The following is a 70,304-nucleotide window of genomic DNA, read 5'->3' as shown; positions in this document are numbered from 1 at the left end:
TGATCATTCTTGGTCCTGGGGTCATCTTGTATACTACAGAATGTTTAACAACATCCCTGGCCTCGACAGACAGACAGACAGACACACACACACACACACACACACACACACACACACACACACACACAGAAGGACAACCCAAACTGTCTCCAAACACTGCCAAATGGCCCCTGGGGGGGGGGGGGGGGGGGGGGGGCCGGGAAATCACTCCTCGTTAACACTGCTACACAGGGACTCTCCCACAATAATCCCCACAGGCACCCCCATGAGGTTGGCTCTGTTATCATCTCCATTTTGCAGATGAGGAAACTATGGCCCAGGTTGGTTAAAGAAACCAATTCGAAGTCATGAGATCTTTTTTTGGCCAAGTTGGGCTTGAGGGTCCACTGGCCATCCATGAACAGATAAGCAGGCAGGTGTATGGCCATGACTGGGGTCCAGGGAGGCAAATAGGCTGGAGAGGAGTTGCCATTGGGAGTCACTGGTGTCTGGCTAGGATTTACACCAGGGGACTGGAGGAGGTCACCGAAGGAGACTGTAACATCCCCTCTCTCCTCATGATGGGTGTTACTCCTGCTTTCTCTGCCCTCTCCTGGGCCACCAGTTTCTTCCCCTTTTCCGAATGTCCCCATAAACAAACACAAGGAGTGTCACCCTCCTAATAAGCTGCCCTCCAGGTCCTGCCCCATTTCTCCGCTGCCCTTCCTAGCAATACTCCTGAAAGAGTGAGGATGGCCTGTCTCTCCAAAGCATCACCTCCCCTGCTCCCCCTCACCCACTGCGGTTAGGCTCCCATCTGAATACGCCACTGCCACCGTGGCCTCCGTGCCACCAACTCCAGGGGTCGCTCCTCTGTCCTCATATCACCGACCCTCTCAGCTGGCCTCCCTCCTTCCTGAAGCACTTTCTTCCCCTGGCTTCCTCCACGCCATGCTCTCTGGCCTTCCTTCGAGCTCTCTGTTCCTCCTCCAAAGGGGCCCGGGGTCTGGTCCCGGCCACCTTTCACTTCCCTACTCACACAGAAGAAGAATACAGATGGCCAACATGTGAACACAAAGGTTCCCAGCCCCAACTGTAAGAGGTGCCCCATAAAACAAGTAAGATAGATACTGTCTTAATTATTTAATAGGGTATTTATTTATTTGAGAGAGAGAGAGAGAGTTGGAGGGGCAGAGAAAGAGGAGAGAGAGAGAATCCCAAGCAGGCTCCACCCTGCCAGTGCAGAGAGCCCGATGCAGGGCTCAAACTCACGAACTGTGAGATCATGACCTGAGCCAAAACCAAGAGTCAGACGCTTAACCGACTTAGTCATCCAGGCGCCTCAAGGTATATTTTTAATCTATCACAACGTCAGAGGTTCAAAAGATTATTAATTCTCAGTGTTAGTGGAGATATGGCGGGGGGGGGGGTGGTGGTAAGCCCTTTCATTCACCATTGGTGAGAAGGATAAAGGGTATGGTCTTGTGTTGGAAAGGAACTTCTCAGTATCTACCAACATATAGATAAAATGGAATAGAATGATTAACACTATGTTGTAAACTTTTATTACTGACATAATTTCTGACTTACAGAAAAATTATAGAAATAATACAAAGAATTCCCAATCTAGATTCCCATCTAGATCAACTAGATTCTCCAAATATTAACATCTTACTACATCAGTGCTCTCCCTCTCTCTATATATTTATTTGTGTTTTAATTTTTTTTTTCAACGTTTATTTATTTTTGGGACAGAGAGAGACAGAGCATGAACGGGAGAGGGGCAGAGAGAGAGGGAGACTCAGAATCGGAAACAGGCTCCAGGCTCCGAGCTGTCAGCCCAGAGCCCGACGCAGGGCTCGAACTCACGGACCGCGAGATCGTGACCTGGCTGAAGTCGGACGCTTAACCGACTGCGCCACCCAGGCGCCCCATGTGTTTTATATATATATATTTTTTCCCAAACCACTTAGTAGTAGGCTACAGGCATGACGTCTTTTTACCATAACCACGTATTTGTTTAAGTGTTTCCTAAAGTAAGCAATTCCCTTACATAACCATAGTACAATTATCAAAATCAGGAAATTAACATCGATGCAATGCTATTCTCTAATCCACGGATCTTACTGGAATTTCACCAACCGTCAGAATAATGTCCGTTTCAGCAAAAGAAAATCCAAGATCAGGTGTTTCATCCAATCACCAGGTCTCTTTAGTTTCCTTTCGTCAGAAACAGCTCCTCAGACTTGCTTTGTGTTTCATAACATTGACCTTCTTGACATTTTTTCATAGAATGCCCCTTAGTTTTATCTGACACTTCCTCGTGATTAGACTGAGGTGATGCACTTTGGCGTAAACTTTTGTATTTCTCTTCCCTCTGCCTGAAGCTGGTTTCCTGGCTCTGCAGCTGGTTTCTTCTCCTCCTTTGAGTCTCACTTCAAACATCACCTCCTCCAAGGAGCCTGCCCTGACCACCCTAGGTAAATAGGTCTCTTCTGTTTTCTCTATGACAGCATCATTGCTTATTTCCTTTACAGTACTTCTAGTACCCTGTAACTATTTATACATTTGTTTGCTTGTTTATCATTTGTCTCTTTGTATAAAGTAAGCTCTGTCTGAGCAATGACCTTGCCTGACCTGTTTTTTGCTTTCATCCCAGAGCCTAACACAGCTGGGAATCCAGTAGGGTCCCCAACAAATACTTGATGAACAAATGCATAATGGTCATGTACAAAAAGCAAGTTGCAGAATAAGATATATGATGTTAATTTGATCCCATTTGTGTTGGGGAAAAAAAAATCATACAATATGGCTACAGATATCAGGGATGCTCTAGAAAGATTCACAGTGAATGGCTAAAAGTGGTCACCTCTGGGGAGACGGATTATGGGGGAGGGGGGACTTTTACTTTTTTACTTTATATAGTTCAGTATTGTTGGATTTTTTTTTTTTTTTACAACAGACATGCATTATCTTTGCAATAATTTTTTTTTTTTTTTGACGTTTCTTAAAATAAAATGACTCATCCCCTCTGGGAAGCATTCCCTAGCCAGGTCTCCCTCCTCCGGCCCCTCCCTGGGAACAGTTCATGATATGCCAGGCAGAACCGGCAGAACCCAGGCATCCTCAAGGTCAAGGGCTTCCAACCTTCTCTCCTAAGCGCTAATAAGCAAATGGCTACATGAGCAGGATTCTGGACCCAGGGCCAGTGCGCCAGACCCATTCCTTGGAACGTTCTGGACGGCTCACATCTCCAGAGTGCACACACACACCCCCGCCCCCTCCTCTTTCTTCTGCCTGGCAAACTCCTCCTTGCCCTTCAGGACCCAGTTCAAACACCACCTCCTCTGGGAAGTCCTCCCAAACTCCCACCTGTTGCTGCTTCCTTGGCTCTTCCTGCTATAGCAGGTACTGGGTTGAAACCTTGTATCAGTGTCCCCATTCGGAGTTCCTTGAGGCCAGAACCCACCCCTGTGCATCTCTGAATCCCAAGGGTCCAGCACAACGTAGGGGGTCTCAGGTCTTCAGCCAGCGTCCATGAAACCGTCACAGGTGGCATATCAGCTTAAAGGGAGGGTAAGACCTCAGACCCTTCACAGGGTCCACGCTATGGCCAGCACAGTCCCCAGCACATAGTAGGTGCACCTCCAGGGTCAGGACAGTGCCCAACAGATGGCAGGTACTCCGTAAGTATCATCCATGGAAGGAGCAAGTGTGTTTTGGTTAAGGATGATTAGCACATCCTGAAAGGGATGGGGAGTGAAAGTCACCCTGGAAAGCAGGCTTGAAATTCTCCTATTTCCAGAGCAAGGTGAAGTCCCCTTGTGGAAGAAGCTTCTCCCCCCTCTCATTCCCAGGGAGATCTGTATCCACCCATGTCCCTCCTGGGAGACAGGTTCCCAGGGGTCCTAAGCGCCTCTGCGCCTTCCTCCTGGTTCTGCCAGTAAGGCAACATTCTGACTGCTCCTTCTAAGGCCAAGTCTCAGGCTCGTGTCTGCAGCAAGCAGCTGAGGATGAGGGGCTACCAGCCCCTGGGACGAAGCAGGCTTCCGCAGATTCTTCAAACTCAGTGTGCCTCTACTGATGCCTGTGCTACCCCCCTCCCTGCTTCCTTTGGGCTCTTTCTCCAGCCCTTCTCCCCGGTGACTCCCCCCACACCCCAACCTGCCCTTTCTACCACCCGTCTCCTCCTCCCTTCGTCCAACCAGCAACTAACGGGAAAGGAACCAACAAAATCATTCACCCTGAGGTATCCAGTTCCGATAACGTTCTCAGAGTAACCTCGTCCTGGAGTAATTAACACATTAAAGGCAGGCCAGGGGGTCACGCCACTGTCTCCCAATGTGTCAAAAGTGCCACAAGTGGTCCCCCAGGTGCTTTTCCGGGGGGCGCAGGGAAATGAACACAGCATCAAGTAGTACCGAAGTTACTGCTTCCAGAATTCTCTTCGTGTCTTCTGGTCAGCTCAAGGACAGAGTATCAAAGTCGGTGCTAGTCTTCTCTTTAACACTGGCCAATCTCCCTCTCAGGCAAGAAGAGATCAGGTCTCAGGCTCTCTGAACCCATGCCAAGCTCATGTCTCCGGCCTGACCTTAATAAAAATGATTTCACTTTCCTTATACGTATTTTATAGGAATCTGCTGAGGGCAGGTCCTACTGGTTTTCCACTAACGGCAGTGACACAATCGCCCTTCTTAAATAACTTTATGTTGAAAAAGTGAGTGAAAGACCAAAAGGTAAGCAAGTAACAATTCAAGTAAACAATAATTCAAGTAGTAACCGTGTCATAAGTCACGGACGTGGCAGAAACTGCCAGGTTAGGAAACATGCCACAATTTGGGGGATGGTGTCCCTGACCCTGGGATTGGAGGGCACGCTCCGGGCCTCCCCGCTCTGTCCTACCCTAGCCCTCAGCCACATTCAGACCCACCTGGTACCTCCTGGTCGCCGAGCGCACATCTTGGCCTGCACAGAAGAGGCTCTGTGCTTGAACAATGAAGATAGAACCACCCACAGTGGATATTCCCTCTTAACCCGTTTCACAGAGGAGGTAACTGGGATTGGAACCAAGAGACCCAAAGCTACCTCACTCGTGGAGGGCACCGATGAGCCTCTGCCCCCAACATCCAAGAGTGTAATGGCTCCTCTTTGGGACATAGTCTTTTTTTTTTTTTAATGTTTACTTACTTTTGAGAGAGAGGAACAGAGCACAAGTGGGGGAGGCATAGAGAGAGAGGGAGACACAGAATCCCAAGCAGGCTCCAGGCTCTGAGCTGTCAGCACAGAGCCCGAAATGGGGTTCAAACCCACAAACTGAGATCATGACCTGAAGTCAGACGCTTAACTGATTGAGCCACCCGGGCGCCCCTGGGACACGGTCTTGAAACCCTATCCTGCCCCTGATCCCCTGAGTTTCTCCCCCAGGGAACTGACCTGGACCACAGTGTCCCAGCCTGGTGTTTAGAGCACCAGGAGTCTCTCTTCCCCGAGAGAGAGCTATCAGGTTTTGTCCCGCGCCTATTCGCTACACGCTGTCCGGGATGCTTTCCCCCCAAAGACAGCAGACCTGAGTTGTTACAGACCCACCACTCTCTTCACCGCGCGCGGGGCCACTCAGGGCACAACAAATCACAGCCACACAGCTGTTAAGGTGAAGCGTGCGTATCGCCACGGTGCATCCTGTTTTTTTAACCGATCCTCGACACTTGTGTCAAAACAGGGAGGCACGGAGACTTCAAATGTCGCAATTTTTTTTTTTTAATTGTGGTAGAATCCACCCAATGTGAAATTTACCATCTTAACCATTTTTTTCTTTTTTTTTTTCCTTTCTATAATTTATTTATTTTTTATCATTTACATCCAAGTTAGTTAGCCCACGGTGCAACAATGATTTCAGGAGTAGCTTCCTTAGTGCCCCTGACCCATTTAGCCCACTCCCCCCATAGCCCCTCCAGTAACCCTGTTTGTTCTCCATATTGATGAGTCTCTTCTGTTTTGTCCCCCTCCCTGTTTTTATATTATTTTTGCTTCCCTTCCCTTATGTTCATCTGTTCTGTGTCGTAAAGTCCTCATATGAGTGAATCATATGATATTTGGCTTTCTCTGACTAATTTCACTTAGCATCATAGCCTCCAGTTCCATCCACGTAATTGCAAATGGCAAGATTTCATTCTTTTTGATGGCCGAGTAATACTCCATTGTGTATCTGTACCACATCTTCTTTATCCATTCATCCATCGATGGACATTTGGGCTCCTTCCACACTTTGGCTATTATCGATAGCACTTCTAGAAACATGGGGGTGCATGTGTTCCTTCGAAACAGCCCACCTGCATCCCTTGGACAAATGCCCAAGAGTGTGATCTGCTGGGTCGTAGGGTATTAACCATTTTCAAAGTGTAGGGTTCAGTGGCACTGTTCACACTGTTGTGCAACCAGCACCTCCACCCATCTCCAGAACTTTCCATCCTGCAAAACTGAAACTCTGCACCCATTAAACGCTAACCCTCGCACCCCGTTGCCTCCTCCCCTCCCCCGGCCCCCGGCCGTCACCACTCTACTTCTGACTCTATGGATCGGACTACTCGAGGGACCTTGTACAACTGGAATCATACAGTATTTGTCCTTCTGTGACTGGCTTATGTCACCTAGACTAATGTCCTCCAGGTCCACCCATGCTGTAGCAGATGTCAGAATTTCCTTCCTTTTTAAACGGCTGAATAATGTTCCGTCATATGCATTTACTACAGTATGTTCTGATGGTCAAACATCACACTTTTAAGGCACAGGGGAGTGTGTATCATTTTGTTATTGAATCCGATGGCAAAGCGTTATACTTAGTACACGACGACACTATACCCGTGCTAAAAGAAAACAATACATATCTTGGTCTGAAAAGCCTAAACTATTTACTAGCTGGTGGTCTATGGAAAAGGTTGGCCCACCCCCATTTTGGGCTTATCCTGGTTTCACAGCAGCCATGGGGCTGGACTGCAAATCTGACTTCACTGCACGCCGATGTCGGTATGGTTCCCATCTCAAATACAAGCTCAAATGCTCAACCTTCCTCTGGAACTTTGTGTGGACTTCCCCCGCCCTTTCCCCCTAATTGGGCCAACGCACACCATCCCTAACCCCTGCACCTGGCCCAGAACCACCCCAGCTCTTGTCCTTTCTCGCCCAAACATTCAGTCATTCTGTAAACATTTCCTGATTCCGCTTCTGTACCCAGCCCTTAGGGGGTCGGTGCGTATATAACAGACTTGTGCCTGCCTCCCCCGCCCACTTGCTCAGCGTCTTCCTGGGGTTAATCATAGAATCTGCAAATCACGGGATCTAAGATGCAAAGGGATCCCCAGCAGGTGCGAATTATAGAATCTCTGAGTTACTAAGCTCTTGCTTTAGTAGAAGCTTGGATGGAAGAAACGCGTGACCTTAGACCATTAAAACGTCAGGATCAGGGACTCGTAGGACACTACTTGTTCAAAATAACAAACACGAAAATGTTAAAATGGTGGACTCATTTAACCTAGGTGCATGAGAGCCACAGAGTTTTGGGACAGTGGAAGAACAGCACAGTGTTCTAGGTGGAAGGGACCTTCCAGATGGTCCTAGATGGTTCTAGATGGTCAGGACCCACTTCTTCCCTGGGACATGACTCCCTTCCTGACCCCAGCAGCCTTCCTCCCTCTGCCTGATCTCAGTCCCAGGGTCTCACTGGTCATGCTGTGAGCCCCCGCAACCCACCCTGCTTACCACCCACCCCTCCATGCCCTCTCCAAAGACACCCACAGAGGTCCGTGTCTTCAAGCCTGGCTCGCACAGTGTCCTCTGCCCGGCTCATCCTCCCCCCTCTCCTCACCTCCCTATCCCTACCTGTTGGCAGGCCAGCCACTTGTCACGGGCCCCCCCAAATGTCCCCTCCACCAGGATACGCCCCTTCGTTCCCCTGCGCACAGGTCACAGCCTCTCCAACCTCAAGTTTACCTCAAGCCTGAAAGTCACTGTCATTCTGAGAGCCTCAGTCTCAACAACTGCAAAATGGAAAGAATAAAAGTACCCCCTCCCGGCAGGGTTGCAGTGGGAACAAAATTGGAGAAAGCAGAAACGTTAGCATAACATTAGCTGGGACACTCTGGCCTCGCAGCCCACAGCCTCCCGAGGCAAATGCAGAACCAGTTGAACGCGGTGTTGAACCTGAGCCCAGGAAGAAGGGGAGTGTGCACCTGGCAGGGAGGTGCCCATCCAGGAAGACTCCCTGAAAGGAGCTGGATTGCCCTTGCCAGAAAGCATTTAGGGGATGATTGATGAGGGTCAAGCATGGGTGAGGCCAGCACATGATTTCACCCAGCACTGGAGTGAATGACAGGTCAGAGGGAGGGGCTGGAGTAGGCATGGGGGGGGGGGGCAATCGCCTAGCCTGAAGAGGGGTGAAGATTTTAGCTGAGAAGTCACCCCAGGAACAAGGAAAGAAAGTGCATTTATTGAGCACTTACTGTGTGCCCGGTGTCATGCTAAGTACTTGACCTGGGCTGGTTTGGTCCTCACCAAGGCGCCCAGCATTGACATTTAATAGAAGAACCAGACGGACCTGCATTTAAATCCCAGCTACTCCGCGGTGATGTGATCTTGGGCGGGTCCTGTCCTCTCTCTGAGCCTCAGTTTCCTCATCTGCAACACAGGGATGATAATATTAGACTATCCTAAGTAACTTTGTCAACATTTGACTCTTTCTGATCTGTAAAATTGCCAATTTCAGATGGTTTGACCTAACATCTAATCTGGAAGGTTACCGAGAGGATCAAATAAATTAACCCGTCTAATTTTCCTCGGCCCGGTGACTGGCACACAGTAAACGCTAGCCCATTAACTGTCCTCCTTGTCCTTGCTTGTGTAACAGATGAAAATATTGACGCTCAGAGAGGTCAAGTAACTTGTCCAAGGTCATCCAGCTGGCAGGCAGCAGACGGAAGATTCACACCCAGAGGCAAACACAGCGCCCTGGGCTCTTCCCCCTCTGGAGCACAGGGCCCTCTCTGGCAGGTGAGACAGGGAGCAAGGCCTGAATGTGTGCAGGTCAGGCCTTCTTTCCACAGCTGCAGGCCAGATCCCGAGTGCTGGGGCCCGAGTTACCCCAGTTCCCTTAACCGTCTACTGGATCCTCCACCCCCTGCCCTCTCCCTCCCTGCGGGAGGGTGGGGGGTGGGGGGTGGAGAATAATGTGCCATCAGCTTGGCGGGTGCCCTGGGACAGCAGGGGAGTAGGGGCTGGGATCAAGAGATCCCAGCAGGCAGCGCAGGGATGTAGGGTGAGTTAGGGTCACACCCAAAGCCTGTTACAAGCTTTTACACAGACTCACCTTCCTTTCCTCGCACAAAGAAAGTGACTGCTGGGCCGAGGGGAGACGCGGAGAGGGAGGGCGGGCGAGTGCAGGTGGCGAGGCGGGGTTACACCTGTGTGAGGACCAGCGCATGCGCGAGCCTCTGTGCCTGGGAAGGGTGGTGGAGGGGCGTGTTTCACGTGTGGATCTACGGGTAGTCGCAGGGGTGTGGAGGGCGCAGAGGCCACAACAGGCCTATTAGTAGAGCGTCTGGAGCCCGGCTTCCGCAGAAGAAAGCTCGAGTCTGAACCCTGCCCCTGCCCCTTGCTAGCCATATGACCTTGGGCAAGTTACTGCCAATAAAACCAACAAACGCAGACTTAGCGGGAAGCGGCTCTGTTCATACAGATCATTTCTGGGGAGGAAGGGACGATTTCAGTGGGGGTGGGGAGGCTCTGGCAGTAGGGAGAGCTCTGACCCTATAAGAGGCAGGCAAAGGAGGCGTTTCTTTCATAGAGAGAAGTAACAGAGGCGAGATGAACCAGGTATGGGGAAGTGGGAGGAAAGGTGGGTGATGGGAAGGTAGACCAGTTGCGCCCCAAGGCTAGACTGTTTCCAGGGGCAGGGGCTGTAGCTCGCCCGTGCTGACCGTGGGCCGGAGTGTAGGGAGAAGGAAAGTAGATTGGTTAATAAGTGCCTTGTTGTGATCGATCAGCGCAGACAAGCAGTCCCGCTCATCATTTGTCCCGTAAAGAATGGGAGTTTGGCTCAACACCCAAAAACCAAATAACCCAGTTAAGAAATGGGCAGAGAACATGAACAGACACTTTTCCGAAGAACACATCCAGAGGGCCGACCAGCACATGAAAAGATGCTCAACATCGCTCACCATCAGGGGAATACAAATCAAAACCACGATGAGATACCACCTCACACCTGTCAGAATGGCTAACATGAACAACCCAGGAAACAACAGGTGCTGGTGAGGCTGCGGAGAAAGGAGAACGCTTTTTCCCTGTTGGTGGGAACGCGAACTGGTGCAGCCGCTTTGGAGAACGGTATGGAAGTTCATCAAAAAGCTAAAAACAGAACTGCCCTATGGCCCAGAAATTGCGCTATTAGGCAGTTACCCAGAGGATACAAAAACACAGATGTGAAGCAGCACATGCACCCCAATGTTTAACAGGGGCGCTTTCGACAATAGCCAAATTACGGGCAGAGCCCAAATGTCCATCAACTGACACGTGGATAAAGAAGATGTGGCGTATACACCACGGAATACTACCTGGCGATCAAATAGAATCTTGCCATGTGCCACGACGTGGATGGAGCCAGAGTGTATTCTGCTAAGCGAAGTAAGTCAGAGAAAGACAAAGAGCCATATGATTTCACTCGTGTGTGGAATCGAGGAAACAAACCAGATGAACATATGGAGGGGGGAAGAGGAGAGAGGGAAACAAACCACAAGAGACCCTTAAGGGTAGAGAACAAAGGGTAGAGGGTTGATGGAGGGAGGTTTGGGGGGGAGGGGCTAGATGGGCGATGGGTACTGAGGAAGGCACCTGTTGTGGTGGGCACCGGGTGTCGTATGTAAGTGACGAATCACTGAATTCTCCTAGAACCAATGTTGCGCTGTATGTTAACTAACTAAAATCTAAATTAAAAAAAAAAAAAAAATGAGAGTTTGGAAGATGTGTTCTGGCCTTACCCTAGGGAAGCCAGGGGACATCCGTGAGTCTTAGCTGAGTCACGTGGGTAAGGGGAGTTCTCTGTAGTAAGCCATTTTCTGGAGCACAAGGGCGGCGGGTTTCTTAACGTTTCACTGCTGTCAGGCCCACAGGGCTCAGATGGATTCACCAGTGTCATCGCTGAATCCTTGTGCCTCAGTTGCCTTTTCAGTAGAGTGAGATGATAGGAGCACCCACGCGGTAAGCTCGTGGAGAGCACTCAGTGGGTTCATACCTATAAAGAGCTTAGAGAGGGGCTCGGTGCTTAATTCTGTTGGTCTGTGGGGACAAGGTCTCCGCCCTCCCCTTTCAGGAAATGGTTACTAAGCCTTCTACTCCCCATGCCAGGCGCCGGGCACAGAGACGAAGGAGAGGGCCCTGAAGGCCAGGAGCTCACTGCCAGGGACGGGGGCAGACTTCCCAGCCCCTCGCAGCCATGCCCTCCGACAGGGGGCTGGAGCCCAGGGAGGCTTCTGGGAAGCTGACACTTACAGGGCCCATGGGATTGAAGCAGGATAAGCTTACGCGTGCGTTTGAGCGCCTATGTGCGGGTCTGGGCCGGAATGTGAGGTCAGCACATCTGTGCACACGGAATCTGGCTCATGGGGGCAGAGGTGAAGCTTCGACCCCTCCCTGGCCAGAGTGAGGGTGGCACCATGCAGCCCAGCCCCGCGTGGGGGCCCCAGGGCCCCTCCTTGGAGCCCTCAAGGACTCGTGAGGGCAGGAAGGTCACCACCAGGCCCAGGAGGGCACATTCCTGCAGGACACATGTGGGACTCCTGTTTCCTTCTCAGGCACACGTAGTGGGCAGTGGGAAGGTAACAAGTGGGACTGGTGAGTGGCTCACCCCTCCGCGGGGCTCAGGATGCACTCGGCTTTGCTGTGGGTGGCCATCTCCTGGCCCCAGGTCGATGGAGCAGGTGCGACGCCAGGGCTCAGAGGCGCCTCCGAGGCTCATGGCCCGGGCTCCCCCGCTGGTCCCAACCATGAGGAACAGCAGGAAACACTGACAGACCGAGCTTCAAATTCCATCACAAGACGCAGAACCAACACACCCAAAAAATTTGTCTAGAATGAACCCAGCCGGGCCCAGGTGGCCCCAAGAAGAAAACCTGGTGTTGAACTCAGCCTGGGGGCTCATTCTGATTTCTCAAGAGATCACCAAGGGTGACCTCCCAGAAGAGGGATCCCAGGAACACAGCAGGAAGGAAACAGAGAGACTGGACCCTCATGGGCGTACGGGGTGGGTGGGGAGAGGCTGTAGAACAGACAATTATCAACGCAAACCAGTGAGGTGGGCTTGCCAGATGACTACGGGGTGCCCAGTTAAATTTCAATTTTAGATAAACAACGGATAATTTTCTTTGCGCTGTGCAATATTTGGAACCTGGGATCATTTTTCATTGTTCATCTGAAATTCAAATTTCACTGGGTGTCTTGTGTTTTTATTTGCTTGCATATGATATTTTTCAGCTGGTGACAAATCATCTGAGGAAAATAAGCGAGAGTGATTGGTGTCATAGACCGTGGGGGGGGGGGGGGGGCGCCTTCTTTAGCCAGAAGGTTCAGAGAAGCTAAGACAGGAATGAAGAGAAAGCCCCATCTCAGGCTCCGCCCCCACACAGGCTCCTCCCCCCACAACCCCCCAGGCCCATTTCTCCAACTGCATTCAGGTTTCTTTCTTTCTTTCTCTTTTTTAATGTGTATTAAAAGAGAAAGAGAGAGAGAGGGAGTCAGAGGATCCGAAGCGAGCTCCACGCTAAGAGCTAAGAGCCCGATGCAGGGCTCAAACTCACCAACCTAACCGCGATATCATGCCCGGAGCCGAAGTTGGATGCTTAACCTGACGGAGCCACCCAGGCGCCCTGCATCCGGGTGTTTTAAGCTTCAATTCACTGTCACCATGAACACCTTAGAATTACCCCCCAGGAGCCAGACAAAAGCAGAAAGATTCAGTTGGGTGTTATTTAAATATCTGTAACAGGGTGGCCCCAACAGGAAGTGCTTGAACAGGATTCAGAATAGAATCAAGCAGTTAATCCAGTTGAACCAAAACCCAAACCCAAACACTTAACCTCAAATTTGACTTGAGAAATAGGGAATATACAGGTTGAACCCACAGGAACCAGGCTATGGAGCCACTCCCTTTTCAGGTGATGGGAAATCCTGTTTAAGCGACAATGCATAGGACTCCTGTCCCATCAAGGGCATGGGCAAAAAGCTACATCTACCCCTGAGGTTTCTATGGATAGGAAGAAATCTTAGACGAGATAACCCCAAAACGGTTTGGGAAGTTAACCCCAGAATTTGCTTGGAGTAGCGAAATCATAGCTTTCATGAGCCCACTTTTCTTAAGCTTGGTAAGAATCGAGTGAAAAAGATATTTAAGAGAACCAAACATATGAGCAGGTACATAGTGGTGTTAAGAAAGAATGGGTGCATGTTTAGAATTTTAAGTATTTATAATATTTAAGAGAACATGCTTGATGGGTATAACAGATCAGCCTTAAGTTTCTAATTGAAAATGCACAAACGAATCATTGATTGATTTAGACTTTGGATTTTTAAATTGAAATCTAATCAAGTTTGTCAACAGTATTAGAGTAGTTCTGAGAATCTCAATTCACCATATTTATTAACACAAATTACCAGATTTCTAAGAACCGTGTAAGTGCCTGCGAACGTTTTGTTTGTCATTAAGGCAAGTGAATGAAGTATTTTAAACAGAAATTGAATACGTTCGATTTACATCTTCCATTTAAAATGTTTAAGCGTGTTTAATTTAACCAAGACTGCAAACAAACATTCATCATTTTTAAGTGATCATTTCAAAAAATTATTTTAAAAGTTGCTCGACTCATGAAAGATTTTTATTCTGAACTCAAACGCTGAGGTGGGATTGTTGAATTTATAACTATAATCAATCGCATGTTAATTTTGGAAAACCAAAGGAGGCTGAATAAACTTCTCCAGGTGGAAAAGCCACTGAAGGGCACCAAAAACTCGTCTTGACACTCAGGTAGCAAGGGCTTTGGAAATGAACATCAGGTCACCCGCTCCCGCTTTCCCAGGGACCTGAGGGTCCCCCCACCGCCCAGATGGACTGGCATCCTCGGGCAAGGTCCCGGTCGCTGGACTGCTCCTATCACCTGGCTTCAGCCCTCACGGCTAGTGGCTGTTTCCAGAACTTTCTCACCAGTAACAACAGCGGCTACCATTTGCTGAGCACCTACTATGCGCCAGGGGCTTTAATGTGCTTTATCTCATTTCATCCTTATAACAATCACGTGCAGAGGATACACCTACATTATCGAAAGGTAAAGGACACACAGAGAGATAAAGGTGACTCTCGGATTTAAATCCAGGCCCGCCCAACTCCAGGCTGCTGGCTGTGTCTTGCTAGTCCTCCCCTAAGAATGGAATCCAGCTAATTCACTCACTCAGAGCCCGGAGGAGGGGGCCCGTCTATCTTCCCTCTAGGAGCGCTAAGAAGCCGAGGGTTTCTGTGCCAGTGGCGCCCCCTGCTGGAAGGTGGGCATATGGCAGAGCTGAGCTTGGCTACACGGAGAGGAGCTCACCTAAGATTTCTGCCCTGCCCCACCCCCACTCCACCCCAGAGGGACAGAAAGGACTCCAGGCTCCAAGATTTCTAGGACCTGCCCCCAGAAGGTTCTTCAACCTCCACGTTGCCTCTAAGTTCAGTCCCACTGTCCCATCAGAGACCTCATCGCCTGCCACCTCTAGCAGGCCTCCCACCTGCTCTCAGGAGTCCCTCCTGCCCACCCTCAGGGGCAGCCAGAGAGATCCTACCTCCCATGGCTCCCCACTGCCCAAAGAATCCATCCCGAAGGTTCTCTGGCTTGGCATTCCAAGGCCCCAGACTGTATTCTTGGCCCTGCCCCTCAAACATCTCCCCACCATTTACCCCCACTCCCAGAGCTTCCACATTCGCTTTTTTTTTTTTTTTTTAAGTTTTTATTTGAGAGAGAGAGAGCATCAGCATGGGAAGGGCAGAGAGAGAGAGACGGAGAGAGAGAGAATCCCAAGCAGGCTCCACGCTCAGTGCAGAGCCCGATCTGGGGCAAACTCCCACGAACCGTGAGATCATGACCTGAGCCGAAACCAAGAGTCGGGGGGCTCACCGACTGAGCCACCCAGATGACCCCCCTGGGATAACTCTTGAGTTCATGTTCCACACCGCCTCCGAGAGACCCCAGTGGAATCAAGCCGCGGTTGCCTACAGTGGTAAATTCGGCAATACTCTCTTTCTTGACTCCCTAACCTTTACTGCCTCAATTCCTCCCTCTCCTCCTGCCTCTCAAATAAACAACTTGCACTGAATTTCCGTGGCAGGATCTGCTTCGAGCGAACCCCCCGCCCCCAGGCCCCTGCATTCCCCCCATGGGATTTAGCTGATGCCTTTGCTGTAGCACTGGTCAGCAGAGGCCTTGAGCGATGACCGCGAAAACACAGGCAAGATGACTCGAGCAAACGCCTGGCCCTTGCTGTGTATTATCTCATTTAAACCTCATGAAAACCTGGGAAGTAGGTGCCATGGTTACCCTCATTTCACAGATGAGAAAACCAAGACTCATGTAAAACGATTTGTCCAAGGTCTCATACGCCAGCAGGTGGCAGGGCTGGGATTTAAATCCAGGTGGACTGATGGTGCCTGTACGTGTGGGATGTAGCAGGAGTCACGACAACGCCTGCCTCCAGGTGGTTGTGAATGCCCGAGGCGAGTTCTTTTTTTTTTTTAATTTTTTTTTAAATGTTTATTTATTTTTTGAGACAGAGAGAGACAGAGCATGAACGGGGGAGGGTCAGAGAGAGGGAGACACAGAATCTGAAGTACGTTCCAGGGTCTGAGTCGTCAGCACGGAGCCCGACGCGGGGCTTGAACTCACGGACCGCGAGATCATGACCTGAGCCGAAGTCGGACGCTTAACGGACCAAACCACCCAGGTGCCCCGTGAGTTCTTATAAAAGGGGTTGTGTGTGTGTGCATGCGTGTGCCACCCCTGCTAGGTTGCTCCTAAAGATGGACTGTGTCTTACAGACCTACGCCCCTCCTCCTGCCCAGCCCAGTGATGATGCGTGCTCGGTGATTACTTATTAAGTGCTTATTAGAATGAATCAACACCCAGGCTCACGGGACCAAGGCATTAAGACAACAGGACAGGCGTAAAGGATGAGGCTCAGAGGACCTGGCCCCTGCTACCAGTACCAACAGGCTGTGTGACCTTGGGCAGGTCTCTGTCCCTCTCTGGGCCTCATTTCCTCCTTCTCCGGGCTCCTCTGTCCAAGGAGAGGGTCCCACTCCAAAGGACCCACCACTGACCTCGCACAAATGGAGTGCCTACTGACTCCAACCACCCAATAGGGAGAGGGTCCCAAAAGCTAAGGGAAGGCGCTAAGACAGAGGGAGGCGGCTTCCTGGATCTGGCAGTGACACCAGCGGGTACCCACCGTCCCTCCCGGGGAGAAACCCTCCCTCCCCCCGGCTTCTACGATGGGGATTTGGCGCCACCTCGTGGTCATCGCTTCTTCGTCGTCCGAACGGTTTCCTTTCCGTGTATCTTCTTGCCCCGACGCCCTCTGGGAACTCCCGGGACATCCCACCCCGTTCACCAAATATTCAGTATGTGCCGGCACGAAGGCTCAACCCAGAAGAGACAATCATGCGCAAGAGGGCCACGGCCCCTGCGTGACAGAAGAATCTAGGCCAGCACCTCCAGGAGAAACACCCAAGCCACAAATGCACATCCCTTGTGTTCATTTAAAACTTTCCGGTGGTGGGGCGCCTGGGTGGCTCAGTCGGTTGAGCGTCCGGCTTCAGCTCAGGTCACGATCTCGCGGTCCGTGAGTTCGAGCCCCGCGTCGGGCTCTGGGCTGATGGCTCAGAGCCTGGAGCCTGTTTCCGATTCTGTGTCTCCCTCTCTTTCTGCCCCTCCCCCGTTCATGCTCTGTCTCTCTCTGTCTCAAAAATAAATAAACGTTGAAAAATAAAATAAAAAATAAAACTTTCCAGTCGCTACGTTTCTAAAATCAAAATAAATACGTGAAGATAATTTTAATCATACATTTTATTTCATCCAATAGGTACAAAATATCATCGCTTCCACGTGGAGTCGATGTTTCAGGTTACCTTTTGCTGCACACTAAGTCTCCAAAAATCTGTGTCTTTTCTTCGACCCTTACCGCACATCTCAATTCAGAGGAGCCACATTTCAAACGCTCAGTAGCTCTGTGGGCCAGTGGCCGCCTGCCACGTTGAACAGCTCGGCAAAGAGACCGGGGCGGCCTACTCTGGTGCCTTGGCAGCTTTTCAGAGATTTGGCCCGTTACACACATCTTCTGGAGGATTTACCTTCGCACCTCTGTTTTAGGGGTGTCGAGGGGTTTATCCAAGTTTCATCCTCCCATTGAGCTGGGCTTGAATCTTAACGATGAGGGACAGGATGCTGTGCAAGTCATTTTACCCTTTGCAAGGTAAAACGAAGGCAATAAAGAAACTGACCTCTGAGGTTGTAGCGGGGATCGCTGGCAGGCAGTCGATGCTCCAGAGATGGTGACCTCATGAATCGAGGGCTTGGCCCCCTTTGTGGCGCCGTGATGGTTAATTTTATGGGTCAGGGTGGCTGGGCTGTGGCACCCAGTTGCTTAGGCAAACACCAGAATAGATGTCGCTGTCAAGGTATATTTTTTTTAGATGTGATTAACATTTAAATCAGTAGACTGAGGGGGGCTCAGTCGGTTGAGCGTCCGACCCTTGATTTTGGCTCAGGTCATGATCTTGCAGTTCATGCGCTCTGTGCATAGAGCCTACTTGGGATTCTCTCTCTCTCTCTCTCTCTCTCTGCCTCTCCCCTGCTCACATGCACTTTCTCTCTCTCAAAATAAATAAACTTAATAATAATAACAATAATAATAAACCAGTAGACTTTGAGAAAAGCAGAGCACCTCCACACTGTGGGTGGGCCTCATTCAATCAGTTGAACACCTTCAGAACAAAGACTGAGGTTCCATCTGCTTGAAGATTGCAACATAGAAATTCTGCCTGGGTTTCCATCCTGCCGATTTCACACTCAAGACAGCAATAGAAATTCTTCCTGAATTTTCAGCCAGCCTGCGGTCCTGCTCCACAAACTTCAGAATAGCCAGCCCCAACAACAGCACAGTAACATGAAGCATTCCTTAAAATAAATCTCCCTCTCTCTGTACATACACACACACACACACACACACACACACACACACACACACACACTTCCATAGGTGACAGTAGCCCTGGAAAGCGTTCAAGTGTGAGTCTCGCTCTGAATACCTATGATATTAAAGGTAGAATGACTACATTGTTACTGTTCAAGCCACTGTATAAATGTAACAACGTATAAATGTAACATCTCAGCCCTTCCCTTCCTCTGAGTGAAACGGCTTACAGGACCCACGGCTGAGGCAGAAGTGGAATTCATGTGCCATCCCAGAGCCCCTCCTTCACTGGCTGGCCAGAGACGCCCTTCCAAGAAAGTGGGATCGCAGGGTGGGCTTTGCTGGGGGAAAGGGGATGTGAGGAAGCAAGGAAAGACCCAGAGTGTGGGGAGCTGCTCTTGGGGGCAGAGGTGGGGTGGAGGGCAACCCCTGGGCATAAAGGAGCTGCTTTGAGGATGGACGGCCCATCACCTCCCCGCTCTGGCCTCCTATCAAAATTCCTGCCAAATTTGGCTCTGCAGTGATTTTCCTAAAGCTTCCGTCATATCATCTGTCAGTCCTTGTGAGGCTTTCCTGTGACCTTAAGGTAAAGCCAAAAGTCCTTCCTGTGATTTGCAGGCACTGTGTGACCTAGTCCTGGCCAGGCCAGCCCCTGCCCTACCCAAACCTTGGCCAGATGGAACTCACTAGACCCTCACACGTGCACTTGCCTCTGTCTGAAACACTTTGCTCATCTCCAGACCATCCTCCAACTTTCACCTCATTCTACAAGGCGGTCCTGTTCCCCTCCTCTGGGTCCCCAAGGCCCTGGCTCAGTGGCCTCTCCAGAATTTCTGTATAGGGGCGCCTGGGTGGCTCAGTTGGTTAAGCATCTGACTCTTTTTTTTTTAACGTTTATTTATATTTAGGACAGAGAGAGACAGAGCATGAACAGGGGAGGGGCAGAGAGAGGGAGACACAGAATCTGAAACAGGCTCCAGGCTCTGAGCCATCAGCCCAGAGCCTGACGCGGGGCCCGAACTCACGGACCGCGAGATCGTGACCCGGCTGAAGTCGGACGCTTAACTGACTGAGCCACCCAGGCGCCCCAAGCATCTGACTCTTGATTCGGCTCAGGTCATGATCTCATGGTTCGTGAGATCAAGCCCTGCATCAGGGTCCGTGCTGACGGCTCAGAGCCTGCTCAGGATTCTCTCTCTCTCTCCCTCTCGCTTTCTCTCAAAATTAATAAACTTTAAAAGAAGAAGAAGATGTATTTTAAAGAAAAGAACTTCTGTGTAGAAGAGCTTTAGATTCAGACATCTGCTTGCGAGGCTTTAGGGGGCCACCCCAAAATATGCCTCTTTGGCATATTGGTTACCTTAAACTGGTTATTTTTAAGAAACCACAGGCACAAAAGAGGCTCCAAAAACCAGTAGAAGTTACCATTTCATAAGAGACATTTAATATGTATACGGGAAATCTTTATGTGTAAGGGTGTCTCCCTCACCGTGCCAGGAGGACTCTAAATCTCTAGACACTCTATCCATGCAGAAGGCACGACTTAAATCTGCATAACAACCTGCCCCTTATTGACTGTGCTTTTCCCGGTCACCTCCCACAACTGACTTCCATTTTCTTTCTTTAATTTTTTTTAAGTCTTCTCTACCCTCAATGTTGGGCTTGAACGCACGATCCCAGGATCGAGTTGCATGCCCCGCTGACTGAGCCAGCCAGGCGTCCCTCTTCTTTTGCCTTTAGCCTCAGATGGTATTTAAGGTGACGGCTTCAGCCATTTCAGGAGTTACTCTGTTTTCCTGAGTCTCCCCCATGTAAACAGAAGGTATACATACTCCTAGACTTTGTTTGATTTTCTCTCGTTAATCTGTCTCATGCAGTTTGATTCGTAGACCAGCAACAAGAACCTTGAAAGGTAGAGAAAAGTCTCTCCACCCCAGCAGTGATCAAGAACACCCCCTGCTCCTGCCCTCTCCTTCCTAAGAATGGCCACAGCTGTCTGTTTTTACATCTCCGACCACCTGGTGCCTGGTACAGCCAGGCACACAGTGACGCTAAATATCATCCGCTCCCCACCCTGCGTTCTTCCATTTGCTGGCTGGCTGGGCGACCTCGCTCCAATCCCTTCCCCTCTCCGAGCCTCCTTGGGGAATCAGAACCTTGCTTTAATCTGCAAACTCTGAAGTTCTGGACAATAGGAAGGGGGAGCGATGATCGCACCCTAGGAACGCATGCTCTTGACAAACCGCAAAGATTTTTCAAGTGTGTTACAGAACAGCATGTACACTCAGAAGCCTGTTTTCACAAAAACTTAAAATCTATTCATATATTTTAAATGACGAGCCCTGAGCCAGGAGCAGGAGCCCCGAGTGTGTGGGTCCACTGGATCCAGGTTGGAGTTAATATATAACTCCATCTATCGGACTTAGTCTGAGCTGGGCTCTGATACGCTAAACATTTTCCTGTGTGTATCACCTCACTATTCCTTACAACCTTGTGGGCAGGGGACCCCCAGTTTCCCCTATAAGGAACAAGAAGCTACGGTTCAGAGAGGTCTCCTAGCTAGCGAGGGGCAGAACTGGACTTGACCCCAGGTTTGCCAAGTCCGAAGGCCATGCGTGCTTCTCACCGCCAGACCAGTTGGTGCCTCTGTGCAAATTGGGAATAATAATAGCTCCCGCCTCACAGGGTTGTTGGAGGATTAAATGAGCTAAGAGGTGCAAAGCCCTCAGAGCAGCTCCTGGCAGAGCCTGAGGGCTCAGCCAGTGCGGTCACCCACAACAGCACCGGACCGCCTCTGGGCGGGCCCTGCAAGACCTTCCTCAAAAAAAGTTCACGGTGATGTCTCCGGGCCTGAGGTCATGGGTGATCATACTTGTTTTCTTTTTCTATGCTCATCAGGTATTGCGTATATATTTCTTTCTTTTTAAACTCTAGCGTGAATGATGCCCTCCGTGAGCTCAAAGCAGGCCCATGAGATGTCTGCGTCACCTCCCCAAGGCCTGGCACAGGGGGGCACAGAGACCCCCAGGAAAGGATCGTAGCACAGAGCAGCGCAGAGGAGCCCTTCCAGCCCAGACTCTCCAGCCAAATGCTTGGCAGGAGCCGGAGTCAGGGGTGTGGGGTGCGGGTCAGTGCCAGGAACTGGCCCACGCTAAGCCTGTCCTTTGTTGGCATTCCCCAAAAGGCACAATGAGATGCCTTGCGGCTCTTCCGGCCCCCAGGGGAGCGGTGGGAGCAGCAGGGATGCGTGAGACCTCCGGCCCTGAATCCACCAACAGCTGTGACCACTTCAGCTATTTTAAACCCTTGGGCACCGGGAGCCCCCCCCCCCCCCAATCTTAACACCAACCAGGCCCTGAGCCAAGGACAGGAACCCTGAGTGTGGGTCCACCGGGTCCCGGTTGGAATTTTTCAAGGAGAGGGAGTCTCATCTCTTGCTTTGCCTCGCGCCAGGGACCTCGTGCTAGTGTTTTCCATACATTGTCTCATGTGATGCCACCCTCCCGTCGATGCGGAGAGAGCAGCCGTTCACAGATGACAAAACCGAGGGCTCCAAATGGCAGGGCGCATTGCCCCAGGCTCCACAAGGGGACTAGAACTTGGGTTTCCTCATCTACCAATTAAGAGCCGACGTTCCTTCTCTGCTCCCGCCTGCTCTTCCCCTGTCCCCCACCCCACCCCACCCCCACCCCCGGGGCCACACAAGTCCTACCCTGGCTCCGCCACTCTTGGCAGCTAGGGGACTGAGGGCAAACTCTTTAACCTTTGTGCCGCTCGCTTTCTTCATCTGTAAAGTGGCAGGGTTAATTGGGACGGTACGATGATCTAATTCTAATACATGAAAAGTGCCGCTGGAGCTGAGCCTGGCACACTCCAGAAAGAACGCATTAAGGGCCCGCTGTTATTTTCTGTCTGCTGGCAATCACCACCTCTTGCCTGACGTTATCACTACGCGGCTGCTCTCATGACCTGCCGGGGCCTAGGTGGGGGTGCAATGTCCCTCCACCCCCCCTCCCACACACACACACACACTCTGGGCCCTAGTTCCCTGGTGGGTGAGATAAGGGTACCATGCTCTACGATCCCCAGGAAGGCGGGGTCCCCAGCATACGCCCCGTATCTGCCACAGGGTAGGGGCTGCAAAAGTGACTCCAGTAGAGGGATGCCCAGACAAGGTCCCACCTGGGGGGACCCTCAAAGGCAGCGCCAAGGTGCACAAGGTAGCTCCCCTCGAGCTGTCTCCTGACTGGATGGTGCACTCCCTCAGCATTGCCAGGAGCCTATTAAAAGTTACCAGCGTCCCCCTGGGTCTGTGAGCCCTTTGGGGCACATACCCCCCCCCCCCCCAGCCCAACTCAGGCCTTCCCCTTTCGCCGCCCACATTCCTCCCAGATCCTGCTCTACCCACGAGCAGCTGGGCTCTACTATCTCCTAGTTTGGGCCACCTCGAGAAATTTGATGGGGTCAGGGGCTGGGTGTGCCTCAGCTCTGGGCACTTCTAAGCCTCAACCCTCTCACTCAAGTGCACCCCCTCCCAGGGCTCCCCTGCCCCAGCAGTCCTGCCCCCTCCTCAAACACACACCCCCTCCAGCCTGCCCCCTATTTCTTGTAACCTCTATTCACTCCCCCCCCACCCCCCTCCCCCCCCCCCCCAGCTCCTGTCCACTCTACCAAGGAACACTTACTCATAGCTGGCTGAATTATCTGAATAGGCATAGGCCCTGGCTCAGATTCAGAGCGGGGAGGGTCTGAGACAGGGGTGGGGACCGGTTTGGGCTCCCACTAGATGTTGTCCCACACCTCAGCCTCCACAAGACACGAACTGACCCCTGCGGTGCCACCCTCCTTGGCCCCGCGGCCCAGACCAGCACGGGACACCTCACTGCCCTTCCCCCAGAACATCGATACCCCACAACCGCTGCTCACATCAATCCCCTCCTCTCCGGCCCGGCTCACACAGCCCCAGCTGGGGTCTTCATCACCACCACCCCCCACCCCCGTTGGTTGCCCCAGGGCACCTCCATCTTCCACAGCCAGAATGGCCCTTTTCACTTCCACACCCCACCACTCCTCGCTGAAGACGCCACGCCAAGGCTCCCACCGCCCACCCACTCACCAATGCCTTGACTTGGCATCCTGACCCTGTAGGCTGCCGGGTTCCCCTGCCACCCCCTCCCCATTTTCCCTGATTGTCCGGTGGGCGGGCGGAGGGATGTCAGCTTGTATCTGGCTTCCTGGCGACTCCCCCGCCTCCCTTCCCCCCGAGTTTGCAAATGCCTCCTTTAAGAAGGCTCGGGTCCGGCCCCCAGGCTGGGTTTGGGCGCCCACTCCCTCTGGCTCTTCCTGTCCTCTCCCCTCTGACCTCTGACAGCTGCACAGTTGCACTATCTGCCCTGAAAAACTGGGGGCGCCCGGAGGGCAGACTGGCCCCGGCGTCCTGGCGCCGGTAGCTGGGAGCCCACTGCAAGTGTATCGAGCCAGCAAAGCAAGCGTGGAAAGGAGGAAATTGGCAACCGCTGACCTCACCCGGATTACAGGCTCCGGGGGCGAGGGGGCGGGGCCGCGCGCGCGGGAAGGGTGGGGGCGTGGCCACGCTTGACGGACGGGCCCGCGGCCCACTGCGAGAGGAGGCCGGCCGGCCGCCCCGCCCACCGGCCGTAGATAAAGCCGCCCGGGGCCGCAGCGGCTCAGGCGGTTCGAGGGGACTCACCTGCTGCAGGTGCTCGGGGCGGACCTGACCTGGACGAGCGAGGACGGGCGCAGGGCCGGCCACTGGGGGACGATGCAGCAGGAGCGGACCGTGCGGCTGCAGTACGGGAGCCGCGTGGAGGCGGTGTACGTGCTGGGCACACACCTCTGGACCGATGTCTACAGGTGAGCAGGGCCACCGCGACGGGCCCGAGACCCCCCCGCCTCTCGTCCCCCCCCCAAATCCCGAGACCCTCACACAGACCCAGCAACCTCACCACCCCTTTCCCAGGGTCCCTCCCCTGTCCTCCAATCTTCCCACGGTCTGACCCCCTCCAGCCCCTTTCAGGACCACCCCAGAGACACCCCTAATCCTCCCGCCATCCTCTCCCCTCAGCACCTCCCTTCTCCCCCCAGGCCCTCCCCTTCCTCTCAGACCCTCCCAACTCCCCACTCACCTCGAATCAGCTGAGCTTTCTCCAGGATTTGCTGGGGGAGGGGAAGGGGGGGGCTGGGGTCAGGCCAGAGGGGAGCTGCCCTGGGGCGGAATCAGGCTCCAATTTCGCCCTGTGGGGGCTGCCCGTGGTTGCCTGTCCCCAGGCACTGGCTGTGAGCTCCTGTCCCCAAATGCCTTCCCCTGACTTCACCCTGGGGTTGAGAAGGACTTTATTCTGCCAGGCTGGAGGGTGCAGAGGTGGGGGTCTTTGTCCGAAGAGCGTCCCTGATTCTAGACCCTGTCCCCTCCCCGTCTTCACTTGCCCACAAATGTTGGCAGGGTGCAGGATTTCTGAGACAGCAGGACATCGGGTGGGGGGATTGAGGCCATGCCCCCCAAAGCCCCCAGCCCCCAGGAAGCAGGCAAGGCCAGGGGTCCATCTCCTGTAATTCTGTGGGGCATCCTTGCGAAGGTGTGGCTGGTGTGAGTGAAAAGGTGGACGGGGTCCAGGTAGGATCATTCTATGACCATTCTGCCGTAGCAGCCCTCTATTCCAAGCATGTGAAATGTTCCTCGTTGCTAGAGTTTGGAGGGGTCAGTGCCAACAGGAGAGAGCATGCCGGACTCTAAGGCGGGACCCCATGCTGATAAACTTAGGCATGTCCCCTAACCTCCCTGTGCCTTGAGCTGAGCTGGAGGTGCCAGTGTGACGTGTTGCTCCCAAATTGCCCTGTCATCTGGACCACCCGCCTCCCCAGACCCTTACGAATCCCATCCCTGTGTCTCCCCACACACCCTCCCCAGCCCATCCTCTGTCGTCTCCGGTGGCCCCAGCAGCCCTGCCCACCCAGTCGCCTGCCACCTCTTGGGCAGGCACTGGCCACCCTGATACCGCTAAGCCCCAGCCTCCTTCCATGAAGGCGAAGGTCCTGGTCACCACGCAGATGAGGGACCCTCCCCAGGCTTCTGCCCCTGGCCTCGGTTGTCCACATGGAAACTCCAGGGGTGGTTTCTGAGGGTCATAACGCAGCAGTGAAGTGTGGTCCAGGCCTCAGTGCTTGGGAGAGCTCCCCTCTCTTCCCCACCCCCAGTCCTAAACTGAGCACTGCCAGGGGGTGGGCAGGTAGCCAGGGCACTTAGGTCTCTAAGCCTCAGCTGTCCCCATACCCGCCTGTTTGTGCACTGGGGCCCTTTTGCCGCAGCCTGAAAGACTGGCATGGTGCCTCCGGAGGGGGGATGGGGAGAAAAGACAGGGGCCATGCTCAGGCCTCCTGCCCTACCTTGTCCTGGCAGAGAGAGGCCCAGCCCCGGGGCGGGGTGGGGGTGGGGCGGGCATTGAGTCGGGGAGGTGTGGACTCACCCTCCCTCTGCCAGGGGGCAGAGCTGTGATGATCCGCTTTGTCCTTTCTCAAGAAAGCGGCCACTGCCACCACAACCCACACCCCGCAACTGCACTTCCCTTAAGACTCCCCTACCCCCGAGAGAAGAGGTGCAGTCTAGACCAGCACCGTCCAGCAGAGACAGAATGCCAGCTACAAACGGAGCCACAAGTGTAAATTTTTAATTTTCTTGTGGCCCCATTTTTTGGGATTAAAAGAAAGAGGTGTGGGGCACCTGGGTGGCTCCGTGGGTTAAGCATCCGACTTCAGCTCAGGTCACGATCTTGTGGTTCCTGAGTTCAAGCCCCGCGTGGGGCCCTGTGCTGACAGCTCAGAGCCTGGAGCCGGCTTCAGATTCTGTGTCTCCCTCTCTCTCTGCCCCTCCCCCGCTCATTCCCGCTCTCTCTCTCTTTCTCTCTCTCAAAAATAAATAAGACACTAAATAAAGAGGTGAAACTAATTTTCATAAAATATATTTTTAAATGTTTATTTTGAGAGAGAGAGAGTGTGCGCATGCACGAGTTGGGGAGGGGCAAAGAGAGAGGGAGAGAGAGAATCCCAAGCAGGGCCGTCAGCACAGAGCCCTGCCGGGTTTGATCAGCAAACCCTGGGGCAGCAAATGACAGATTACTCCAGGCTCCTGAATCAGAGAAAGGAGAGAGCGAGGGGGCCAAGAACTCCGGTGGTGATGGCCCGGAGCAAAGCTCTTGCCAAGTTTTTATCGAGAACCTTATCAGTGCATCTCAAAGGCTGCAGGGGAAAGAACTATGTAGTTTCAAAAGCAGGATCAAAGCTTATTCCTAAGTTTTTGGCTGATGAGTACAATCAGGGTAGTGACGTGCGGGCAGGCGAGCGGAACGTGATGGGGGCAGTGTATACATCACAGGAAGGGGGTTGTTTTTCTACCTTAGATTAAGCATTTACACAGTGGGAATGTTGATCCACGGGCAAGGTCTGGCTGTTTCCAGGCTTGACATTTCAAAGGACACCTGGTTTTCCTGGTCTGCTTTGCCGCTTTTCAACCAGCTGTTTCCCAGGCTGCAAACATTTCTTCCCTAAATCTTAGCCAGCCAGGCTCTATGAGTCTCTACAGAGCCCAACTCGGGGCTCTATTTCACAAACCTGTGAGATCGTGAACTGAGCTGAGACCAAGAGTTGGACACTCGACCAACTGAGCGACCCAGGCATCCCAATTTTCATAATATATTTTATTTAACTCAATATATCCCAAATACTAGCATTCCAGTATGTAATCAGCATGAAACTTGTTAGTGAGATAGTTTACATTGTCTTTCTCATACTAAGTCTTTGAAATCCAGTGTGTAAATTTTATACTTACGGCACATCTCAGTTCAGTTTTCACCGAGCATCGGGTGCCCAGAGCCCCAGGTAGGCGGTTGTCATTGTACTGAACAGCACAAGCCTGGAGCAGAGGTCCTGAACCCCAACGCCGTTGCACTTGGGGCCAGATAACTCTTTGCTGGGTGGGGAGGGGGCTGTTCTGTGCCTCGTAGAATGTTTAGCTGCATCCCTGGCTTCTAACCCCAGTAGCAATGCCCCTGCAAAAGTGACAAGCAAAAATGTCTTCAGGTGACGCCAGGAGTCCCCTGGTGGGAGGACAGAGTCACCCCCAGGTTTGAGAACCAACGGTGTAGTGGAAGGAAGCCCTTTCTAGAACAAAGGAGCTGGAGCTATTACTGCCGTTGTCACACCTAATATCGGTAGCGTTACGAGCTACTGTCAGTATTAATAATGGCAGAGATTTTAGGGAGCACTGAGAAACCAAATGCATTATCTTGTATCTTCCTCATCGCAGACCTTGGGGGTCATGCTGAGATCATCCCATTTTGTAGATGAAGAAAGTGAGGCCCAGAGAGGTGTCACATAGGACTCCGGGCCAGGTCTGTCTGACTGAACTTCCACTCTCTCCTGTGTGACCTTCAAACTAGCAGGTTGAACTGGGCGACCCTCTCAGCCTGTGTCCCTTCTACCCTCCGCTGCCCCCAGACACTTCACTCGCCCTCTTTCAACCCTGCACTGCCCAGTGAGTCCCTCTGGATCCAGACACAGGTACTGACGCCAGACCCCACATGAGCCCCCCTCCCCCACGCCCCCGCCAGGGTCTCTGTGGAGGCATCAAGGGACAAGGCCTGGTGGACCCTGGGCCCAGTTAGTAAGGGAGTATTTTTGACTTCTCGCTCCTGAGTGACAAAAGAGAATGAACAAGTCTCCACACCCACACCCCCTTTCCCAAGACGCACACGCGGCTCCCCTCCCGGACACACGGTGGGGGCCTACCTGCCCCGTTGCTCAGCAGACCCTATGGTTGACCCCCCCCCTCCCCAGCCACACTGACCCTTTGGGGGTGGACGCCCTGACCCAGGCACATTCTGGGTGCTGGTTCTAGCGAGCTGTGACTAAACACACAGAAAAGGGGAAGTGGGGATTTTTATCTAGAGATTTGCTTTGCCATAGTTATTGAAGGCACTTTCTGTTTCCTTCTCTCACGCCCAAGCATCTTATCTTAGGTCTGGCACAGGTACGCCTTGCCCGCACCATCTCCCCCGATGTTCCCCTTTAGCTGGCAGCTGCTTCCTCACTGGGGCTGCCGGGGCCCCCGCCTGATCCTGGCTTGAAGCTAGTGAGGGCACAGAGCAGTGACATTCCCATGTTGGTTTCACCCTCCTCCCCACTCACCTTTGGTTTCCCAGCGGGGACACCCCCAGAGCTGGGAGGTGTTGGAGAAAGAGCAGCCGCGGGGTCAAGTAACGGGGTGATCACACTCTGCCTGACTCTCCCGCTGACCCACAGACCAAGTTGTGAAGGCAGATTCTCCTACCCCTCCCTTTGTTTACACAGTCCTGGGGGGTGAGAGGTGGCCCCCTCACTCTGTTGGAGAAAGTTCAGGATCCGTATCCTGAAGTCCACAGGAACTTCGGGGCACAGGTGATGTGAACAATTGTCTCTTGCCTCTGCAGGGTGGCCTCCTAAATTACACTTGACCTCAGGATGAGAAGGGAGGTGGGAATGATCCCCGCACCCTTCCCTGGCATACCCCAGGGCAGAGGCTGACCAGCCATGTTTCTTGGCAGGATCTTGACTATCACTTTCGGGCAGAAGCTAGGAAGGAGGGTACCAGGGCGGGAGAAGCAGGCACAGTAAAATGTTGGGAAAATAGGGAGGGGTACAGATTTGTACCCCACTTTGGGGAAGAGCCCAGAGCCTCAAAATTCACCACCTCACTCCCTCAACTCTTCTCAGACTCCCTCCCTCCCTGTTCCTCGGTTGGTATGAGTGTTTTAGAAAGTATCCTTAGGACAAAGGCCAGGGAGGGTCTGCGATCCAGTTAGAAGCAATGGAGACTTGGTGTGCCATGATCTCCCCTTCCCTTAGAGTGCCAAGCCCTGCCTCACCGATCCCATCTCCGGCCAACGACCCTGCACACACTCCACTCTGGCCGCACTGGTTTTGTGGATCCTACTAGCTCTCGACCACACCAAGCTCATTCATACCACAGGGCCTTTGCACATGCTGTTCCCTCTGCCTGGAGGACTATCCCCCAGACCTCTGCAAGCCTGACATTTCATCCACCAAGGCTTGGCTCAGATATCACCTCCTCTGAGCAGCATTCTCCACACCGGCTGCCTTCCTCACTGCCATACACCTCCAGCCCTCGAGTCAATGAAGGGCTCCTTCATTGAGTAAATGAATGGATGGATGTGGCCAGTGATGCATGTAGACTGGCCTGTCACTGGGTTGAGCTCCCCACCCCCAGCCTCAAGGGATGAGCACCGTTGGACTGGCCAGTGGAAGGTCAAGGGCATGTAGCCGAGCTTGGCCAGAGCAGCGCTTGCTCCTAAGAGAATGATGGTAGGAGGAATCAGGCCAAGTCAGGAGGCCTCATAAATTAGAACAGCACCCAGCGCTCTCAACCCTAAAGAGGAGGCCTTGCCAGGAGCGGTTCGGGGGCTCTGGTTTCAGGCTAGCTCCTGGGAGGGGTTGGGGGGAGGGGGGCCACGTTCTAAGGAGGACCTTGTACCCTGTGTGTCCGGCCCAGCTTGCATAGCTGGGGTCCCCGAGAGCCTTCCCTCCTTGCCCTCAGGGCCCTGCATCAGGTTGGGAGCATGGTGACAGGGGCTCACCACCATTGTCCTCTCCTCTCCCCCCTCCCCCGGCTGGACAGACACCTGTTAGATGGGGCGGGGGGGGGGGCAGTTTTCAGAGGCAGCTCTGCCTGTCCAGCCACGCCAGACTCCATGGCCAGGGGCTTTGACTATCTAGGCCACTCACCCAAGCCTTCGGTGTCCCTTCTCTGGGCCTCTGACCCCACCTACAAAATCAGCAGGGAGCTCTAGGGGTCCCTAAGGGCCTCTCATTTGCTCTTGTCCTGAGCCAGGCCTGACATTCTCCCCTCGCCTTCCACCAGAGGACCTTTAGGGAAGACTGTAACCTGTGGATCCTCCCCCAGGAAGGGAGCCGCCAGACCCAGAGCTGAGAGCTTGAATTTACCCCCACGCTCTGCCAACACCGTCCCTGGGACCCGGAGCAAGTGTTCACCCTCTTCCAGTCTCAACATGCTCCCCTGTAAAATGGGATGATATTGAGACAGACCTCATGGGGTGTTGGAAGGATGGACCGAGATCCCGTGAGTCAAGGGCTTCCAACAGTGCCTGGCACATAGTAAATACTCACTAAGTCATTATCGTGAGGCACCGTTGGGCTTATTGTAATATTAGTAAAACGATAACGAGCTATGGCCTCAAAACATCCATGAGACTCATGGGAAAGAAATGTTGAGCGTTTGTTTTAAGTGCCGTTTGAGGCACCAACAAAGTGGGGGGAGGGAGGAATCCTGGCGGATGGCATCAGGGAAGACTTGCTGGAGGAGGAGGCAGCCAAGCTGAAGGATGGACAGGGTGCACAGTGTGACCAGGACATGCCATGCAGGAGCAAAGGTACCTGGCAAGACAGTAGGGACCACAGGGGCAGAAAGGGCATCGACTCCGTAGCCTAGAGCGTAAGGCTGGAGAGTCAATGAGCTCAAGCCAGGGCTTTGACTGCCAGGCTCAGACATTAGACTTTGTGACGTAGGCAGTGGGGAGCCACTGAAGGTGTCTGGGGAGGGAGTGACCACAGAGGAGACTGTTTCCGCCCTAAGGAGAGGGGCGGCTGGAAGCACCAGTGCCTACTGAGAGAGGCTGCTGAGGTCACCAGGCAGAGAAGGGGGTGGCTGAAGAGAGACCCCTCCCCGTCCCCAGCCCCTATCACACCAGCTAGAGGCTTTGCCTTCCTCCCATCTGGAGGGTGCTCGCTGTGGCGTTGCCTGCCAAGCTGGCACCCACGAACCCCCTCACATCCTGCAGAGACCCGAGGGCAGGATGTTGCACTCAGACCGCCAGGAGCTGGGCTCCCTGTGGGGGTGATCCCCGCCTGGTGTTAACGAGGCCCGGGACAGGTGGATAAGCCGAGAGTTCCAGATGCCAGCCAGCTAGGAGCGGGCACGCCGTGCCCTCACGCCTGGGGCCGAGTGGGCACCCCAGCCCCACGAGGCCGAGCTGGTGACCCTTCCCTCTGACTGAGCGAAGATCGGAGAAACCGACTGGTTCCTCGGAGGCCCTAAAACCTTCGCGGGGCCAGGCACGTTAGGTCTCCGCAGTCCATTCCCTTGGGCCGGGCTCAGCCAGCCTCCCTCTTGCACATCTGACACCGCATTCCAGTCTTGCTCAAAGCTCCTTTGTGTGACACCAGCCATGACTCTCCATTCCCACGGCCATCACCTTGTCCCACACCGCCATCCTGACTCACCCGGACAGCGGCAGTCACTTCACTGAACCCCCCCCCCCGACCTTGCGCTGTTGCTCTCCTGAAACGCATTCCCCACCCCGCACCCTGGGCCATCTGTCTACAGCGCAAAAACGATCATGTCACCGAAGCCTAGAAGCCATCGGTGCCCTCGGGGGGGGGACGCAGGGGCAAGGCCAGCTCCTCGCCATGAGCTAGGTCCTCTCCTCCCGCCACCCCCCTCCCCTTTGCTCACAAACCGCGGCCACGCTGCTCTCCCTCATTTCTCCCACGCGCTCGGCTAACGTCCGCTTCAACCGCCACCCAGGCCGCCCGTGCTGCCGGGAATCCTCTCCCCGTCTTCCTCCTCTCCGTGTCCAATTCGTTGCTTCTCAAACTGTGGGCGCTTGTTAGAAAGGCAGTCTCCAGGCTCCACGTTCGCCGTTTTAAGACCACGCGTGTGTCCCCAGACCCCTGTCCCTTCCCTAGTCCTGGTTTTGCAAATGCTGGTGACATACCCCAAGGGATGCCTCTTAGGCGGGAAGGGTCTGTGATCCTAGGTCTCCCATTCACCTCGAGAAATGATAGCACCTTTGCTGTAATAACTGTTGAAGATAACCGTTGTTAGTTTGCCACTAAATGAATAACGAAACGAAGAAAAGACATGGGGCACCCGAGCGGCTCAGTAGGTTGAGCGTTGGACTTCGGCTCAGGTCATGGTCTCACAGTCTACGAGTTCAAGCCCCACATCCAGCTCTCTGCTGGCAGCTTAGAGCCTGGAGCCTGTTTCAGATTCTGTGTCTCTCTCTCTCTGCCCCTCCCCTGCTCACGTTCTCCCTCTCTCTCAAAAATGAATAAACATTAAACAAATTTTTTTTAAAGGAGAAGAAAGACATGCAGTTTCATTCCACAACGTGTGTGTGTAGCACATCATCATGTTGGACACTTTAAATATGCACAATTATATTTGTCAGTTGTTCCTCCATAAATTTGCCGGGGGGGGGGGGGGGAAGAAATGCAGTGTTTTTTAAATTTTATTTATTTATTTTGAGAGCGCGAGAGAGAGCACAAGCAGGGCGGAGGGTGGGCAGAGAGAGAGAGAAGATTCCAAGCAGGTTGCATGCTGTCAGTGCGGAGCCCAACGTGGGGCTCGAGCTCGTGAACCGTGAGATCGTGACCTGATCGTGGCCGCCACCAATTTCCCCACTCGGTCCCTCGATACTATCCTGGGCCCCTCCCTGCCTTCTCCAGGGACAATCAAGGTGCCCACAGCCCCTGGTTCTCGGGTTTCTGGGGGATGAGCTCTGAGAGGTTGGTTCTTTCTGGGGAGGGAGGCAGCCAACAGGATCTCCAGGGGACAATGGGTGCCTTTGTTGCTTCTGCCGGAGCCGCTCCAAGAATAGCTGTTTGCTCAGCTCAGAGCAGGGCTGGTGCTGGGGTAGGAGGGAATGGGGCCCTGGAGCTCCAATGCCAGCCAGGGCCAGGCGTTAACCCCCTGAGCCTCTGGGGCCTCCTCCAGTTTCTCACTGGCCCCGAGGAACGAAGGTGGCAGGAAGCATCACTTAGAGCAGCAGTTGTCAAAGTCGGGTCCTAAAACTCATCCTGCCCTGTGAGTTTGTAAAGCATTTTTTTCTAAACTGTATGCAGAAACCCAACGTATAAAACCAGATGAAATCATAGTGGCTGTGCGTAAAGGGAAGTGGGGACCCAGCCGAGAGATCCCCAGCTTTTCAGTGCCTCCCTCCTCACCCCTGGGTGCAGGGCCTGCGCTCCCCCAGTGCCAGCCGCCTCCCGCTGGTGTCATGCTCCCATCTTCCATTTGGTGAAACAGAGGAAAAGTGCGTTGCCCAAAGCCATCCGGCAAGTTGATGGTCAAAGCTGGGACTTGGGCTACAGGAATATTTTCCTGACCTGAGACCACAATTTCCCAGGCTTGTGATTTTTCCCCCACACTGTATTCTACCTGTAGTACTGTTAACATTTTTCTTTACATCAACTCACGTTGTATAACTTTATCTTATTTTAATTTTTTTTTAAGTTTATTTCTTTATTTTGAGAGAGAGAGAGCTTGAGCAGGGAAGGGGCAGAGAGAGAGAGGCGATGAACCTGATGCGGGGCTCGAACTCACAAATTATGAGATCATGACCTGAGCTGAGATCGAAAGTCGGATGTTCAACTGACTGAGCCACCCAGGCACCCCTAACTTTGTGCCTGGCAGGGCATCTGGCTGGCTCAGTGGGTAGGGCATGTGACTCTCCATCACGAGGTCTTGGAGCCTATTTTAAAAAATAAGTAAATAGGGGCTCCTGGATGTCTCAATCAGTTACGTGTCTGACTCTTGGTTTTGGCTCAGGTCATGATCTCACGGGAGTCCGAACCCCAAGTTGAGCTCTGTGCTGACAGCTCAGGGTCTGCTTGAGATTCTCTCTCTCCCTCTCTCTCTCCCTGCCCCTCCCCCACTTGCGCTGTCTCTCTCTCTCTCTCTCTCAAAATAAATAAACTTAAAAAATTTTAATAAAAATAAATAAATGGAGAACTTCTGTTATTACCATAAATGGCAATCCTTTATCAATTGCCATGAAAACGTAACGCTTTTTTTTAATTTTTTTTCCCAACATTTATTTATTCTTGAGAGACAGAGAGAGACAGAGCATGAGCAAGGGAGGGGCAGAGAGGGGAGGAGACACAGAATCGGAAGCAGGCTCCAGGCTCCGAGCCGTCAGCCCAGAGCCCGACGCGGGGCTCGAACTCACGGACCGCGAGATCGTGCCCCGAGCCGCAGTCGGCCGCTCAACGGACGGAGCCACCCGGGCGCCCCGAAAAGATAACACTTTTAATAAATACATAAATCTTTTCAATTGTGCATCCACGTGCCACCTCACAGCGTCTTACGCACGTGCCCTTTGGGCGATGCCGCCTGGCACTTCTAGAAGGCTCACCTCTGTCCTGCTCAGCTCCACCGTCTTTGCTGGGGTGTGTGTGATGTGCCCAGCCCCACGCTGGTCTCTGCAGGAGGCGGGGCGGGGAGCCCCTGAAGCCCTCGGGGGCTTGCCATCCAGAGAACAGGTACCCCGTGGCAACACCCTGAGACAAAACTCAGTCCCTGCCCTGTGACGGATGACGGACAGAGCCCGTGGGACAGGAGGGGTGGGTGGGTGTCTTCTGGGTGGGCAGATGGACACGCAGAAGTTGCAAGGAACACGCCCAAGCCTCCCTGGGCAACTCAGTGGCAAGATTGGGCTCAAGCCCACGTGTTAAGCAAGTGGACCCCCAATCCGGGTTTTTGCTGCGACTCTGCTTCTCCCAACCATGAGTGTGGACAGAGGACAGATCAGCTCAGTGACCCCGAGATGGGCTCAGGAGTTCAGAGGGGGGCAGCTGGACAATAAACAGGGTGGCCCTGGAGCTTTTTCGGGCACGGACGGCCAGACCCTGACCCGCGCTCTCCTGCAGTGCCCCGGACTGGTGGTCTTGGCCAGCGGCCCCTGCAGTCCGTGGCCTGGCTCAGAGACACCCTGCCTGGCGGCCTCTACAGACTCACTCACAACCTTGGTCACCCCAGGGCTCTAACCACCAGACTGCACTGCCGGGCGTCTAAACCAGTGGTTCCCTAGACCCGTGTAGCTCTGGAGCAGCATCACCAACAGGTCCCCGAAACAGTAGACACGCAGGTGGCTCAGTCGTGAAGCATCTGACTTGGGCTCAGGTCGTGATCTCACGGTTCGTGAGTTCGAGCCCCGCTTCGGGTAAGCCCTGCTTCTCTCTCTCTCCCTCTCTCTCTGCACCTTCTGGGATTCTCTCTCTGCCCCTTGCTCACTTGTGCCCTCCCTCTCTCAGAAAGAAAGAAAAGAAAAGAAAAGGAAGGAAATGGTAGAAATGCAAAGTCTCAGGCTCCACTCCAGAGCGTCTGAATCTGAAACTCTGAGGAGGGCCCGGCGATCGTCATTTAGACAAGTGTTCCGGGTGATGCTGCTGAGCTTTGAGAACCTCTGCCCTAAACCTCTCACCCAGCCTCTGGCCGCTGCTCACCTCTGCAGCTGCCCCGGCCGGACCTCCGCTCTGCCAGCCAGACACTCCGGGGAGAGGATCCGCAAATCTCCAGCCTTAAAAAGAAAAACCCTGAGGATTTAGACCGCACCCTCTGGTGATTCTGATGCCCAGCTGTAGTGGAGAACAGCTCAGGAACCGGGAGTGCCGGGCCCTCGGGACGGCAGATGTGCCTTCAAAGCTGACACTTACCTCCATGTCTTAGTCCCAAAGCCCAGGGGAATCCCACCTAAATCCCTCTGAGCCCTCTTCAGACTGGGCGCTGGCGTTAGCAAAACTGTCCTCCCCGGACACCTTCCTCCCCCAGTCTCCCTGTCCTTCCTGTGGCCTCCCCTTAAACCAGTGTCTCAGGCAGTAACAAAATACCGCGGGTTGGCGGGCTTGAAAGGAGCCAATTCTCTCTCCCAGCCCTGGAGGCCGGAAGTCTGAGATCAGGGGCCAGCGTGGTCGGGTTGGGGTGGCAAGGCTTCCTGGCGGGCGGGTAGCCGCTCTCTGGCTGTGGCCTTCCTCGGTGCGTGGGAGAAAGATCTCTCTTTCCCTTCTCGTAAGGCGGCCAGCCCTATCAGACGGGACCTCGTGCGCATGACCTCATGTCACTTTAATCATCTTCTAAAAGCCCTGTCTTCAGATGCAGTCATGTTGGGGAGCAGGGCTCCAACATGTGTATCTGTGGGGGGACACAAATGTGCCTAGATCAAACCAGATCAAACCAGTTCGCTCCCTGCCCTGAAATCTTAATGGCTTTTCAAGAATTCTATATGTACCACCATTTCATAGAAGGCCGCCCCAGAACCCCTAGGAATGACTGTGAGAGGGGAAGTTCCAAGGTGGGAAAGAAAGTCACGGCGGGAGGGGCCTTTGTGACAGAGCCAACCCACCCCTGCCCTTTGAGGACCCAAGTTCCAGGCTCCTTCCCTGGGCAGACCCCGCACTTGGGCGCCTGCCGCTTTGAGGCCTTTCAACCAAGTTCTGCCTGTAGCTCAGACACGGGAAGCGGGGCGGGCCCTGCCTTTGGAGCAAGTTCATTCCTTGGTCCAGGCCTCTGGGCCTGGACCCGTAAGGTACCACACGGCTGCCCGTCGGAAGCCATGAGGAAGCCATTAAGAATTCAGAGCCGCAGGCCCCACCCTCAAACGTTCTGACTCAGTGGGTACGAGACGGGCCCAAGGAATCTGTATTTTTTTTTTAATTTTTTTTTTCAACGTTTATTTATTTTTGGGACAGAGAGAGACAGAGCATGAACGGGGGAGGGGCAGAGAGAGAGGGAGACACAGAATCGGAAACAGGCTCCAGGCTCCGAGCCATCAGCCCAGAGCCTGACGCGGGGCTCGAACTCACAGACCGCGAGATCGTGACCTGGCTGAAGTCAGACACTGAAGTCAGACTGCGCCACCCAGGCGCCCCCCAAGGAATCTGTATTTTAACCGAGGGCCCTCCTCACAACCAGGTGATTGTAGTGCAGCGGGGTCCTTTGCGGGGGCCCCCAGACCCGATCCCCCAGAAGGGCCCTTGCCACCTGGCCCCCCAGGAGTTTTTTCTTGGAGCCCCTTGTCCCACCTGTCCGGGGATCGCCTCCTCCAACCCGCTCTCCTCTCTCCCTCCAGTGCGGCCCCCGCCGAGGCCCAGACCTTCAGCCTGAAGCACTCAGAGCGCGTGCGGGTAGAGGTGGTGCGTGACGGGCAGGCCGAGGAGGTGGCCGCCAACGGCAAACAGCGCTGGCTTCTGTCGCCCAGCACCACGCTGCGGGTCACTATGAGCCAGGCCAGCACCGAGGCCAGCAGCGACAAGGTACCGCGGCCGGGGAGGTGCTCCGAGGGCGGCGGGAACCAGGGGCCCAGCTAGACCGCGCCGTCCCAGCGCACAGCGAGTGGGAACCACACCCCCCCTTTTGCCCGTTGTCTAGTTGCCACAGTGAAAGGGCGAAAAGAAAGAGGTGGGCCTAATTTTCGCAGTGCGTGGCCCTTAACACCATAGAGGACAGTCTTACGAGTTTGACGTGATACCAGCATAAAAGAAAGACTAAGGAGCTGGCTCACGTTCTTTGTCGTACCAAGTCCGTATCGCACGGCGCGTGTCAGATCAGATTTGCCACGTTTATGTGCTCGGTACCCACCTGTGGCTGGTGGCTACTGTTTTGGAAGCTCCGTGCCAGACGGCCGAGTGATGACTTCGTGGAAGGTTAAGGCTGTCGGCTGCCGAGTGATCTATTAGAATCGCCGGAAGGTACACCCCGCAACGTCCTCGGTCTCAGCGGGGTCTAAATGGGGCGCTGAGTGCCCCTGGGTGATTTGCCCGGAGCTGAGACCAGATGTCTCGTCGCTGGGTCCTTTGATTACAAGCTTTGCCATGTGCCCCACGGCAGTGATGGCTCTGGGCATTATTCAAAGCAAACAACCTCAGTCCCGTGCCCTGGTTGCTTAGCAGAAGCTAGCCATACATCACGGTAGACCCAGCAGAATGCACTGGGGCACACAGGTAAGCAGTCAGCACCCCGGATGCCCTCTGAGAGGAGGGGAGGCCCCTGTCCGGTTGGATAATTGGACAGAAGCAGCCCCGCCACCCAGGAATGCTTCCTGGAGGAGATGGTTTGCATGTTTGGGGAGAACTGGCCTGACAGGCCGTGAGGTATGAGTCAGGGAAGGGGGTCCCTGCAGACCTTGCTGCCTGTGATCTGTGATCTCTACTCTTCTCTCCCTCCCGGTGCGCCCCTCCCTGCCAAGGTCACCGTCAACTACTACGAGGAGGAGGGGAGCATGCCCATTGACCAGGCTGGGCTCTTCCTCACGGCCATCGGTAAGTTGGTGGGGCTGTGGCCCGCGTGCCTTTGCTCCCCAGGGGCACCTGGCCTGTTTTCAGTGCCGCGGACCTGGCACTCGGAGCTTCCTCTGAATAATGCGGGCCCGAGAAGGGATGCACAGGTACCCAGTCCCTTCCGTACTGGGTTGGGGGGTGTCCTGCAGGAGGAGGCAGGCCCTGGCCCGCCAGCAACTCACCCTGGACCCAGCCGTGGAAACAGAGATGCCTGGGCCCTTAACTCGCCTAGTCCAAGCCCTTCATTTGGCATTTGGCACAGCAAGGCCCAGAGAGGTTAGGGTACTTGTTCAAAGTCACACAGCAACTCCACAGCAGGTTGACTCCGGAGCTCAGGATTATTCCCCTCCCAGGGCCTTCCCATCTGCACAGCACTCCCCTGCCCGGGTGCCAGGGCACATGGGGTAGGGTCTTCTCCAGTCCTTCAGGTCGCTTCTTCTGCAGTCGAGGTGTTCCATGTACATGTGTATATGCTTTTTCCGGGAGGATATTTCAGGGGGTCATTCTGTCTGTCCAGCCTTAATGTAGCATTGATAGAGCTGCCACATGGCAGGGGGAGAGAACCACCAGTTACTGAGAGTCAACTCTGTGCTGAGCGCTTTAAAAACAGTAATAATGTCTTCCATTTCTTCAACACCCACTCTGTGTCCCGGCCTGTGCTGGGTGCTTTGAGGAGGAGAAGGAGAAACTCCTGAGCTTTATTGAGCACGTACAGCATGCCAGGCTCCAATCCTAGACGTTGTACTGTCACGATTGCCATCTACTCTCCTAGCTGTCCCAAGGATCGACGGGGGGGTCTCAGAACTGCCCCCAGAAAACAATTCATTCCCACGTCAGGGCCGCCTCCTCCAGCCGTGTGCCGTTAGCCATCAAAATGGGCTCAACAGCAACGCTCCCCTGCTTCTCACCTTTTCCCCAGTGGGTTCTTTTGCTGGTTACCCTGACCCTCTTTCTGCACCTCATGAGGGAGAGCCCAGCCTTGGGGTGGGGTCCTCAGGACGCCCTCCGCGGGGCCTTGGGAGACAGGCGCCAATGCCTCCCCTGTTGCAGGAGGGAGCCAGCAGGCGTATGCACGTGAGGATGTCTCAGATGACCGGCCCTGAGGAAACCTAATCCCACAGAGACAGGGACACTGGTGACAAAGCAGGAAGGGCAGCGGCCAGAGGCCTGTCCAACGGGGGTGGTCCCAGAGGGCTGACCATGCCATTAGCGAGACTTCTGCCAAAGCGAGGCACACAGAACAGATGGCAATGCCCCGTGAGGAGGCAGGACTGGACCCCCTTCTCCACTAAAAGACCCTGAAGCTTGTTTGCAGAGGGAGCAGCAGGGCCGAGACCCCAGAACATACTAACTACGCTTCCAGATAGTTTAGATTCCACGGGCCAGTAAAATTGTGGTTTACTCCAGTAATAAGCCTGACCATTAAAATTGTTGTTTAATGTTTCTTTATTTGAGAGAGAGTGACAGAGCATGAGCAGGGAAGGGTCAGAGACAGAGGAAGACACAGAATCCGAAGCGGGCTCCAGGCTCTGAGCACAGGGCCCGAGGCGGGGCTCGAACTCATGAACCATGAGATCATGACCTGAGTCAAAGTCAGATGCTTAGCCGACCGAGCCACCCGGGCGCCCCCATCGAACCCTAGTTCTGTCCTGAGCCCACGCTGAGCAGAGAGAGCCCTGGCTGCAGAGTAGACAGAGATAAGTCTAAGTTCTGGCCCTGCCCCGTCACCCCTCTGAGCCTCAGGGCCCTCCTCTTCACGGCGCATGCTTGCGCTGTGCTCATGGGGACCCAATGGCATGCTGTGTGCAAAGAAGATGCTCAGTCAGGACTTTTTCTTTTCTCCATTCTGCTTGGGGGTAGCCACATTTCCCCTCTGCCTGAGCAAAGTTGGAAGATCCTTATTGCCCCTCAGTCTTCCTCCTGGGATTTGGAAGTAAACCCATGGTGCCCTCGGCCAAACCGGGTCTCGGTTCCCCGTCCCGCCAAGGACTCGTCGTGTGACCTTACCAAGGAGCCCACCCCTCTAGACCTCACTTTTTCCCAGCTGTGAAATGAAGCCTTTGGGCCCCGCGGTCCCCAAGGGCCTTCGAGACTCCAGGTACAGCTGATTTGCAAAGCCCCCCCCACCCCCCCAACCCCGTTGAGGGGAATCGGGGTGGGGGATGGGCTCCTCTTTGTTGCTATCCCGGCCACAGGAGCACGACGCGAGCCCTGAGAATTTTTAGCATCAACCTAAGGATCTCACTCCTTGTACCCCTTCCCCAGAGTCTAGGATGATTGCCCTAGTTGGCTGTGGGGGAGAAAGTCCTTCTTCCCCACCACACCCCAAGCTGCCCAGTTACGTAAGAAGGCCAGGCACCCTGCCACTGTCCATGGGGGCCGGCGGCCTCTGCCAAGATGCTCAGGCCTCTGTGTCAAGCCTCCGTGTCTTGATTCTCGGGGCAGACTACCTTGAACCCAATCCCAGTGACATTTCCCATAAATCTGCCCCACACCCCAGAGGCCACCTGACACCTTAGGGCTATTCTGGGGAGCTGAGGTAGGATTCAGAGCCTCTGGGAAATGTCGTCTGGAGCCTAGATGCCCCGAAACAGATGTCCTCTCCTCTCCTCCCTCCCCCCCCTGCCCCCCGCTCCCCGCGGGGAAGACAGAGCTATCCCAAGAGGGCAGAGCTCTGGGAGGGCCATGAGAGCCCTATTCTCTGTCCCTACAAGGATCATCCCGTCAGCATCTAGTTAAATTGAACTTTGGAGGAAGCTTTGACGGGGGGAGAAGTCCTCGGGTTGGGCCGCGGGTGATAAGAGGGCCCAATTAGGTAATGCCTGAATATCCTAACAGGAAGTCAATGAAACGTGTCTGAGGTTAACAAATCAAGGAAAAGCAACAGACATTGCCTCGGGCAGGTGAGGGGATGGGATGGACAGGAAACTTATTTTTCTTTAGAAGCTGTTTGGTGCTATTTGATTTTTTTTTTTTTTTTTGCATTATGTGCAAATATTATATCGATAAAATGTTTTAACTTAAGGAACTCATCATGAGGTAGAACACAATTAAGTGCTTCATAATTTCTCTCCTGTGATCCACTGCTATCGTGGACCCGCCACTGCCATGGCGGGGCCCCACCTTGACCCAGAGACAAAAGCCACAGGGGTGCGCCAGGGTGGGGATGTGGCCAGCCCCTCTGGGAATGACCTTAAGGGGAGCAAATCTCCCCTTGAAGGCGGACTTGGGTTTCAGAAACAGCCCAAGGTGGAGATCAGCCTGAGACAGTGCAGGAAACAGGCCAAGGCCAGGGGTCTGGAGTCAGAGGCCCACCTGGGATGCCTGGCTCTGCACTCTCTGGGGACATCATGGTCACTTCCCTGCTGGGTGCCTCGGTTTCCTCGTCTGTGTGGTGAGGGTGGCAGGGCGAGTGATAACTCCTCCCTGCATGGCAAGTTCTCTGCCTCTGGCAAGGGGAACTGCGCACAGAGGAGAGATTGTCACCTTGAAAAGCAAAGAAAGGGATTCCTTAAGGAGCCCGGGTCTGTGGCTGGTTCTCGGGGGCGGAGCTTCGGGAAGCCAAGCTCGCTGAGAGGTCGCATTGACTGGGGAATGTCCAGCTGGAACGTTCATGAAGGTCTGGGAGCCAAAATCAATACTGCTTTTCCATCTGAGACTTCGGTCGCTTAACAGCAGCTGGGGGCACCGCCCTTCACCACTTTGTCCCCAGCATCCTTACCCTGCACCAGCCTCCAGGTTATCAGCCCCGTCTGCTGACAGGTATGCTCTGAGGTTGGGTTTGCTCACCTGTACAACGGCAACAATAATATTTATCCCATAGGACTGGCGATTCCAGGGCAGGCACTATGCCCTGAATGCCCACTGCTGGGTCCCCATGCCTGGTATAGTGCCTGGAAATAGTAGATGACCAACAGTGATTGGCTGAGCAGATGGTCGATGGGAGAAGCTTACCTAATCATGCCCTATGGCACCTGGCATCCCTAGGGAGGCAGAGGTTGGGACCCTGGGGTGCTGCCTCTCCCAACGAAAGAGTACCCTAAAAGCTTCCCCTGCCCTGCCTCCTCCTAGACCCAGAAAAGCCACATTCAGGGAATCGGGCTATGGGCAAAGGGAAGACTTGAGTGTAATCCCCAGGGTGAGCCATCTCCGGAATGGTGACATCAGTGCCCTTCCTGTGCCAGGACCCTCCTTCCCACCCGAGCCAGGGAGAGAGCCTGCCTGCCAAGGGGACAGACCAGGAATGCATTCATTCCCACCCAACTCCTGCCCTCTGTCCAAGTCATGCTCAGCGTGAGGCCAAGCCCACGGGGCAGTTCTGGGACCTGGACTAGCTTGTTCCATTGTGTGACATCCCCATCACCTTGGGACAAGCTCCCCTGCCCCTCCCTGTTAGTCTCTAACTCAGGGGCCATTTGGCAATATCTGGGGACACTTTCATTGCTGAAATTGGGGGGTGTTACTGGCATCCAGCAGGTAGAGGCCAGAGATGCTGCTAAACATCCTCCAGTGCACAGGACAGTCCCCACAACAAAGCATCCAGCTCGAAATGTCAGCAGTGCCTACTGTTCCAATTAGTACACCTCCTCCGACTAGGAAGGGCCCCATTTTGCAGGTAAAGAACCTAAGGCTCAGAGAGGCTGTCTAAACTGCCCAAAGTCACACAGCTTGTAAGCAGAAAAGCAGGGTTCAAACCTAGCACTCTCTTGACACTAAATCTTGAGCTCATTTCACTGCCCCACACAGTTTCTGTGACACCTGTCCCCGGGACAGGCCTAAGGTCACCAAACGCCCCTTCCCCAAAAGAAAGAATAAACAGGGACCTCACCCTGGATCTTCTATCTGACAGCCTGGCTTCTCGGGCACCCTGAGATCCAGAGGGGTTGGAGACCTAGTTTCCCACCCACAGTAAAACCCTGGTGGGAGGTGGGCGTTCTAGAAGAGATCACATACAAATGCACCACCTGTGTGTGCACCATCAGGACAGAAGACTGGGAAAGGCAGTCAGGAACCCCTATGAAAGTTTTTCAACTTTTTTTTAATGTTTATTTATTTTTGAGACAGAGAGAGACAGAGCATGGGCAGGGGAGGGGCAGAGAGGGAGAGAGGGAGACCCAGAATCCGAAGCAGGCTCCAGGCTCTGAGCTGTCAGCACAGAGCCCGACGCGGGGCTCGAACTCACAGACCGTGAGATAATGACCTGAGCCAAAGTCCGACACTCAACCGACTGAGCCACTCAGGCGCCCTGCCTGTGAAAGTTTTTAAAATGTGAGCTCCAGATCTGACCAAACACAGTGTGTGTCCCAGTTCTGCTAATGCTACCTGTTCACACAGGGCACACAATTTGGCCCCTCTGAGCCAAGGCTCCTAGACCTGTAGAGCGAGGTTCATCCCGCCCAGCCCCCAGAACTGCCTGCGGAACAGTGAAGTATTGGGAGATCCCTGGCCTACCTCACCCTGTCCGGCAGGCTCAACAACTCACCCATGTGTCTGTCCCCAGAGATCTCCCTGGATGTGGACGCAGACCGGGACGGCGTGGTGGAGAAGAACAACCCAAGAAAGGTACCTAGTTACCAGGGCAGACGGGGCTGGCATGGGGGGGGTGGGGGGGAGTGCCTGGGGGCAGAGCCCCAGGATGGATCCCGTAGTTCTCCCAGCAGACACAGACAGCTCCCCTTTTACAGAGGAGGAGACTGAGGCCCAGCGCAGGCTCCCACACACGGCACACCCGTGGCAGAGCTCACGGGGGAGCCGGGCTCCTTAAAGCAATAGCTACAGGGCCCTTTCCTGAGTCTCAGTTTCCCGCCCACCCCCCCCCCCCACAGGATGGGACACTAGTTTGTGGAAATAATGACCGTCCTGCCACAGAGAAAGTGCTCCCTTTTTTTTTTTTTCAACGTTTATTTATTTTGGGGACAGAGAGAGACAGAGCATGAACGGGGGAGGGGCAGAGAGAGGGAGACACAGAATCGGAAACAGGCTCCAGGCTCTGAGCCATCATCCCAGAGCCCGACGCGGGGCTCGAACTCACGGACCGCGAGATCGTGACCTGGCTGAAGTCGGACGCTCAACCGACTGTGCCACCCAGGCGCCCGTGCATGTTATTTTCCATGGTGCACACACAACGCCTCTCTTGTTCTACTCATTCATTCATTCATTCATTCATTTATTCTCTTTTATCCTGCATTCCACACTCCCATTCTGCTTCCCCGCAAAGAGCCATTTTAACGGGCTCAAGGTGTTTCTTTCTGTTCTCATGATTCTTTTTTTTCCTTTTTAAATTGTCTTTATTTATTTTGAGGGAGACAGAGACAGCACGAGTGGGGGAGGCGCAGACCGAGGGAGAGAGAGGCTCCACACTGTCAGTGCAGAGCCAGATGTGGGGCCTCGAGCCCACAAACCACGAGATCATGACCCGAGCTGAGACCAAGAGTTAGACGCTTAACCGACGGAGCCACCCAGGCGCCCCTGTGTTCTCATGATTCTCGTAGAACGCACAGTGTGGCTCGTGCGCGTGTGTATTTTAACTCGTGTCGAGAGCCTTGTGCTGTCCATTTCATGCTGCTTTCTCCTCTGCCCTCAAGCCAGTCGTTCAGCTCCACTGGTTTCGCCCTGCGTATATCCAGGCGGTTTGCTCCTACCTATTTTCCATTTCCTGGCCTTCTACATCACCGATATTTTTGCCAGGGGCATATGTTACTTTCATATGCCAGTTCATCCCCAGAGAGGACGTGTATGATGCCCTCAGTGTAGACCCAGGGCGGATGCTCAGGGCTGGAGAGTCAGAAGGGCCTCCAGGAAGAACGGATGGCCGTGCCACAACCAGAAGGAGGAGTGGGGCTGGCCAGGTTAGGGGGACACGGGACCACGCAGTGAGCACAGCAACGTGTAAGGGCACAGGCCTGAGAGCTGGGGGAGCAGAGCGAGCGAGGGGGAAGGTGGAGGGGGGCTGAAGGAGAGCCGGCAGGTCTCGCCGGGCCTTGCAGCCTGCGGTGAGGGATCGGGACTTTATCCTAAGTCAACAGGGAGCCCCCGGCAGGGCTTAAAGCAGGAAAGCAACATGATCTGGTTGGAGCTCGTTCCAGTTCGGCCCTGGCTGCAGCGTAGAGAATGGATCGCCTTGCAGGTCCCATTTGGACCACTCAGCATGTCTGCAAACAGCTGGGTGTCTGTCCGTCCAGGCATCTCCCCGTGATCCCCTGTGGACTTCAGAGCCTGTCATAGAATGTCGGCGGGCTCATTGCTCTGGCCTCCCTCCGTCTCCCTGCCTCCACCTCCTCCAGGCACAGGCACACCAGACACAAGGCTCATAAAAGCCCCGGTCAGTTTTCCTATCTCTGGGTCTCCCTCTGCCACCGTCCCCCTCCTGAGCTTACCTCCAGTGCTTACACTGCCCCTCTCCGGGCATCAGATGGGGGATTCACGTTTGCCAAGTGCCCCCTGCCCCCGATGAGCGGTGACTGCTCTTTCTGTCATCCTGGGGCTGTCTCTTTGGTGTCCCGTGGGATCTGCAGTGGCGCCGGGAATCAGCCAGAGGGTAGACACGAAGGCACTGACCTGTCTCCCTGCCGACGCAGGCATCCTGGACGTGGGGCCCTGAGGGCCAGGGGGCCATCCTGCTGGTGAACTGTGATCGAGACACACCCTGGTTGCCCAAGGAGGATTTGAACGATGAGAAGGTCTACAGCAAGGAAGGTACCAGCGGGACCCACGCTCGGGGTTGGGGGCAGGGAGAAGCAATGGAAACACTCCTGCTCAGTCCTGGGCTGGGCCAAGGCAGAGGCAGGAGCGACCTTCAGTCCCCTGGGGATGGTCGACTAAAGTATCCACTCTTGCTAAAAAAAAAAAAAAAAAAAAAAAAAGACAAATCTACGAATGTGGTTCAATTGGAACCACATTTTTTAGGAGTTACACGTACCCATACACCTAGGGAACGGACTGGAAGGAAATTCTCAAGAGGTCACAGGAGATCATGGTATTGGAGGTGATAACTGGGTTTTATGCTTTTCTGCAGTTTCCACGATACACATGTGGGGGGGGGGGGGGTGCGGGTTCTGTCTTGATGGGAAAAGTGAGGGTTATTTGCGAGCCAACAGTCCAGCCGCATGTCTCTTAATTCTAACCTCCTCATGCATCCCCCTGCCCCGCCCCCGCGCTCGCCACAGACCTCAAGGACATGTCCCAGATGATCCTGCGGACCAAAGGCCCAGACCGCCTCCCCGTGGGATATGAGATCGTTCTCTACATTTCCATGACAGACTCGGACAAAGTGGGCGTGTTCTACGTGGAGAGTGAGTGACCCCTGCCCTTCTGAACGTTTCCGTCCCTTCAGCGCTCACTGAGCTAACCTCCCCGGGGCCCAGCTCTGCCCTCCACCTTCCCCAGAGTTATCCCCAGCTCTGCCCCAGGCCTTCCCCAGATGCCTCTGTGGAGTCTCCTGTCCTCCCACCCCTTAGCAGTTATGGCCCCTGCAGGTGCAGGTGACTAGAGAGGGCCAGGATTGGCCTCTTAGAAATAGCCACTGGGAGCACTCGTGTCCTGTGAAGTCACGAGGCCCCAGGGATGGGCCTCTCCCGCCTCAAAGGAGTTGGTAGTGATGCAGGTTTATGTACAACCTAGAGTCCCCCCCTTCCCCATGAACCAAAGGAGGAAGGGCTTTTGAGGTCCATTTTTTCTAGAGCCACACCCATCATTTCCCTGGGTGTTTTCTGCCCATCTCGGACTTTCTGGAGCCGAGAACGACCTCTCTCTTTTTTTTTTTTTAAATGTTTATTTATTTTCAAGAGAGAGAGCATGCGCATACACAAGCAGGGCAGGGGCAGACAGAGAGAGAGAGCGGGGACAGAGGATCCGAAGCGGGCTCTGTGCTGACAGCACAGAACCCCCCATGGGGCTCAAACTCACAAACCGTGAGGTCGCGACCTGAGCCAAAGTGAGACGCTCAACCGACTGAGCCACCTGGGTGCCCCGACTGCCTTCTAACTTTTAAAGCGTCTCCAGTGAGGTTCTGGGCACCTTTGCAGAGCTGACCCCTTGCTCCTCTTGATGGTGACAGGGCACCCTGAGTCCCCGCTGTGCAGGGAGCTTGCTTCCGCCACAGAACTAGCCCTCACAGCTGCCCACTCTGTCTCATTCTTTCTAGAAATACACGTTGAGTCCCCTCAGTGCCAAGTGCCATTCTCAGTGCCGGGGTCCTGGCGGTGAGCTCTGAAGTCCCGGCCTGCCGTGGGGGAGGCGATGGCCTAGTGAGGGAGACCTGATAAGGAGCACAACTGGAGGGAATGATACCCACCAAGTAATAGGGAACATCAGAGACAGAGGGGAGGCCTCGCTAGCCTGGGAAGGTCTAGGAAGGCTTCTCTGAGCAGGTGACATTTGAGCTGAGACCCAAATCAACAATGGGGAGGAAATAGCCATTCATGAGCTGAGGGAAGAGTGTTCCAAGCAGAGGGAACAGCACATACAAAGCCCAGAGGAGCGGACCAGCTTGGGGCGTTGGAGGAGCAAAAGGGAGACCAAAAGTGGTGGTTGTGTTGGAGTCAAGGTCAGCGATCTGGGCAGAGGCCAGGGCATGCAGAGAGAGGCCTTGGATTTTATTCTGAGTGCAGTGGAAAGCCATTAGGGGGTTTTAAGCAAGGGGCTGTCAAGATCTGATTTATGTATTAAAAGCCTCTCTCAGCAAAATAGTTTCCTTTGCAATTTGCCATGATGTGGGGCGGGGCTTCCCCTGTGTGCCCAGCTGTCTGGGGGGCCCCGGATCTCCGGCCTACCTCTGGGCGCACCTCTGGACAGGCTTGCTAGAACCACGAGGAGTTGGTCACGGGGGCCCTGGACCCTCACCGCGGGGGGTGATTTAACCAGGACAGCAGTGGACAGCGGCCACCCAAAGCCAGTCCTCCCTCTGATCCACCCTGGGCCCGGACAGTGACCTCACACAGGTTGGAACGTCCCCAGAGACAGGCCGGCTCTGCTGCCCCCAGGGGGCCGGAGAGGTTGATGTTTACCCCGTCCAGTCCAGGGTTGCCGCAGCGACAGGGGCTGCCGGCGGGACTGGGCCTCCACCTGTGCCTCTCGACCGTGACGTTGAATTGTAACTCGGGATGATTTGCTGGCGGTGACACCTGCACGTTATCCAGAGGGCCCTGTTTGGTAGTGGGAGGGGGTCGCCGTCTGGCCCCGCGATCACATCGCGGCCCCTCACTTGCCATCCGAGATGGGCCCTGAGTAGACAAGCACCTTGAGGCTCCATCGCCCCGTCTGTCTTATCTGGGCTGCTGTCCCGAGGGGCGAGGGGGGGCCCGTTCCTGACACGGCGACGATTCCAGAATAGTTCCCCACAAAATGTGGAATCTTGGAAAGAACAGGTGGGGGGAAAGGAATAACCCATCTGTGATGGTTTTCTTTCCTTCTGGGCAAAGGTTTTCGGGCTTGGTGAAAATCTGAGTACGGCGATGGGTGAGAGCGTGTTGTGTTACATGAATGCGGTGTGTCACCTGTGTCCCCCAAGGGCTGGGGGCCGGGCTGGAGGCCAAGGGACCCCAGGAGGGAACTCCGGAGCCTGGGAGGTTCAAACCCTGCATCTGGGCAAGTCTGCTCACAAGCCCACGCCTTGTGAGTTCATCTGGGACGTAGGGATGATGAGAGGCCTGACCGTGTCCCTGCTCACGGTGGGGATTAAACAAGTAACAGGTGTCAGGTGCCCAGCGCAGCAGCCGGCCAGTGGAATGCTTCTAAAGGTGGCACTTGTTGCTTCTGTTGGGATTATTCTGACGATTATTCATTACAATCATTGCCATAGACAGAGGTCCCCAGTGCTGTCAGGCAGACACAGGTATCTGTGTTCCAGCCTCAGATTCTGCCCCAGGACCCCAAAGTTGGGGCCTGACCTCGTCCTCTAAGGATACAGTGACCAGCGTGCCCCAGTCTGCCCAGGACTTTCCTGGCTTTAACACAGAAAATCCCTCCTCCTGGAAACCGCTCAGTCCCCGGCAAACCAGGACAGTTGGTCGCACTATCAAGGAGCCTCCTTGGGAGGTGGAGTGGCTCCAAAGTGACCAGAAGGGTTATGCCAACCCATACCACGCGCCGGCCGGTAGGGCCAATGCCTGGGGCCAAGGAGAGGTCAGGGTGGCTGGCAGGCCCAGCCCGAGGCCTGTGGGCTGCTCAACAGAAGGGCATTGTGGCGTCCCGCAGGGAGAGCCGGCCATGCCCAGGCGGCCCGCACCAAGCTGGGGACAGAGGGGGAAGGAGGCTCCTTGGGACAGTGGCTGGATTGTTCCCACCAAGGAATCGATCCGCCCGGCACTGACCCAAGTCACCAGAAAGAGAGAAACATAAATTGCGGCCTCGAGGGGGAGAATACAACCTGCAGATGGGCAAGAAGGTGTCCTGGCACCTGACCCAGCTACCTGACCAGACCCCTTCCCGGCCCAGGCCCAGGCCACATGCCCAAGTGCCCAGAGTCCTGGGGAAGTTTTGGAGCTTCCTGCGAAGACAGGTCCGCTTCTAGGCCTGAGCTCTCTCCCCTGAGCATCAGTGCAAGTGCAACCTGGGACATACAGGTGGGCCTGAGTGCCTGGAAGAGAACTTTCTCAATTACGCGCACCCATCTGGATCTACTTGGTGATCGGGAGGTACTCAGGGGGCAGGCCGTCGTTTCCGGGTCAGGCCATGACGAGCTCCTTGGCACATCCGGTGTCTGAGTCTATCTGCCTCATTTCTTGGGCCCACCTAAGGCAAGGTGAGGTGAGATATTATTTCTTCGCCTTCTGTTCATAAGCCGTTGAATGAGAAGGCCCTGAGGTTCGCAGGAAGGTCGGTGCCAACTCACTGACGGGCTCTTGTAATACGAATGCCAACAGGCCCCAGCTGGGTTACTGATGGTTACCCGGGGTTACTGGGTTTCCCTAAGTTACTGATGCTGCATCCTTTTATCTTGCAACGACTTTGTGGCGTCGGTGTTATTATCCCCATTTAACAAATGGGTGAACTGAGGCTCGGGGAGGTTAAGGTTTTGCTTGTGAAGTTAGAGCGGTATTTGAACCCAGGTCTCTGTGACTATGGAGGTCATAACCATTAGGGTAACCTGCCCTCAGCGAGATGAATAGGTTAACCAGACCTATACCAGGGTCTAGTTGAGCATATTGTCCTAATGTGAGGAACTGTCCTGAACCCGGGTTTCTGAGATTCCTCCATTTAATTTACAAGGGTTGTTTTTTTTTTAATGTTTATTGATTTGTGAGAGAGAGACAGAGTGTGAGCAGGGGAGGGTCAGAGAGAGAGAGAGAGAGAGGGAGACACAGAATCCGAAGCAGGCTCCAGGCTCTGAGCTGTCAGCACAGAGCCCGACGCGGGGCTTGAACTCACGAACCCTGAGATCATGACCTGAGCCGAAGTCAAATGCTCAACCAACTGAGCCACCCAGGTGCCCCTTAATTTACACGTTTTAATCAAGCACCCTATTTGTACCAGGACTGTCCCGGTGACATGTTCTAACCCATGGGTGACTGGTCATTAATCATGACCATTGTTATTGACGATGAGTATTAAGCTGAGCCCGATTCTGCCCTTCCAGCTCTGCAGGGCGTAAAGAAACTCCTTCTGGAAGCTCTGCATAGGGTCCTACCTCCATGCCTTTGGCAATGCAAGTATCTCCTCTCCTCACCACACCCCACCTCTGCCACCCTCAAGGGCCTCTCAAAGTCTCCCTTCCTCTGCTCGCATGCTTCCTGCCCTGCCTCCCTTCCCCTACCCTCCCTACCCCAGTAACTGCCGGGATCTCTCTCCTGTGGCTCACTTATGACGCTTCCCACACCCGCGTTACCTTCTCGTTGGCTGAGCACCGTGCGTAGACCGAGAGAGATGCTACATCCCGACCATTTCTATCCTTCCCCAGAGGTCCTTGCCCATGCTGGCAACACAGTTGTAATTCAGTACGTGTGCTCTGGCCTGAAAAACCTATAGGGCATGGCGCAGAAGCCATTGGTTCATTCGGTAGATATTTATTCAACATGAACATGTGCCACGTTGGCTTTGTGCCCAGCCAGGCCTGTCTCTGCCCCCAGGTGGCAGTCTCTCAGGGCCGACAACTAGCCCCCAAGATCATACTCCCTCAGAGAGTCTGTGATGGGCAAGGAGGGGGGGCTGCAGACGCTCCACACAGAGCCCCTGCCTTGGTCTCTGGGGGATCTGGGCATAATTCCCAGAAGGGACACACATCCAGGCCTGGAAAGAAAGGAACAACCATTCCCAGCGGAGGGAAGAGCCACGAGAGGGTACAGCCAGAGACCACGTGTGGTTCTTCATGCCAACGTGACTTCTGTTCCGCAGACAGGAATTTGGGGTGCAAATGGGCACAGCGACGTTTTGTTTATTAAGGGGGAAGGGAGATTGGGGTTCAGAATTACACATGAATTTGTGTCCCAGCTTGGCCACTTGCTGGCTGTGTGGCCTCGGAGAAGCCATTTCCCTATCCTGAGACTCGGGTTCCTTATCTGTAACTCAGGGACGTAATGTCCTTCCTCCACGCCGCTAGCTGCTCAGCCATCATCTGCTGCCATTTTGTGTATACCATGGCGGGGAGGGCTAGCTCATTTCATAGGCGAGGAAGCCGGAAGCCAGAGAGGTCGTCTGGTTCCATACCACATGGCGAGCGGGCCACAGTGCTGGGACATCGAGCGGGCCATGGCCCTTGTGGTGGCGTTTTCTGCTTGTGCTTTTCTCCCTAAGTCTAGAGGACTAGTTACTCTGCCATCTCGCCCCCTGCCCCACTGACACTGCCCCCTGGTGGGCGCGGGGACCTGACGTCGGCCCTTCTCCCTCCAGACCCTTTCTTCGGCCAGCGTTACATCCACATCCTGGGCCGACGGAAGCTCTACCACGTGGTCAAGTACACGGGCGGCTCCGCAGAGCTGCTGTTCTTTGTGGAAGGCCTGCGTTTTCCCGACGAGGGCTTCCCGGGCCTGGTCTCCATCCACGTCAGCCTGCTGGAGTACATGGCCGAGGTGAGGGCTCCAGGCCTCCAGCATGAAGGGCTGCCTCCGGGGACCAGGTGGAGTCCTTCCAGAGGGTCCGTCTCAGGGCCCCCACTCATTCCACTGCCCTCCAAGCCTGGACCACCCCAAGCTTGGAGACCTAGATGCCCCCCCTGCCCCCCAGCCACACGTGTCTGCGAGGGTCCTCGGAGCCGTGCGCTGGGGACCCTCCGGCTTGCCGCACCGACTCCCCAGGATTCCCTGTGCGTGACATTTCTGACATCCCCCACGTCTGTCCCCTGGTCTGCCCGCCCCCCTGCAGTAGCGTGGGCCTGGTTCCGAGGCACAGATCCCTCCTGGTTAGCGCAGGGAGCAAACTGGGCCACACACGTGAGGTTGATCGACTACTCCTATGCCCCGCTTTTCTCTCCCCTCACCTGACTGTGGGTTACACCAACTCTGACCCACAGGCTGAACCCCAAATCCCAGCCCCAGGTCACACCCCCACCCTATGGCCACATATGTCACCCGTCTTTGTTCTTGGTTTTGGGAAACCGGACGAGAAGGAGGGCACCTGCCCCTCTGGAGGAGAAGCAACCCTCACTTAGATGTATCCTGCTGACGAGGGTCTTAGGCCCAGACTCCCACCTCTCGGGCCCAGCCCGCTTTACTCAGATACAGGGAGGGACCTGGCTCTCGTGCCCACTGTCAGGTCCAGACCACTTCGGGCCAGGACACAATGGGCTCTGTAGAAGGTGAGGCTGGGGTCTAGCTCAGACCTCTGAGAACAGGCTCCAGAGTCAGACTGCCCGGCTTCGAGCCCTTGAGACACGGGGAGGGTGAATTTGCCCCCGGGCCTTTGTTTCCCCGTCTATGAAACAAACAGCAAAAGTTTCTCCTTCTGGAGCCGTTGCGAGCATCCAAACTTGTAGGAACTCATTCCTCAGAATCCCTCAGGTCCCTCAGAAGAAGAAAGGCAGGAAAGGTGACGCTAACCGGACGAGGTAAGGAGAAGGCTTCTGTTCCCACCTGTGCCTGGAGTAGCCTGACCATCGGGGTCTCAGACCGGCCCCCCTAGTGGAAACCAGCAGAGATTGAAAAAGCAGACCCAGGCAGGAAAGGCCAGGGAGGCCCATAGTCCCGTCCGCTCCCGCCTTCTCTGCCAAGGGCAGGCGCCGTTTCCTGTAGGTGTTCAAAGCCAAGTACACAAAGGAACCCTGGAGTTCGCTTGTTTTCCCTCAGGTTCCAGGCAAGCCTTCTGAACATTTCCTGAAAGAACAACCTGGACATTGCAAAATTCCCCCCAAACATTTGAAACGTTCACCTGTAGAAAAGGGCACGGTGCCCAGAGCAGAAGCAGAAGGCGGGGGGCTGGCTCGGCCGTCCCGTGGGCCAGTTTCAGGAAGTGGACTTCAATGGGGCAAGATCTGATAGTGGTTGTGTATGGCTGCAGCAGCCTGACCGCCTGGGTTCAAATCCAGGCTTTACCCCTTGCTGATCACGTGCCCGTGGGCAGCTGCGTAACAAGCCTGGGACTAGAGGTCTGTGACTCAGTTTCCCCACCTGCAAAGCAAGGGGTTATGATAGTATCTACCCCCTGGGGTTGCTGTGGGGCAGAAAGGAGATGGCACGTGTGACGCTACCCCAGGGCCCGGCACGCGGCGCGTGTTCAACAAGTGTAGGCTGGTTGTCGATTCCACCCGCTCTACGAGGCAGGACTGAAACGCACCCTGACCAGACTCTGTGATCCCCTCCTTTGTCCCGTGCCCAGGAGATTCCCCTGACACCTATCTTCACGGACACTGTGGTGTTCCGGATTGCTCCGTGGATCATGACCCCCAACATCCTGCCTCCCTTGTCAGTGTTCGTGTGCTGGTAAGCAAGCAAGCGGCTAACGCTGGGGCTTTGGGGGCAGACAGATCTGAGTTCAGATCCTGGCTCTGTCATTTACCGCCCGTGTGACCTTGGGCGACCCGCGGGGCCTCTCTGTGCCTCCGTTTCTCTGAAATGCTGACATCACACAGTCACCGTGGGCATAAAAGAAGCAGGCAAAGTATTAATCCAAGGTCTTGGTACAGTTTGTGCTTCAAATACGATAGCCATCATTTCTTTTCTCACTCTCGCCCGCGTCATCTGGTTGGGAACCTCCCATGGGTGTTCAGCTCATCTTAGGCAGCATTTTTTTTTTTTTTTGAGCATCTATTATGTGCTAGGCCCCTGCAGCAAAAGGAGAGGCAAGGAGAAGCAGGGCCTGCATGGGTGCCGGTCAAGCCCAATGGGACCCTGAGGCCCCGGGCCCATCCCCTGCCTCTAAGCTAGACACAGCTTTTCTTTGGACATCTGGGAAGGTGGGGGGCAAGAGTCCCCTTTCTCGTTTTCTTGGTTTGTGACCTTGGCAAACGCGGCGACTAGAGCAATTTGCTTGGCCTTGGCTCCACCTTTGCAAAGGTCACTATGAACGCATTTGTGGCCTCATCTGCCCAGCACAGCCCGGAGGTGCCAGCTGCTTGTTGCCACCTCGGTTGGACTGGCCCTTGTCCCTCCTCACCCTTCCTCCTGGCCTCCCTCTCTTCCCCAAACTTCTCAGCATGAAGGACAATTACTTGTTCCTGAAAGAGGTGAAGAACCTGGTTGAGAAAACCAACTGTGAACTAAAGGTCTGCTTCCAGTATGTGAATCGAGGCGACCGCTGGATCCAGGTGAGGAACCCCGGGCTGGGAGGGACGTGGGCCATGGCTACGCAGGGAGAGTTGGCTTCATGTCAGGGCCCTGGCACCCAGCAGGTCCATGTATGAGAATTCTGCTGTCAACTCATACGTGCACATGTGCACAGAGATATAAATGTATAAGGCAATTCACTGCAGCATTGCTCCTTATAGCAGCAAAAGACTGTAAAACAACCTAAATGTTTATCCACAGGCGACTGGGATATGGCATGATGGGCTAGCCTTAGTGTGGAGTACTATACAGCAGCTAAAAAGAAGCCAACCTATATATACAGAATGCACTTCAAACAAAGATGTTACTTGCAAGAAAATGTACATAGGATGTTATTGATTATGTTTTAAGAAGTGGGGTTGATATGAGTACAAACGTGCTTGGAGCATGCAGAGACTATTTGAAGAAGAATATGTAAGGGGCGCCTGGGTGGCGCAGTCGGTTAAGCGTCCGACTTCAGCCAGGTCACGATCTCGCGGTCCGTGAGTTCGAGCCCCGCGTCGGGCTCTGGGCTGATGGCTCAGAGCCTGGAGCCTGTTTCCGATGCTGTGTCTCCCTCTCTCTGCCCCTCCCCCGTTCATGCTCTGTCTCTCTCTGTCCCAAAAATAAACATTGAAAAAAAAAAATTTAAAAAAAAAAAAAAAAAAAAAAGAAGGATATGTAAGAAACCACTGCTAGTGAAAAGAACTGGGGAGGCTGGTTTGCCTGACAGCTCTCCTTGGTGTCCCCACAGGATGAAGTTGAGTTTGGCTACATAGAGGCCCCCCATAAAGGCTTCCCCGTGGTACTGGACTCCCCCCGAGATGGATACTTGAAGGACTTCCCAATGAAGCAGCTTCTGGTGAGATGCTGAGGGCCACCTTGGGGTGAGGGGCAGGGAAACAATCCTGAGGACTCTTACAGCACAGAAAGGTCAGGAGACCTTGGGCATCCTTGACAAATTAGACTGTGGCCCAGCACCTCCATCTTCTCCCCTGCAGAATGGGTCAGTTGGGCTAGTGACCTCCAAGGTCCTTTCCTTGGAGAATTTTCTCATAGGAAAGTGCGACACTACCCCAGGGCCTGACACACCCCAAGTGCTCGATAAATGTTCTATTGTTATCACTTGCACCCACTTGGGAAGGCAGGGGTGAAAAGCACCCTGATGTGACTTTTTTGATCCCCTGGCTAAAAAGTTTTCTCGTAGGAGAGTTATCTCACAGGAAGTGGGAGCTATGGGAAAGAGGCGGGGCAAGAACCCTAACTCCTGCCCCTGCCCCACCCCCCACCTGCAGAAAAATAAGTTCCAAAGAGGAAAATTATAGTGAAGCCATTGTCGAAAATCATGGTTCCAACTTCAAAGCTCATTGAAGCTGTGGTTTTTTAGCTTATGTGTGTTTTTGTTGTTGTTGTTTTGTTTTTGTTTAGAGAGAGAGAGCAGGGGAGGGGCAGAGAGAGAGAGAGAGAGAGAGAGAGAGGGAGAGAGAGACAGAGAGAATCTCAAGCAGGCTCCACACCCAATGCAGACCCCAACACAGGGCTCAATCCTACAATCCTGGGATCATGACCTGAGCTGAAATCAACCAACTGAGCCATCCAGGTGCCCCAGTGTATGTGTTTCTTTAAAGCAATCCGACCCCCTGATTCTAGAGGCCATTACCACCCCACTTATGCCCTGACCCACTGGCACAATAAGGGCAGAACCGAAACCTGTCTCCTTTGTCCTCACCTTCCACCCTGAACAGGCAGGGGATGCTTGGATGGAGCAAGAGGCAGAGACGGGGATAGGTCAGGGGGCTTTCCCAAGGTCACATGCGTGGCAACCTCTCCTGGAGTCCCGAGAGGGCCACAGGGTCACACCTACTTCTTGAGAACCTTCCCTAACCTGGGGCCCTCGCCACGGTGAGATGGTAGAGACTGGCCTCGCGTCTTACCCTCCTCAAGCCTCAGTTTGCGCATCTGCAAATGGGGATAGAAACCGTATTGTTGTGAGGACCGAAGGCACATGTGGGGCATCCTGCCGCACCTAATACAATGGTCATTATTAGCCATCATTATGGCTATCAGTCCACAGTCCTAGACATCGTCCTCGGTGAGGACTGTCCACTTCTTCCCACACTGTGAGGGGTAGAATCAAACTGGCCACCAGCAACGGTGGCCGGAGGCATGAGAACTGAGGCCTCCCAGCTCCTGCTCCCACACTCTTCCCGGGTCACCACCTGCCTTCTTTGTTCCAGGCTGGCCTGGTTCCAAGGCCCCGGGCTGCATTGTTCCCGGAGGCCTGGGCCAAGCCCGGCTTTGTGCTGCCATAAAACCCAGCTGCTCCAGCTCCCGGCAAGTCACACCTTGCCATCTGGGGCTCCCCGGCGAGAAAGCGCTAAGCTGCAGCACGGCTGTCCCTTGAGCCCTCGGCTGGGCCAGGGTAAGCCACATCTTCCCACCCCACGGTATTGTTTTCTTTTCAAACAAGAATTTTTGTCAGGCAAGCTTCGTCCCGGCCCCAAGGCAAGTCTCCAAGCAAGGCCCCTACTTTTTCACCAAAAAGGCAGGGCAGGAACCTTAAAATTCAAGAGTCACTAGAGGGCTATGTTATGTGTCAACTCCAGTTTGTTGGAGCTCTGTGCTAAGAAGGATTCAGAGGCTGCCTCTGGGCTCAGTGAACAAATACGGTGGGCTGGGAATGGGTGGGATGGTCTATATGTTGCATGTCCGTCATTCCCGCATGTATCGGTCAGCTTTTCTCAGTAAGGCTGCAGTAACAAACAACTCCCAAATCTCAATGGCTAACGACTAACGGTCCATGTATTGCTTGAACTCGGCAGTGACTGTTGGCTGGTCACCTGCAGTCCGGCTTCCTCACACCTTCCGCCTTCTAGAGCCCCAGCTGCAGGAGCAGCCCCCAGCCTGGGAAATGCCATTCTCCTAGCACAAGGAGAAGAGAAAGCGTTGGCCGGCACACGCGGTGGATCTCACGGCTTCTGCTCTGCCCTGGCACGCATACTTCTGCTCACGTGCCAGTGGCCAAAGCAAGTCACATGACCAAGTCCAACACTAGGGGGGGAATTCTATTCCTTCCACGGGGAGATACCCACATACCCACATATCAGGATGCAAAGTCTTCTCACTGGGAAAAGGGTAGCAAGTTGCTGGGAACGACGATACAATCTACCACCCTCTCTCTCCGGTATCTAATCGGATGCCTCTTTTTTGTAGCTTGGGAAACCGAGGGTCAGATAAATGAAGCAATGAGCGGGGATTTCAACAGCACAAAATGAGAACTAACTCTGAAGTCACCGATATGTCTCTGTGTCTGAGAAGAAGAGGCACATGCAGAGACCCAGGGCACACACACACTAATACACACTTGTATACCGTCGGGCATGCCCACCCTTACACCAGCGCGCTCACGAACTCAGCCTCCCCGTGCCCAGCCCCCGCTCTTTGGCGGGAATAAGAAGACCGTGGGCAAGGCTCTAGACGCTAAGTGTCAGATTAAAGGTGGTGAAAGAGTAGTCATCAGATGGTGGCTGAGAGGGGGCTGAGGACCTCGGGCTCCAGGAGACTAATGATGGGTGTGTGCCCCGTGCCCAGGGCCCAGATTTCGGCTACGTGACCCGGGAGCCCCTCTATGAGCCTGTTACCAGCCTCGATTCCTTTGGGAACCTGGAGGTCAGTCCACCAGTGACTGTCAACGGCAAGACATACCCCCTGGGCCGGATCCTCATCGGAAGCAGCTTTCCTCTGTAAGAGAAGCCAGGGCGGGGCTGGGGGGAGCAGGGGTGGAGGAGTTATTCTTTCTCTTTAGGAGTGGCCTGGGCTGCTCACGCGTGGAGTGATGGGCTGGGAGAGCGAACCCCTTCCACAACTCTGAAAAGATGCAGACACGCTTGGAAATGAAACCAAGTTGGCCTTTGTATCTTAGCATGACTTAGGACCTAATATAAAACTAAATACAGAGCTCGTCCCCAAATGGGAGGGTGTGTAGTGAGACTATAAACCAGGTAGGGAAGGGACAAAGGAGTCCGTAAAAGGTAATTGACGGAGAATGAGCGGGAGAGTACCAATAAGTCCTTGGGGGGTGCCCACGCATAAAAGAGGGCTGCGAAGACATGGCCCTACCCCAAAGCACCAGTCCCTGGCTCCCTGGCCTGTCCGTAACACCATCACTCCCTCCCCGGATGACCCACTTCCCAGTGAAAAGGCAGATTCTTTCTTGATCAGGACAGTCAGTGGGAAGAGCGATTGGTCTTCATTTCACAATGAAGAGCTATTGGTCCTCATTTCACAAAAGGGCTGCCAGGAACCTGCCTATATGGGACCAGCCAGGATTTGGCCACCAAGTCCCTCTGAGCCACACAGGATGCTCTACCTTCTGGGAGGAGGCCACTGGCCAGGAAGTGACCATTGGTCTAGCTTCTTGCCACCCTCCACTCCATAGTCACTCATCCATTCAGCAGGTATTTTCCAAGTAGCAGCCAAGTGCCAAGCCCTGTGCCAGTCATGGAGTTCTAAACATGAAGCCCAGCCCCGCCTTCAGGGAGACAGTGGAGATCACAGACACGAAACAGAAGGGGCAGAGGAGGGACATATACAGTGATAGACAGAAGCACAGGGAGCCAGGAGAACCCAAAGATAGGTCCCCCTCGGGGAGTTCAGGGAGGGCTCCTTAGAGACAAATACTTCTTGAGGGCCTCCTCTTCCGGGCACTGTTCTAGGCTGTAGGGATACAACAGTGAGCCAAATAGACAAAGCCCAGCCCTTGGGAAATTTTCAGCTAGGGTAGGAGGAGTACAGAAAATAAACAGCTTCTGTGGGTTTAAGGAAATGACTTGGGAATTGAGGCTTGAAGGAGAAGCGAACAGCCATGGGAAGACAGGAGAGAAAGAGCATTTCAAATAGAAGGAACAGCAGAGCGAGTAGAGCAAGGAGAAAGGGAGGGAACGGAGGTAGCAGACCCGGGCAGCGGCCAGATCAGAGAGGAATTTTGGCCACTGCAAAGGCCTGGAGTCATAGTCTCAGAGTACTGGGGACATCGAAGCCCTCAGAGAGTCTAACAGGAAGCGCTTCCTGGAGGAGGTGTTGCTTAAACTGATTAAAGATCGAAGATCAGTGGAAGTTAATGTAACAAAGAGGCACATGGGCTAGGGCGGGTTTTCGAACTGTGCCTGTGCCCTAGCCCCCTCCAGCAGTCCAGGCAGGACCCCTGAGCACAGAAGCTGGCCTCTTTCTACCCCGTGACACCCTCAGGAACTGAAGGGGCTGAAGGCTGGGCTCCGTGCCATCCATTCATACAGGCCACGGCTGCAGCCACGGCCTCCTTCTTTGCCTCTGGGCACAAACGCCTTCCTGTGCCTGCACCAGGATCTCTCAGCCCTGAGCCTCAGGCTCCTTCCCGTGACTTTGGCTGATGCCGCCCTCGATACAGACTAGGTCCCAGAGGCTGAACTCCTGCAGGCCCTCTGGTGAGGCAGGCACAGCGGGAAATCCCCTGAAGAGCTGCCTCGTCCCCACCCCTACCCCAGGTCCGGTGGTCGGAGGATGACCAAGGTGGTGCGGGACTTCCTACAAGCCCAACAGGTGCAGGCACCCGTGGAGCTCTACTCAGACTGGCTGACCGTGGGCCACGTCGATGAGTTCATGACCTTCGTCCCCATCCCAGGCACAAAGGTGAGCTGGCCGCTGAGGCCTGAGTGACTAGGATAGAGGAGAACTCATGTGCTACCAGCTCTCATCAGCAGAGGGCAGGATCTAGAGGTAGTGGACCGCAGAGAGGAAGAAGGAAGTAGGCTCAAGTTGGTTTGCACGTTGTCGCTGTGGCAGGGTCAATTTTTAACCCGATGTACCAAAATATTAGCATTTCAACGTGCCATCAATCTAAAAATTATTAATGAGAGATTTTACATTTTTTTTATTCATACCAAGTCTTCAGAATCTGGTGTGTACTTTACCCGGAACAGCACGTCTCAATTCAGACTAGCCACACAGTTCAAGTGTCGAATAATCACAGGGCTAGGGGCTACTGTAATGCTCTGGAGAGCTGTGGGGCATGGGCCTGGGGCTCTTTTGTTTTCTGAAGGGAAAGGAATGGCTGTGGCCCGGCCTCTTGGCCACGTGGAGAAGCTCTTCCATTCTGCCCGAAGCCACTTTGGACTGTGAGCTTGGACTCCATGGCATTGAGGAGAAAACCCTGCCAGGCCGTCTGTGCCACTTGGCACGGGGAGGCTTGAGACAAGAGGCAGACAGGGCTCCGAGTCCCTGGGGGGGGGGGGGGGGCTCCCTCGTGCTCCTCGGCCACTTCCCTTCTGTGGACACCATCCCTCTGGATGTTCTCTCACAGCAATTCCGGCTGCTCATGGCCAGTACCTCGGCCTGCTACAAGCTCTTCCGAGAGAAGCAGAGGGAGGGCCACGGGGAGGCCATCATGTTCAAAGGTGAGTGCCCACGGGCCCTTGGCAGGGAGTGGGGAGCTGAGCCCCCCCGAGAGACGCCCAGGAGGAGGGGGCAGAGCACTTTGCCCCTGAGCATCCGGCTCCAGTTTCTGGGGGTCCGGACGGCTCCGGGCTGTGAGGTCACCATGGTGGGAAGCAGCCCCGGCCTCGTGACCTTCGCCGTGGTCAGCTGGACCATCGAGCTGCCCGCTGCTCCCTATTATCAGCATACACATTTAAAGTGGACACTTTAAGTGGCACCAGACCCCAAAAAGAGCTAACTGACCTGTGATCTGGATTTGAGGAGCTTGAAAGGGAGATAGAGAAAAATATACGTAATGCAGTTGGGGGGCAGGAAGAAAAGTGGGAACAGCCTGACATGATCTATAGCCAGACGTCGTTACTATCAGTCCCAGAGTGAGAAATTCTCTGCTTAATTTAGGCATGCACTTAACTGGGACAGATGCAGACGGAGACTAGGTGTGCTCTTGAATTAATTATGGAAAGAGGGAAAGCTGATCGGCTGGAGACGGCGAGCCAGGTTACAGAGGGCGTAACAATTTCTTACACGTTTTTCTTAAATTACTTCTTGTCACTTTTCGGGTTGGTATCTCCAGTCTGCCTACTCCCAAAAGTCTGCGTTCCTAAGGCTCATTGATACTTACGTACATCACTGCCCTCCGTATCCAAAGGCAGTGCTCTTGATAGTGACTAGGGGCCAGTTTTTATTCCCAACCGATGGGGAATTGTTTTTCTTGGATTGGCCAGCATGAGTCTGGATTTCCTGGAGGCTTCTTTATATAGTAAAAACACCCCCAAAGCTACCCATAGGATATAGGAGCCATTATCTTTATACGGACAGGTCCAAGCGGCACTGTGGAGGCAGCACAGGTACAGGGTGTGACAGCCCCAATCTCTTTGCCACTGACAGGCTTCAAGATTGGGAAGTGCGACGGACCAGCCAACTCTTCCCAGATCAGGCACAAAAAAAAAAAGAAGAATTAATAGCTTAGGTTCTAGAATCAGACTGCCTGGTCTGCATACAGGGTCTGCCAAAGCTAAAAGACCTTGGACAAGTCATTTAGCTTCTCTCTGCCTCAGTTTCTTCATCTTTCATGCGAACAGCTACCTCCTAGGAATATAGGAAAGATTCCTGAGTTGATCCATGTAAAACAGCTAGAAGAGTGCTCAGCGAGCATTAGGCAGGACTAATCAGACCAAAAGCCGTGCGTGGAATAGGAGGCAGGTGCAGGCACACATCAGGGCAGGGGCCAAGCATGAGGCAGCTCTAGAAAACAGCGAGGGCGACCTCTGGGCCTCCTGCTTTCGCCACACTCACCCTGGGCAGCTGCTGGTCCTTAGAAGCAGACTCCGGCAGGGGGAGACCCGGGTACCAACCTGTACCACTCCACCCTCTGGCCAGGGAGAAAGCCTTCCTTGGCCCAAGCAACATTTCCCATCCTGGAGAAGGAAGTGTGTGTGCTGCCCTCCCCTGCCCTAGGGTTACCTTCCTGGGTCCCTGCCTGTCCCTGGCCCCATCTCTTCCCTCCCAGCAGTTAGCCCAATAGCTGGGAGCAGGGGGGTGGGGGGGCTGACAGAGGGGAGCACCCAGGCTGGGAACCTGAGGCTCGACTGTCCCCTGGGACCTCTGACCTCCACAGGCTTGGGCGGGATGAGCAGCAAGCGAATCACCATCAACAAGATTCTGTCCAGCGAGAGTCTCGTGCAAGAGAACCAGTACTTCCAGGTGAGGCCGGAGCAGGGGGCCCTGGGAGGGATGGGGTTGTGCCCAATGACGCCTCTCACGTCCTCAGGGCTTCCATAGGGAGCGACCGAGGGTTCAGGGTCCAAGACGGAGGGAAGGGCCTCGATGAGCCTCCGGTCCAGCCTCCCTGCTTTGCTGCTGTGCTAAAGCTGGGAGCTAAATGGAGGGACAAAGGCAGGCTGTGGCGGCCCGCGGAGGCCAGGAGCAGGCAGGAGACCTGGGAAGGAAGGTGCATCAGGCAGTGCTAAAGAGCCAAGGGTTCTGTAAGGCCCATGACATTGGGGGAGGCGCACGCCTTTAAAATATGATGCAAGCCTCAGACGTGCTTTCTAGGAAATGCATGTGTAAATATATGCCCTGGATTTTAATTTTTTTTAGGGGATCAGTGCTCCCTGAAGTTTGCTATGGATGCATCCCCCCTTCTGAGTCCCTGTCTCATTTCTACCAAGCGTCATTCTGTGACCTTCTTCTGTCTTGTTCTCTTTATTCTCTTTATTCTCTTTATTACTGAGCCCTGGTGGGAGGGGCACTGGAGAGGTGGCGGGGTGCTAGGTAGGTGCTGGAAGTCTCCCTGGAGTGCTGGGGCCCTAGGTGTGATGCTGCAGACAGGAGCAGGGTCGATGCAGATGGCAGAAGTGTCCCCGGACTTGCCTACCCTCCCTTTCCCCCCACCCCTCACCCAGCGCTGCCTGGACTGGAACCGTGACATCCTCAAGAAGGAGCTGGGGCTGACAGAGCAGGACATCATCGATCTGCCTGCTCTGTTCAAGATGGATGAGAAACGCCAGGCCAGAGCCTACTTCCCAAATATGGTGAGGCACGCGGGGCCCCAAACCTCGTCGGGGCCAACCAGGGGCAGCCAAAGCCAGAAGGTCCCCTCGGCTAAGTCTGTGGGTCGGGAAGTCCAGGTCCCCGCCCTGGATGAGCTGCTGCGTGGCCTCACCCATCCACCCCAGGCACCTGTCCTCTCGGGGCCACGTTCCCTCGTAGGGGTGAGAATGCCCATCCTATAGCTGCCTCACGGGGGTCCCGGGAAATCCTTCAACAGATCAGAAAGTGCTTTCTGAGTTAAAAAGACCTTTATGGACAGGAGGGATCCTTGTCGTCATGCAGGAGAGTCTTCTATGAGGAGGGAGGTTAGAACACACACACAGATACCTATCGATGCACACGCAAATACTCACGCGCCCATATGTACACATTTGACCACGTGCGTATGCGTGTGCATATTCCCACGCGTGCGTGCAGAGGCAGGTTGCCTGGTTTTTCCACTTCAGCTCGGCCACGTAGGAGGTTGCTTCGCCCCATCGGTGCCTCGGTTTCCTCATCCGTAAAGTGGGGATAATCACCACACTCGCATCGTAGGGTAGCTGGGAAGGTTCAGTGAGCTTCACACGGGGCCCAGGCGAGTAGTAGGCGCTCACTAATTGGAGCTGGTGCCTCACCCCCGTGGCAGGTGAACATGATTGTGCTGGACAAGGACCTGGGCATCCCTAAGCCGTTCGGGCCCCAGGTGGAGGAGGTATGCTGCCTGGAGACACACGTGCGCTCCCTGCTGGAGCCCCTGGGCCTCTGCTGCACCTTCGTGGATGACATTTCGGCCTACCACAAGTTTCTGGGCGAAGTCCACTGCGGCACCAACGTCCGCAGGAAGCCCTTCGCCTTCAAGTGGTGGCACATGGTACCCTGATCTCAGGGGGCTGCCGTGTGCGGGTCTCAGCTCACCCATAACCCGTATCGTGGCTGGGCCCGCCCTCGTGGTTCTTTACGATCTCAAGATACCCTTCGGCAGTAACTGTCAGGAAACTTTAGGATTATTACCTGCGGGATGGCACACTTGGGGCCACACAGCGAGGTCACAGGGAGAGAGAGACCACACAGGCCTGGGGTTCTGCTTTTCTTGGGGGGGGGGGTCCCGAGGGGGGGAGGGGGCTAGGGTTTTGCGGGCTTACTCCTATTGGTGAGCTTAAAACATAAGAGCTGGAATTTAAAGCACAGGAAGAGGGAAATCCAGGGGCCCAGATGGTCAGCTTTAGAAACCAACCAAATCTAAAACAAAGGAGCCTGGGGGGAGGAAGAAGCCTGGCTTTTTGTCTAGTCCTGTGGCTGGTAATATGCCTATTGGAGATCGCCTTCTCTAAAGTGGCTACCTCAGCAATCAAAGCTTAAGTCAGGCACTTGAGCCACCGAAGAGAAAACCCGACTGTCAGGGCTTACACTGCAGGTGCCTTGACAATTCCCTCCTCCCTTCCTTCTCCAGACTCCTTGAACCCCCCCCCCCGCCCCCGCCAGAGCTTCCCCTTGCCCAGCAGGGACTTGACAAGGATTCTGTGCCACTGGCAGCAAGAGGTGAGGAATCTGGGATATCTGTACCTTGTCATCTCTCAGAAGGGCCCTAGCATCCGCCCAAACCACCCTGGTGAGCCTCAACTCTGCCCTTCCTGAAAACAGCCGTGCACTTGGCCAGTGTCTGTACAACCCTGATACGAAAAACAAAAAAGAAAACCAAAACCCTGTACCCAAATCATTCCCCCAAAGAGTCCTTAGTCTCTTGTCCAAAATTGAAAGAGGGGAGAAGGGAAGGAGGTTCTGGAGGCTCTGGGATCACCAGTTCTGGTAGCCATGCCCTGAAGGTCGAGTTAGATCCCATGGAAAGGGACCCTGGGCCCCTCCCCCCAGACATACCTTGAACTGCTGACATCATTTCAAATTCAGCTCTCTTGGGGTGTCCAGGTGGCTGCCTCCAATTAGTCATTCCTTCCCTGCCTCGCTCCGATCCCCTTGGCTTTCTCTCTGCAGTGTAGACGCCATTGACTAGCTTCCCTATTCCCTGAGGGTCCAATTGTTTACCTTAGAACCTTCCCTGGAAGCGGATTTTATCAGAACAGCCTTCTCCATTTTCAAGATGCTCCTTATACCTCGTCTTTCTGATGGACACAGGCTCCCCCAAGTGCTTGATCCCCCCACACCAGCATCCTTGTACCCAAGAGTGCAGTGTGTGAAGACACCTGGCCTCCACCATAGCCTTCTGCTGCCTGGTTCTCCAGTCTCTGGGCAATCCCTGACCTCCCTCCTCTCCTGCCTCTACTTCCTATTCCTGACGCCATCCCTCCAGGCAGCTAGACAAGGACTTTTTCACCACCAGCCAAGCTCAGCCCTGCCCCCCAGGGTACAGTGAAAGACCCACCTGTCCTCCCCAGATCTTAGACTCAACGGGTAAGGACCTGGCCCGGCCTCCAGCCGAACAGCCAGTTCTGGGCCAGCAGCTGGCCTCAGACGGACCGTCTGTCCCATGGAAGTTCACCAGTGCATTTGCTGAGCAACCACTAATTTGGACATAACTAGATTAATTCCCTGGCTCCAACCAAAAAGACTCAGTTTCAACTAAAAAAAAAAAAAAAAAAAGTGTATGGCCAGCTGATGTCAGGAGAATAAGTAAAGTATAATTCCACTTTGAGAGGTTAAAAAGAGCCAATTTATAACCAATGAAAAGGTTATACATCCGTTTTCTTGAGAGAACAGGATTTTTCTTCTTGGCTTATGTCATTCATTCTATCAGCAGGCATTTGTTGCAGGCCTACTAAGTGCCCGGCACAGTGCTGGGCTCTGAGGATACGGTGGTTAGCAGCAGATTGCACCTTGTCCTTGCTTCGTGGAGCCAGTCAGGTCTCCAGATGCAATGCCCACATCTAAATGGCCAGCTTTTGCTATCTCAGTGTTGCGCTCTTTAGCAATGCCAACCTGCTACATTCAGGAAATGCACAGGGCACAGAACTTCCTGTAAGTCACTATTTTAGATGAAGGTAGAAGGTTCTTTTTCAAACCAGCTTCCTTTCCCATCCAGCTGGGCCGGTACCACCCGACAGATCAGACCTCAGAGCTTTCAGAAGCTATCGTGCCCCCCCTGCCTTTTGGGGTCAAAGCCCCAGATATCTGCAACCCCAGAGTGCCTATTTGAAGGAATTTATCTGGAGACTTAGAGTTTGTCGTGTGTGTGTTTGCGTTTGTGTGTTCGGTTACTGTGGGGTTTGGGGTTTCTTTCATTTTTTTCTAGTCTACCTTAAGGGGAAGTGAACGCCTCCCATGTGGAGACAGTGTGTGTTATAGATTTTTCTAAAGCTTCCCATCGGGAAGTCGGTAATTTCTGATGATTCTGGAACCCCCAGGACTCAGATACCTATTATCTTGTTTGCCTCCCACCCCGTGTGACTGCCTTCCGTGTGCACGCCTCCCCCACCCCATGGACTCACTGCTCTTCCCCGCCCCCCACTTTCTCTAAATGTAGGCCTAGGATACACTTCTGTGTTGCAAAATTCAGCTAAGTTCCTGTTTCGATCTTTATTTTGAAATATTCTGTCTAAGAGGGAAGGGGGCGTGTTGTGAAGAGGGCAAGAAGCAGGGCACGGTTTCAACTTTCTGGACAAGAGGCCATGATGGAGATCGAAAGATGTTTGGGGAAGAGCCTGAATAAATAGCAATAAAATAAACCATCAGAGGGGAAGTCACGTGTTGGTGTGATGTTCATTGTTGTTTCACGGACACAGCCTGGAGTGAAGCAGTCCACACATGGGCCCTGTCCTGATGGGCTCAGCCCCTGCTCTTCTGGGCTCAAGGTCAGGGTTCAGCAAGGAAATCTCAAGAGTTTAGAACCCCCTACACATTCAATGCATATGTATTACGTGGCCACCACCCAAGGTCAAGACCAATACCCATAGTAAAGTCTGGCTATGTTTTTCTGGTGGTGTTCCCCAGAAGCAGACCCTGAAATGAGCATTTGGGAACAAATGATTTATTATTTATTAAGTCCGTCCAAGAGAAACCAGGAAGGGGGTGGAGGAAACAGGATGAGGAAAGGGAAGAAGCCAAACAGGAATGTGACCTGAGGTGTAGCCTCAGCCTGCTCACTGAAGGAAGAGCTCTGAACATACGTGGCAGCTCAGAGTCGTCCCAAGGGGGGGGGGGGGGCAGAGTTTTGTACACCTGCACCAGGCAGTCACTGGCGATGGGGACTTTGGCTCTCCGAATGGGCAAGGGGACACCAGTAGCCCATGAGCAATCATCTAAAGGGGATCACAGCTGCAGTGAGCAGCAAAGTCACAGGAGCTGGGGAATGGGCTCATAACCAGAAGACAATCTGGCAGGGCACCAACAGTATCCACCCTGTAGATAATATCATATTCTTATATGGAATTGTTACATGTAGATATTTGTGATTTGGTGGAAAAATCCATGGTGGAAAAATCCATACTACATAGCCATGGTCTAACACGGTCTTCATGAAACTTCGTGAAACTCTCTGAAGCCCTAAAATAAACCCACCTAGTTGCTTGCTGGACCTAGAAGCCACTCCCAATTCTTTGGGGGTATACCTCAGGAGGTCTTACCCCTCAGCCCCACCTTGGAATTCTGGACTGATATTTTGGTGATGCCATTTTAAGGAGCCACTGCAAAATGAAAGTCACTAGTTATACTCCCAGACTTAACCCATGGGTCCAGCCCTCTGAGGTCAGTCCTCCGTTTTATACCCAACTAATGTGGCCCAAGCCATAGCAAAGGCAATCTTCACTGTGGTTTCCTGACCCACCCATTTCGGAGACTCCCCAGAGGATGCTGATGAGTTAAATCCAGTCTAGTGACACTTTCATATCTTGGCTACTCACCTACCTCAGGATTGCTGGAAGTCACCCTGAGACTTCTAGAACAGCACTTTCCAATAGAAATATGCAAGCTACACATGCAATTTTAAAAGTTTCTAGTAGCCATGTTTTAAAAAGTAAAAAAAAAAAAAAAAAAAAAAAAAAAAAAAAAAGGTGAAGTTAATATGTTCCCTTTAACCCAATATATCCAAATTATCACCATTTCAACATGTAATCAATATTTAAAAATATCGGGGTGCCTGGGTGGCTCAGTCGGTTAAGTGTCCGACTCCTAACCCTAACCCTAACAGCTCGTGAGTTTAAGCCCCACGTCGGGCTCTGTGCTGACAGCTCAGAGCCTGGAACCTGCTTCAGATTCTGTGTCTCCCTCTCTCTCTGCCCCTTCCCCACTCACATTCTGTCTCTCTCTCCCTCCCTCAAAAATAAACAAACATTTAAAAAAATTTTTAAGTATCAGCGAAATATTTCATGCTGAGGGAGCATAAGGCAAGCTGACCCCGGCAAACCCCCTGTCCTCCCCAGGTGGGACTTGTGTGACATTCCTCAGGCACTCCTGGCTGCCCAAGAACAAAGGAAAGGGAAAAACCAATGGTTAATTGATAGAGATCACAGTCATGTGGGACCTGAGTCTCCATCACTTTACAGATGTCTTAGTAAATTACAAGAAAAAGGCAATCTTATCAATAGCCTCATCTCCAGAATCCTGTAGACTCAGTTTCTTGGAGCCCCAACATCACCCTCCCCTCCATAGTGATGTGGGGAACAAAGGCAAGAAGGAAATGGTAGAGGAATTTAAATTTCCTTATAGTCTGCAGCACATGGACAAATATTTGAGGCAGGCAGAGTAGGCCATTCCTCCAGGGAAAAACAACCTTAGCTTGACAACAGCTAGGCCTCCAGACCCTGTGAGTCCTCTGTAGCCTATGAAAGTCCTTTTGGAGACCTCCCCTTGCCTTTACCTCCCCCAACTCCCAAGGAGTATACAGTCAGTCACTCCTCACAATCCCCGGACAGCTCTTTCTGCCCACGGGTCCTGTCCCCCCATGCTTTAATAAAACCACCTTTTTGGGGGCGCCTGGGTGGCTCAGTCGGTTGAGCGGCCGACTTCGGCTCAGGTCATGATCTCGTGGTCCGTGAGTTCGAGCCCCGCGTCGGGCTCTGTGCTGACAGCTCGGAGCCTGGAGCCTGCTTCGGATTCTGTGTCTCCCTCTCTCTCTCTGACCCTCCCCCATTCATGCTCTGTCTCTCTCTGTCTCAAAAATAAATAAACATTAAAAAAAATTTTTTTAATTAAAAAAAAAAACACCTTTTTGCACCAAAGACATCTCAAGAATTCTTTCTTGGCTGTCAACTCCAGACCACCTCCAAAACCACATCATTTCACATTCTTCTATAGTAAGTCCTT

At 54.0% G+C, this 70,304-nt stretch overlaps 1 protein-coding gene and 1 non-coding gene across 2 annotated transcripts; both read left to right on the top strand.

Annotated features, from left to right (window-relative positions):
• The first annotated feature begins 23,916 nt into the window (after positions 1-23,916).
• On the top strand, positions 23,917-67,747 carry PADI2 (peptidyl arginine deiminase 2). Its single transcript, XM_040462578.1, has 16 exons — positions 23,917-24,111; positions 37,173-37,356; positions 38,289-38,361; positions 43,880-43,941; positions 45,957-46,074; positions 46,545-46,670; positions 52,204-52,382; positions 54,124-54,227; positions 54,940-55,051; positions 55,804-55,911; positions 58,641-58,792; positions 60,572-60,716; positions 61,387-61,480; positions 63,139-63,224; positions 63,926-64,054; positions 64,699-67,747. The coding sequence occupies exons 1-16, from the start codon at positions 24,020-24,022 to the stop codon at positions 64,930-64,932; spliced, it is 1,998 nt and encodes a 665-aa protein (XP_040318512.1). The 5' UTR covers positions 23,917-24,019; the 3' UTR covers positions 64,933-67,747.
• Positions 31,907-32,039, top strand: LOC121027900 (small nucleolar RNA SNORA72). Its single transcript, XR_005788982.1, has one exon. It is a non-coding gene; the product is annotated as a small nucleolar RNA SNORA72 (small nucleolar RNA).
• Positions 67,748-70,304: the final 2,557 nt, after the last annotated feature.

Source organism: Herpailurus yagouaroundi, unplaced genomic scaffold (genome assembly GCF_014898765.1).
Source record: "Herpailurus yagouaroundi ecotype Mexico unplaced genomic scaffold, PumYag 77, whole genome shotgun sequence".
NCBI classification, from domain to species: Eukaryota; Metazoa; Chordata; class Mammalia; order Carnivora; family Felidae; genus Herpailurus; species Herpailurus yagouaroundi.
Note: the sequence above shows the minus strand (reverse complement) of the source record. Positions and strands in the feature narration are given on the sequence as shown.

Bases quoted from the DNA above. Each gene is read 5' to 3' on its own strand.
- PADI2 (XM_040462578.1), top strand. From the start codon at position 24,020: ATGCAGCAGGAGCGGACCGTGCGGCTGCAGTACGGGAGCCGCGTGGAG. The intron at 43,942-45,956 runs GTACCTAGTTAC...CTGCCGACGCAG, and splicing joins AGAAGAACAACCCAAGAAAG to GCATCCTGGACGTGGGGCCC. The intron at 46,671-52,203 runs GTGAGTGACCCC...TTCTCCCTCCAG, and splicing joins GGGCGTGTTCTACGTGGAGA to ACCCTTTCTTCGGCCAGCGT.